General features: G+C 38.5%; 4 protein-coding genes across 11 annotated transcripts; all 4 read right to left on the bottom strand.

The window, feature by feature from the left end:
* Nucleotides 1-3,504: 3,504 nt before the first annotated feature.
* On the bottom strand, nt 3,505-14,770 carry LOC133463367 (inner centromere protein A-like). 6 transcript variants are annotated; one of them, XM_061744869.1, is made up of 21 exons: nt 14,635-14,770; nt 13,267-13,415; nt 13,030-13,140; nt 12,308-12,933; nt 12,151-12,187; nt 11,731-11,800; nt 11,457-11,595; nt 11,307-11,340; nt 11,067-11,154; nt 10,801-10,941; nt 10,007-10,024; nt 7,469-7,578; nt 7,261-7,381; nt 7,062-7,169; nt 6,820-6,941; nt 6,422-6,542; nt 6,031-6,114; nt 5,449-5,484; nt 5,255-5,317; nt 5,011-5,164; nt 3,505-3,759 (listed from the first exon to the last, which is right to left on the bottom strand). In XM_061744869.1, exons 2-21 carry the CDS (start codon nt 13,404-13,406, stop codon nt 3,587-3,589), a joined length of 2,496 nt encoding a protein of 831 aa, XP_061600853.1. In that variant the 5' UTR covers nt 13,407-13,415; nt 14,635-14,770; the 3' UTR covers nt 3,505-3,586. The 6 variants fall into 6 exon arrangements, with proteins under 6 accessions (XP_061600853.1, XP_061600854.1, XP_061600855.1 ...); XM_061744870.1 differs by having other exon boundaries at nt 5,011-5,161; XM_061744871.1 differs by having other exon boundaries at nt 7,062-7,166.
* A 3,317-nt stretch (nt 14,771-18,087) lies between these two features.
* slf2 (SMC5-SMC6 complex localization factor 2) lies at nt 18,088-38,775 on the bottom strand. 3 transcript variants are annotated; one of them, XR_009784355.1, is made up of 21 exons: nt 38,632-38,775; nt 38,116-38,148; nt 35,049-35,655; nt 31,873-31,918; nt 30,116-31,449; nt 29,808-29,887; nt 29,581-29,694; nt 29,305-29,472; nt 28,180-28,282; nt 28,006-28,093; nt 27,767-27,908; nt 27,571-27,655; nt 26,439-26,615; nt 26,185-26,279; nt 25,902-25,989; nt 25,711-25,815; nt 25,309-25,386; nt 25,081-25,167; nt 20,122-20,190; nt 19,846-20,014; nt 18,088-18,988 (listed from the first exon to the last, which is right to left on the bottom strand). XR_009784355.1 is itself a non-coding variant. In XM_061745244.1 (21 exons), the coding sequence occupies exons 3-20, from the start codon at nt 35,574-35,576 to the stop codon at nt 19,901-19,903; spliced, it is 3,501 nt and encodes a 1,166-aa protein (XP_061601228.1). In that variant the 5' UTR covers nt 35,577-35,655; nt 38,116-38,148; nt 38,632-38,775; the 3' UTR covers nt 18,089-18,988; nt 19,862-19,900. The 3 variants fall into 3 exon arrangements, 2 of the variants coding, with proteins under 2 accessions (XP_061601228.1, XP_061601229.1); XM_061745244.1 differs by having other exon boundaries at nt 18,089-18,988; nt 19,862-20,014; XM_061745245.1 differs by lacking the exons at nt 18,088-18,988; nt 19,846-20,014; nt 20,122-20,190; ... (1 more) ...; nt 25,309-25,386; nt 25,711-25,815 and having other exon boundaries at nt 25,952-26,008.
* A 790-nt stretch (nt 38,776-39,565) lies between these two features.
* Nucleotides 39,566-44,472, bottom strand: LOC133463604 (phosphoglycerate mutase 1-like). The gene is made up of 4 exons (XM_061745214.1): nt 44,208-44,472; nt 41,903-42,177; nt 41,095-41,275; nt 39,566-40,721 (listed from the first exon to the last, which is right to left on the bottom strand). The coding sequence occupies exons 1-4, from the start codon at nt 44,344-44,346 to the stop codon at nt 40,552-40,554; spliced, it is 765 nt and encodes a 254-aa protein (XP_061601198.1). The 5' UTR covers nt 44,347-44,472; the 3' UTR covers nt 39,566-40,551.
* Nucleotides 44,473-54,830: 10,358 nt separating this feature from the next.
* On the bottom strand, nt 54,831-57,057 carry marveld1 (MARVEL domain containing 1). Its single transcript, XM_061745609.1, has one exon. The coding sequence runs from the start codon at nt 56,752-56,754 to the stop codon at nt 56,257-56,259; it is 498 nt and encodes a 165-aa protein (XP_061601593.1). The 5' UTR covers nt 56,755-57,057; the 3' UTR covers nt 54,831-56,256.
* Nucleotides 57,058-57,076: the final 19 nt, after the last annotated feature.

Genomic DNA, 57,076 nt, shown 5'->3' with positions numbered 1-57,076 from the left:
AATTTAGTGTAGAAGTAATTGTGTTAGTGTGACTACTGTACATTAAGAGGTCTGGTCCTCTGAAGGAGCATTTGCCACTTTGTGTAGATCCTGGCCACCAGGTCCTTCACCTGGGAGGAGTAAAGTAGAACTTTATCAAACACGTGAATGTGATGTGCTACTCTCCTGACCCTGGCAGGTGAGAAATTTGGTGCAGGGACAATTTAACTATAGTTCCAATTCCTCAACAAAAATTGGGTACATTTCTTATTGGATCAAGCTGTAAAAAAGTAAAAGGGTCCAGCAATTTTTGCTTAAAGCTGCTCCTGTGCCATCCTCAAAAGAACTACATTTGTTTATATTCAGAAATTCAGTTTGTCAATGGAGACACGGAAAATCATTTACTTTGTAGATGTCTTTTCAACAAAGGCTGAACAAATTACAGACTATAAATCCATTTCCTTTTAATGTACTCAGATTTGAAATTAAAATCTGAAATTCATGAGGAGCGTTTCCACTAGCGGGAGTTCCAGGTAGTTTTCGGGGCTGGATCGTTGGCGCGTGTCTCCATTACCGGGACCAGCCCTGCAAAAGTGGCTTCCAGGAACCTTTACATCCCAGTAGTAGGAGACGTACTCAGGTTAGCCAACAGGAACCTCCTGGTGGGGAGTTTCTGCTAATCAGGATTTCTGAATTATGTTCAACACTCTCACGTGAACATAAATCATGTGACCAGAACTCATTTGAACCTACTGGACGAGAAACATTCTGCTGAGAGATTTGATGATGTAGGAGATTACAATAAAAAAAGAAAAAGAAAAAAGATATGTCTTGTTGGCATACTTGTTATTTTCCTTGTTTGCTGCCAACCATTTGCAAACAGCAAAAAAAAATGTGCATTACTGTCACCTTGTGGTCAGCTGTGCTATTTTTTCATTCAAAGGTTTGGGTTTGGCACTACAGCCGGATGAAGGAACTGAGAAGACTGTTGGCCCTGTTAGAGGTTTCTTTCTGGCAGGTTTACCTTGAACTCCTGCAAGTGGAAACGAACCTATAAAGTGCATACTTGTAGAAATATCAAAATTATTTTAGCCCTTATGAAATAAACGTTTTTTTTTCACTGCACATTTTGTAGATCTGCATTAGATCACATCCCTATCTAAGACTGAGAAGCTCTTTTGAAATAGTCCCCACCTTGCTGCGGTAAAGGCATTTTTCATTCTCTCTAATGTCACATTTAACATGCGTTTCCAACACGTATGACAACTCCCGCAGTTGTGCCTGAAGCCAGGGAGGAAAAAAAAAAACAAGTTACCTCCAGCAGGCAAAATAAATCAACAATTTCAATGTCTGAAATTCCTCACATCGATGTCTGTAAAACACAGACTATGCTTATCCAGTGTGAATACACTGAAAAACCCCCACATATATAGGGGTGTAATTTTAGAGTTACTACATGTCTGTAGGTAATTTTAGTCCAGTGCTGTGAAAGGCTGGATTTTGTGTAAGGTGTACTAATACAATACAAATTCCAATTTAAAGTAATCAAAAATGCAAAAGACCAACTATCTTTTTCACCTAACTTACTATCACCTATACATAAAGAGCACTGAAGCAACCTCTCCCCCATGTTAAATGACCTACTACCGGTAGTTATAAATAAAACATTTAAAAATAAATGAATAAAATAACATTTTAGAGTACTGCTGAGAAGGCATATTTTTTCCTCTGAATTTCTGCATTTAGGTCTCACAGAATGTCTTAGATTGATCAGCAACATTGTCAAAAAACACATTCTCCAAAAAACCTATATCAGAATCAGAATCAGAATCAGAAAGGGGGTTTATTGCCAAGTTTGTTAACACACACAAGGAATTTGTTGTGGTGATTGATGCAATACAGTAAAAATAAAAATAAAAATAAAAATATAAAAGCAAACAAGTATATGGAGATAAAATAAAGTAAAATGTATAAACCGAAATAAACAGAAATTTACAATATGAGGATTAAAAGTGCCGGATATGAATCTTTACAAAAAGTGACGTAGGATGACAGATGATATATGCACTTTATTAATTACACAACCTGCAAAGTTGCACTTTAAGGTTAACATTTATGGTCCTTTGTGCAACCAGCCTCAGATTCCCAGTGTGTCTCACCTTCAACATGTTCCTGCAGTTGTGTTCAGGGAAACTGGTCAGTTTCTTAGAGGTGGGATTCTCACTTTTGATATAGACATCATCCCTGCAGATTTTCAAGTTTTTTTCAATTGCAAAGACATTAAAAAAGCCAATTTAAAATCTCTTACATTTTGAGGAGACAACAAACCAAGTGTTAAAATATATAAAAAATAAGTGACTTTCATCAAATTTTCTTCTGTGAATAATGGTTGTAGATTCTCAAAAGGGAAGAATGTAACAAATGCAGCGCCCAAATTCATCAGGACCTGCGTCACATCAGCCAAACTAGGCACCCACACTTGAAACTTGTGGCTTCCCTTTTTGCCTGAATAATTGTGTTTGGAGGGAAAACAATTATCCGTTTAAAAAAAAAAGCCGACTAACCAGCTGAGTGTAAAAGTGCAGATGAAGGAGTAGCTTCCTGGAGGAGTCCTATTACACCTTTATGTCAAGTCATTTTTAACATGCAATATTCTATCCAAGAATATTTATTGTTTTGCCCTATCAAAGTTCAATATGTCAACTACACCATCTAAGCACTTGTCACTTTTTACTGCTGCACATGATGCTTACATTGAACATGCCAACATTTGTCACTCTCAACTGTTGTGTCTTCAGGAAATTTAAGAATCTCAATTTTAATACTAATATTTGGTGTATATGTGCATTGTTACTCAAATTTATCACGTAGGCATCCTGAGGCCACTCCAGCTGAGCTTCACGATACATGAACAGTGACAGTAAAAAGCCTTCCCACATAAATGTAGCTTACATAGAAGTGTCTTCTGTGCTGTTCCCTGTGGATGTCTATGGTCTGTCTATATCGATATTTAAAACCATTTGAAAGCGGGAAGTTCCAAGTTCCGATCGTCTGGGCCATGTTCTATAAGCGACCTAATTTATTCCCGCTTCCCATTGCCACCGTGGTACTATGAAGGAAGCATTATCAGCAGTGAGACAAAAACACATTTTATAAATTAACATTAACGGCAACATGCAAGACATAAGTCTTAAAGAGACAAAAACCCCTGAACTCAAAACTCTGATTAAAAAGAAACCAAATCAAAACTCAGTCGTGTCCTTGGAATTCAAATTCTTTTAGCCGATTGACTTTGCAAAACGTCTATTTATCTGAGTTAGACTGCACAGGCAGATCCAAAAGCCCAAACTTTAATTCTAAAGCTAAAGTAAATAGTTTACTCGCACAGACTGGACGCAGAATAGAGTATGAGTCGACAAGAAAAAAGCAAATAGATTAAAAGTTATAAGAAATCATGTGAAACCAATAATCAAAAGTTCAATTCTCATCAAAAACTAAATTTAAATAGATAAATAAACAAAGAGGGGAAAAAACAGATGCTTTATTTGAAATAAACAAAAACTTTATACATAAGTATCCAGTATAAGTACTGTATCAGTGTACATCACTACTTTGCCCCAGGAGGCGAATGCCACACGGCAGAGCTAGTGCGTTTAAAGTAACGAGGCTTGCTCTTGTAAAAGATGTTCTCCAGTTTTGGTGGCTCAATAATTCCGAAGAACGAGTCCAAATCCGGAGGGTTGAAGTATTGCTTCATTATTATCTGCTTCAGGTTGGGACCTGAAAGGGAAAACAGATCAAGTCAGTGTGTTTTTAATCGACACACGTTTAGTATCCTAGATATCGATTAGTGACAGTCAATAAGTGCAAGGTGGGGGGGGTGGGGTCATTCTGAGGGAAGGAAATCCACCAAGCAAAGATGCAACACCCTTCACCACAATTGGACCAGAAATGTCAACTTTGTTTTACGGAGCTTGGTAGGATGGTCAGAACCTGCTGCTCTATGTGAGGATACGTTTGTCTTCTTTGTTCATCTGATACAAGATCAGAACAAACACCATGCACCGCTCAGTACTAGTGGTTTTAGGGTCAACCTTGTTGTACCACATCAACTAATAAACTTGGTCATAAAGGACTTTGAGTGGTTGCTGGCTCAGCCAATGGTTAGCCATAGTCACTTCCTCCTCAATCATTATCATGCTACAAAGTTTAGAGAATTGATTGTCAGTTTCTGGCTAAACGCAGCACCGATCTCTGATTCTGCCACTGAAACGATATTTGAGATGGTTTATTCAACAGCTAATATTAGTCAGCAGCATCTCTGCTGTGGATCAGCTGAAAGAGCTGGAAGCCCAGGCCAACTCTGGCAGGATATGGGTGTGTTCCAGTCTGTTCCGGGGCTCTTTCCTTCCCCCCCATGAACAACATGGCTCCATGCGAGGCCACTCTACAGACACTGTCCAGTAACTTTGTGGCCCATGGTCCCAGCAGTGACGTACTGGTCTTCCTCCCTGCTTTGACCACACTCCCTTTGTAAGTTTCGGGTAGTGGCATTTGAAGTTCATTTTAAGAGCTCGGATCAGAATGATGAACGTTTGAGCATCATAAGCCGAGCCGGTCAAGCTGAAACAGCTTATTTCCATTAAGTGAACTAAGGTGGGCCAGCTCATTTACCATTTTTTTTATTAACTAAGGCCCTGTAACGGACTGGCGACCCGTCCAGCGTGTACCCTGCCTTTCATCCAATCATCGCTGTGATAGGCAGCAACAGATCTCCCCGACACTGAATAGGAATAAGCGGGTATAGATGATGGATGTGTGGATAAATCAAGGCCATCAGTTTTTAATAAAGTGCTGTACTGCAAGATCAAAAAAGGCTTCATAACCACCGAGGTGACGTCACAGTGTTCATCCAGTTCTTTTTATACAGTCTATGGTTTTCATGCTTGTTATTTTTGAAAATCTTGCACAAGCTCAGTTACATCACAAGGTAGACGAGCCCCGTTCTCTGACCAGTCGCGTCATACGCACCTTCTGCCCAGGATGGAATCTGTTTCCGAGGGGCGGACTCATCATCGGTGGAGTCGTCACTGTTCTGATCCATTCCATAATCCTCTTGACTTTTGGACATTGTTGGTTTATTACCCCCCTTTGGAGTGATGACATACGACTGAGGCGAGGACTGCTGCAGGGGAAGGGTAAAGTATGAGTTAACAGACCGATTCATTATTTGGTATGTCAGGTGGACGTGTGCTAAACATGGATCAAGATGTACCGCAATATCCAACGTCACGTTTATGCCGCCTGCCTTTCCCTTTGGTGTGTTCATTACTGACTTCTGAAATGAAAAGAGGGGGTTAAACACTAGGAATGAAGAATTGGAGAAGTCCCAGAAACCACATATACAGTAGAAATATAAATCATGTCATTAATAATGTGACGGTGTGCAGCATTCAGTTTCATCCTTACCTCAATATCCACGGTCACGTTCAGGTTAGCAGAAGCCTTCGCAACATTTGAGATGGAGGGGAAGAAAAAGAAATTAGTGAAGAGTGATGACTTTACAAATCCAACATGCTAAATGTCCGAATGTTAAATAATAAATTCATATCCTTCATGCAATGATTTTTCAGCTAATTTCTTGAATGTTCACTTCCTGAACGAAAAGACCAAAATGTTTGTGGCTCAAATTTGAAACAATTGAACAGAGCCTGCCATGTGTGCCTCGATTTAAAAAACTAACAATCTTATTATTTATAAGCATCAATATATTTAGGAACTTCTCACATTACTCAGAAAAAAAAAATAAAAATCTTCTTGAATTTACTGAACTTCACATTATAGGAAACCAAGTACAGAAAATAGTACCGTCATTCACCATCAATACATTGGCCATTTTTGAGGACAAAGTCTTTGTAAAATTATGAAATGTGTGAAGAAAAATGTTTTATTAGTTTGGGTGTAATATTTAAACCAAGGATCAATAAGATGTGAGTGAGTTTGTGTTCAACAGTGTACTTGAGTTTAGTGATTGTGCTGCCGTCAGCGTACCTGATTGTGAGCAGCAGCCTCCTTCCCCTTGGCCTCTTTCTCTTTAAGAGCCTTCTCTTTCGCAGCAAGTCTCTGCTGCTCCTCCTGGTGGAGCCAAACAGAAATACATCAACATCCACATACAACAAGAGCCAAGGAGATGCCAAACACGACCTCCAATCTCCCCATCAACATGCGATGAGACAAACCGCTGGTGGCATAAATACCATGGGATGAAAGGTTACCCAGAAACACTACAGCCCCCTCCCAAGTGCTGATGGAAGTCAAATACAGCACCGAGCCTGTAGGTATGTAAACTGCACTATAAGCAATTTTGTTTTTGTGCTGCCATTTAAAAAAAAAAGTAGAATAACCACCAGATGCTCATTTCAGACAACTTTATGTTCATTACCAGTTTTCTTTTTTCCTCAAGGGCCTTCCTTTTCTCTTCCAGTTCCCTCATCTCTTTTTCTCTTGCTGCTCTTTCCAATTCGCGTTGTAGAGCGAGAGCCTTTTCTTTTTCCACCCGCTCCCTGGAGAGACCAAACAAGTTAATCATTTAAAACTATCTGAAATGCCTTATTCATGGATTTGTTAAATTAAACGTGCTAAAAAAGGAAACGTCACCTAGTGTGGTTTATAACGATGTTGATACACTGGCTAAAAGAGGTATACAGTTATATAAACCATCTCCTTGATACATTACACATGGCAGCATGAGAACTATTTAATATTCTATTGATCAGTATTATATTTTGACGTTTTAACGCCACCCAATCAGTCTCCAGATGGACTGTAAAAACATCCAACCTTTCAGCCGCGGCTTGCCGCTCTCTCTCCTGCTGTCTCTTCAGCTCCAGCGCTCTGAGAGCTTTCAGCTCTTCTTCCTCCTTCTTCTTTGTCAGAAGTTCCTGCTGACGCTTCTCTTCTTCCTGAACGTTTTAAAAACAATACATAAAAAGGCAGATTCTAAATTCAAGCTCTAACAATGTCAACTCTCAATGAAAACCATCGTTTCCATCTTGCATCACGTGGGAACAAAGTCTTTCCACCTGCTGCATCTTTTTCTTTTTGGCTTCTTCTTCCAGTTTCTTCTGCTCCAGCTCCTCTTGACGCTTCAAGGTCACCTTCTTCTTGGCCTTCTCCTCCGCCTGGCGCTGCTGCGTGGAGGTAGAAACAAACAAGAGATCAGATCAAACCTTTTTATTGGTGAATCTAACAAGTCAGAGCCACCGTTAAACCTGTCGTTACCTTATCGTTTTTCCCTTCAATCTGAGCCATCTTTTGCTCAATCTTCTTTTTCTTTTCCTCTTCCCTCTGCTCTTCTTTTACTTTGGCCTCAAACACTCTTCTCATCCTCTCATCCCTCTTCCTGGAGCAGAAATAGATCAAATAGATTTTATTAGATATAAATAGATAAATTACAATCTATCAACTCTGAAAGACACCATGTCTTAACCGTTTAAGTTCGTCCTGTTTCTTCTTCTTCTCCTCCTCCATTTTCCTCATCCTTTCCTCCTCTTGCTCCTGCTTTTTCTTCAGTGCTTCCAGCTTGTAACGCTCTTTTGTCTGGAGAGAAGATGGGTTGAAAGAAATGCACACAACCCCAAGATCCATAATGTGCATCAAGATAGAGATAGGACAGTATTATGAAGTAGTGAAAAAATAAAATAAGATGCATAAAACGTTTGCATGAATCCAAACGAAATGAATACAAAAGGACACCAGTGCCAAGTTAACTCCCACAAGCTTTGTGGAAACGGATCGGTGGAGATAAAAAAAAAAAAAACTGCCACTGAAACAGGGGATTGTGATTTCTTCATGCAGTTCATCCATCTAGGACTTCAGTGGAAAGTAGTTGCAGATAAACTGGGAAAATCCTCTCACTTCTGTCAATAACCTCTCACTGATATTACATAATGCATGATATATTATTAAAAAAAAAAAAAAAAAAAAAAGCTTGTTACAACAGGGAGTAAAGCAAAACCTGTGTTACACTGGGTGTATTGGGGGGGGGGGGTTCCAATACAAAATATGAAGAAAAACCCCTCACCCAATGAACCGCCAACCAGTAGTGTCACAAAAACCAGGAGATTTCTTTAGAAATTACCGTAAAAATTGAAATAGCTCAACACCCGTGTGATAACCAACAAGGCTACTGTTAATGTTGTCAGAATGAAGTGAATTTTTACTTTAGGTTAAATGTTTCATTAGTACAGCAGTGACTAAATCTATGGACCAGCTCAAACTCTTTCTGCAGCCCCTTTCCCACATGGACCCTGTTCTATTAACACACTGTCTTCTGTGCATGTAATACAATTGCACATTTAGCTTTTAAAGCAGCACAATGTAACTTTCAGCTTTTGTCGAGTTTGGCGGCTCCTTTGGACAAAAGCGGTAGTGCTTTACCAGAAAGAACACTACATTTCCCATGAGCACCAGCGCGTACTGCCGGAAAGATCCTGATCTCCCGTCACGTGCATTTGTTTTGATAGTGAATGAACGGGACAGACTTTCAAAACCACTTTTCTGTTTTCAGCGGTCGTTTGCAGGATGGATAGTGAAGAGGTAATGTATCTACTTTTGGCTAAACAATATAATATGACGATGTTAAAAATCACTAAGTTCAACTTGGTTTTATTAGTGAAGTCACCCCCGCCCCCCTGTTCTGTTTCAGCGAGATAATGCGCCCTACAAACTCATACGCCAGTCCAACATACTTACTGACAAAATAAAAAAATACTTTATAACCTGTGAATAACTGAATGCTCATTCCTTACATTTTGCAGATCAGCGCTGCACAATTTTACAGTTCTCAGGAAAAAAATACTAGATACATTCTATACATTTTCTTTGCATTGCATTATTTCCTCTAGTGCTGTAATTCTATTCAATTGTATTATTATTTTATAAAGCTTCCTCATTGCGAATTACACAATTTTATGATCACTATTATTATTCTATGTGTCTGTTGTTGATATTGTCAGTAATTTTAGAATTACCAAAACCACGTCAGCGACTGAACGCCGGGCCAATGTTTATTCTTGCTCGGGCATTTAGCTTGTTACTCTCCCACTTTCTTTTTTCGCCTCCTCCGATAAAACTTTTATTTTCTTCGGTTTTTTCGCTGCTTCGGCCATGATACCAGCTTCTGCTGAGCTCTGCACTCCACGCCCCGCCCAGCTTTCGTCTCAACTACAAATCGGGAAGTGACATATGCCGTAAAGCAGTCAAAGCCGTAAAAAAAAATTGTAGTTTTTTAGTGTGGCAGGGTTCCTACCATGCACCTCGAAGTTACATAGTGCCAGTGAAGGCGATACAGACCCCTCATGACAGAGGTGTCATTAAACCTGTTGGAAGTTGATGTACCATCACAATGACTCTGGAAATATTATATTAAGGTGGGAAAGTTACATAGTGCTGCTTTAACTGTTTTTTTTTTTTTTTTTTTTTTTTTAAATCATCAGTGGTCATCCCTTTCATTTCTACAGGAACACAACTGTAAAAATGTTTCTACGCTGCTTCTATAATTTTTCTAAAGCCGTTTTCACACGAGTCATAGGGGTGTTCACACTTCAGGACTGACAAATGAGGGTCAAAAACTACAAAAACTGACAGCGACATGTGTCACCCAACTGTTCTCTAGTGTGTTTTTGTCAATAAGACCCGATCAGTCCCCACTCCCTTAGACCCAAGTGGAGAGGTGCAGTTGTCGAACACTACTACTATGAATTGGGATACAATACGTTTAAAATACCTGGATTTTAATATGGCGACTGCATTCGGATTTGCCCCCCCCCAACCTGTTGGCATGCTTGGCGTGATGATTGACAAATTGGCATCAAAATTGTGTAGCGTGAAAGCGGCTTAACTGTCCAAACTTGGCAGTGGGAACGGGGCTTACTCAAGAGTATGTGCAAAGTTACTTCTAATCCAGTTCTACAACAGGGTTGTTAAACACCAACAAATTCCCACAGTGCTTAAACATTGCACTTACCACAGTACCAGAGTTCATCTGAAGGGGAAGAAAATACATCAAAATAAGAGCATCATATCACTTAAAAATGTGACCCATATCATGAACAGGTAAAAACTGGGTGTTTTTTTTTTTTTTTTTTTTAAATCATTCGCATTCAAAATCTCCAACTTTTGTCATTACACATTGTGAAGGTTTTCATGGTTGTTGTAACCACCAGCTGTATAAAATGTATACCTAAATAGCCTTTTCACCCTTTCACCTTCTACAACTACTTATTTAAAGAGTCAGTGTTTCCATATTAGTGTGTACCAAAAACCTTGATTTCAATCAAAGCTTTAAAGTAAAAAAACTTGGTGTCATTACCTTTAAACCACAATGGAAACCGTATCTGAATGTGATGCATATTTTACTGAGGAACCTACAATTTAACGTCACTGGAGGGAAGGCATAACGCACTTTCCAGAACAGTAAACATTACTACGTGTTAGTGGTATTTGTAGTGATTGTGGAGTATTAGTGTGCATGTAAACACGGTGGGTGTACTGGCTGTGTACCCGGTCAGAAGAGGAGAGTGCTCTGTTACTTTTCCATGAACAGGAATGAAAAAGAAGTACACTTTCTTATTACCAAGGTCTTCCACAAGACACATAAAACTAATAATCTAGTTCTGAGCAGACGCCAATTCAGATTAAGATCAACCTGTGACATCACAGATTTAAACATTTGCAATTTAACAAAAAAGAAGCCATCCAAACATTTCTCATGGAAGACCCAGTCGTGTATTTACGTTGTGTGGAGAACCATGAACTCACCTTCAGATCAAGTTTCAGGGGGGTGGTGTGTTTGATGAAGGACTTGATCGTAGAGGTTCGACCGAGAGAGCTTGGCGTCATCATTAGCAACTGATTCTTCTGCACAGTGTGGAGGAAAGTCTTCATATTGGGTCTAATCGCCTGTGCATTAAGAACAAAAGACATTCAATGCATTAATTGATAAGGAGAGCCACTCAGATGAGTTTTTCCTTAATCTACATCAATTTAACCACCATACAAGATTTTTTTTTTTTTTTGCATCTTACAGTTTGACTCTTCTTGGGAGGAGATAACCTCTTTGTAGGACTGTCCTCTACAGTGTCTGGTGCTTTACGTTTAGTACTGCGGCTTGTCCTGAAGACATGAGGAAAGACGGAAGACGAAAAAAAAAAATGTGACTTGGCTCAAACTGACAACTGATCTTTGAACATCATTCCACAGACGGTAAATTAACTGCATGATAGACGAGACAACAAGCCATCACAACACATGGAGCACCAACGCACCTCCGAACTGGTGTCTGTTGTTTCCCAATGGCAACTGGAAAAAAAAAAAGGTTTGCACACTGAGCACATTGCACTCTGGTAAAGAGCTGTAATCAAATGTATGTGGGGTGGGAGATTAATATATAAAAAAAAAGAAGACAGGTCTCATACCTGTTCGTTTGACAGGGGTGCTCACTTTTTCCTCGCTGACAAATAACGGTGGGGGTGCCAATTTGGGAGAGTTTGCAGCCACAGATCGAGTGATTCGTTCAACCGGTTCCAGAACAAGCCGATTTATTTTGAGTTTGTTCTAGTGGGAGGTAAATCAGGAAGCAAACAACTGAATTAGGTAGAAACAATATAGAAAGCATACATATATGATGACGTCATTGAATTCAACATGATAGTTTGATGCTTTTAATAGCTAAAAACAAGAGGTTAGTACCTTTGAAGAGTCCTTTGATTTTTCAGCAGCAGTATTATCAACCGTGTCTGCAGGTCCAGCCTCTTTTACGCTACGACAGTGAACACACAAGTGAGGAGAATACAGATCAATGACTCCTTCAAGTGTGGTTCAGGGTAACATATGAAGACAAAACCCTTAAGGAAATTAGATGTTTTCACATTGCAAGATTATTTGATCCAACCAAATCCTGAAGACCAAATTCATAAAAGGACGCAAATCCATGGCAGAGATCTTTTGTCAAGTCTTCATTGTTGAATGCATCAGTGATATTTTAAATCTTATTACGACAACCACTACTATTATTAAAGTATAGGATTATTTGATTTATTTATCTTTAAGACAGGACACTGTCCCAATATTGCACAGAAACAAAACAATAAGTGCACAGAAAGCACTCACGCGTCTTCTTCCTCAGCAGTGTCCATGGAAGAGTCCTCTACATAAAAAGAAAATGTCAAATGGTATTTAGAAAATACAAGCATGTAAGAATTTGGGAGCATTTTGGACATATGTAGTTAATTAGTTAAATAAAAATACAAAAAAGTGAATATCTCACCACTGATGTTGCTGCTACATGTAGACTTGCCCATGCGAGCTGCCTTCCTCTTAAGCATAGATCGCTGCGAGGCCCGGCGGACAGATTCCTGCGTCATACTGTGCCGGAGACCAGCAACTGAGTGACGTAGTTTGAGGGAGCATCGCACAGAGCTCCGCCTCGCGTTCTGAGTAGCATCTGCTATTGGAATCTTAGTGGCTGTACGACCTGGAGAAGCTTCAGACATCTTGGCTAGCTCAGCAGAGAGACGCTCCTCAGATGAGATCCTGACAACTACTTTAGGCAAGGGTATCTTGGGAGGAGACGGGACAGGAACACTTGCTTCTTGTGGATCGACTTCAGCATCCTGCACATCATCACTTCTGCCCACCTCTTCCTCTTCCTCCACTTCCAGCTGGGGCTTTTTGTTCTGCACTTTTTCTGATTCATTGCTGTTGCCAGACAGCTTATCCTCATCCTCTACCACCTCAGGCTTTGTCTGTTTGTTTTTGCGGGTGTTGCGTTTCGGCTGAACTGTGGGGCTGGTCTCAGAAGTTGAAACTTCAGGAATGGATTCATCTTCAAGAATCAGGTTTAGTGGTTTAACAGAAGAGCCACGCAGGTTACTGCGCTTTCCCTTTGAAAATCTAGATTTCAAAATAAAAACAAAAACACACATTTGCAATTAAAAAGACAAATTTCACAACATGTTCCAAGTTTCAAAGCAGTAATTAAGGTCAAACCTCCGCCTTGCTTGATTTTCTTCTTGACGTCCTAAAGACACACGTTTCCTGCGACTGTTCTTTTTCTGTGACGGTGTTTTTGGCATCAATTCAGGTTCGGCATTAAAGTCCCTGAGAAGAAAAGGAAGAGAAAAAACAATTATAGAAGAGAGCTAAACACAACCAACACATTTATGAACACAAAAAAACAACAACAATTTATTCAAGAGATTTGAAATGGCATGAAGTCAAAGATACCTTGAAAACATGCGATTGGCTTCTTGTTGGATCTCCTCCAGCCAAACCATGTGGACATTATCAATCTCACTGATGAACTCCTGCATTTTGCCATCAAACACTTGCATGAGGGAACGAACCGACGTTAATACGGAGTTCATGGTGGCAACCTGAGGCACAAATTGACCAAAATCAGGATAAGCTGGCAGACTTTAGATGACATGCAAAACAAATCTCTTTTACATTTATGCATTACTATTGTTATGTTCTTGATGACCTCAACTTCATAATTTATTTTTTACATTTAACATTTGCTTTGTTCCCTCTGAATATATTATACGTTTCTTCCCAATTATGGCCATGTTATTACGTATAGGTGCTTCACTTTTAGCTTGTGCTACATGTCATTTGTGCCTGTGTTCATATTGCAAGTTGTAATTTTAAAACTTGTTTACAAACAGTTTGACAATACTGGTCCTAAATAATTATCATTAATAATGTTATATTTATGTATATGTACATGTATATTTAATAATGTTATATAATTCCATTTGCATCAAATCACAGTAAAACATTTCATATTTTTATTGTGTTCATCTATAGTTTAATGAAAAAACAGAGCTGTTCCTTTAATAAAAGTAAGCTACACGAGGCCAATAGACAACACTGATGATTATTTAGGCCCGATTGATATTTTCATTTAGCATCAATACTTTAGTAATAAAAATAATTAAAGCACTTAATCATCAAACTACACATATCGATCAAGATCGAGGGATCATTACAAACTTACCATTTCTATTGTACACGTTGACAATAAGTATTGGCCTATCCGAAGTTATTTTTCCATACTATTCCAGCTTTTACAATTATAATGAATGCATCTCTGCAAAAGTCAATTTCAGAGATTTTAAACTTAGCTGCAGCTCGAGCATGCGCAGTCTGTCCCATTTTGCAGATAAGTTCATTCGAAAACAATGAGGTTAACAGTGACAGTATGTTCGTTGTTTAGTGTACCGACACACTTCAGCAATAATGTGTTCATATTAAAGATAACAGTCCCTTAATGTTTATGTAATTGTGTATAAGAAGTTAAAAGCCAACGAACATTTCCTGGATGAAATGCTAGATTAAATATATATATATATATATATATATATATATATATATATATATATATATATATATATATATATATATATATATATATACACATATATAACGAAATAAAAACACGAATCAGTCAAAGTTAAATATCTCATTCAGAATTTCATAGCATATTTAAAGATATTATTGCCAAGTTTAACAAAGACCTACATTATCACGAAAGGATAACGCTGTAATGCCAATCTACTAACGTTTATCTACAAAGCTAACAGAAATATTTACCTTTAATGTCCAAGATTCTTTCCAGGAAATACGATGATTTTACTCCCGTTATATTCAAAACCTAAATAAATCGCATACTCGCCTAGACAGAAACGTTAATCTAAGTAACTTCCTACTCGCATGTCTCGCTAATACAAATGACCCGCTGGAACCGTTTAAATCGCGTTCAAACCTCAGCAGCCAATCAGGAGGCGAGGACGCCAGGGTCTGCTCGATTTGTACACTGCTATATCTCACAGGGCGGAAGTCACCTTGAAACCTATGCTTCGCCCGCCTCCATCTACGTCACACGTGTGCCGAATGGCATTATGGAACTTCTTCTTCTTTACATCCACAAGAAGTAACAATCGTTCCCTGTTTCAAAACGATATAACCACCACCCCTTATGTTATTGCTTACTGGTCTGGTTTTGGTGATGACTTAAATTGGAAGAACATCTGGACTCTTCCATACAAATACCTTCTTACAAATAAAGTGAGGGAAATTCTCTTTTTTCATTATCTTCTTAAATTCAAAACAGATATTTGTGTTGACTGTTCGTTGTGTGAAATGTCCCCTGAAACACTGGTACACTTGTGTTGGCAATGTCCCTACACTAACAAATTCTGGAAAGATGTATCCCGATTTATCATAGATAAAATTGACTCTGACTTCACTCTGTATTGGAAAAATGTATTGTTTGGTTTCATCAGTAATGAAAGAAACAAATCTAGAGAATCTTTTGTAATCAATTTAATAATCATTCTTGCAAAGTTTCATATTCATAAATCCAAATTCAGTCATTCAAAACCCCTTTTTTTAATTTTTGAGAATGAAACCAAACAATACTTGAGTTCCATCTCTGACTCAAATAACAAAAAAGCTGTAAAAACTGTTAATTTATGCTCTCTATTTAACGTGTTTTTTTAAAAATCCCCCTGGCTCCTGTGTTGTTGTACTTTTATGTATTAATGACTGTTTTGTATGTCTGTCTGTTTATGTTTTTTGTAATATGAGAACTACTCAATAAAGCTTGTTAAAAAAAAAAAAAAGGAACTTCTTCTACTTCTTCTTCTTCTTCTGTTTTATTGGCGGATCGCAACCAACTTTACGGTGCATACCGCCACCTACTGTACAAGAGTGTGTAACATCATTTCCTTTAGCCTGTTTTTTTTAATTTTTTATGGAACTTTATGGAACTAGTACAGATGTGGTATTTATAGGGATCATCAGCGAGGCGGGACTTCGCCAACACAAGGTTAAACAATGTTGGAATCCATTCAGAAATGTATTTCACATAGCTTTTCTGATAACATTTTATGGCAATGCACAAAATACAGCTTACTTTATTGTCCCTTCTCAATGGTCAAAAGGAAAACCTGTCGCAACATCTGGGTGGTGAACTTTTTTTTTTTAGTATTTAAAAGGTATTATCCCTGATTTTGGAGAGCAAAAGCCACACCCCCACAAACTTTGGGGAACGCGCATTTGCAGGAGTCCAGTTTTCCAGGACATTTTGGACAGAACATTTTCAACAAAAGTACCCCATGTCTCATTCACCTAAGCGAGGCCGGTTTTAGGGGGGGTGCAGGGGTGGGCTGTGCCCACCCAAACGTGCATCCTGCCCACCGGCGTCTCCATCCCGGCGAGAGTGGAGAGTGGAGAGCAGAGAGCGGAGAGCGGCTGGCGGTGCGCTGCAGGCTCTAGAGCCACGGCTACGGCGTACCCTACGGCGTAGCTGTGGTAACAGAGCCTGCACGGCCCCGCAGCGCTCCGCCAGCCGCACCGGCGCTCTCCGCTCTCGCCGGGATGGAGACGCCTCCATCGTCACGGACCCCCATACTGCTTCCGAGCCGGAGCTGCTGCGGCTCTTCACGTGTCCCCGCGGGCTGCTGCTGGTGGGCAGAGAGTCCTACAGCAGCAGCCCGGACTAACGGCTCTGCTCCCCGCTCACCCACACAGCGGGGGCCGAGCTGCTCTGGAAATAACTACATAATAACTACATACTGGGGGTCCGTGGCAGAGGGGAGGAGGGGGGTTACACTGGGACACTGTGAGCCCAGGGGGACCCGTGGGAAGTGGACACGGGGGGCTGCTGGAAGACAGTGCGCGCATGGGACAGCGGGGGGGGCATGAAGGCATCTGATTGGTTCTTCCCCCCCTGCCCAGCCTCTGGTCCTGAACCAATCCGTTTCATTTGGACCGAATGAAACGGATTGGTTAGAGTTTTTACATGATTTAAGCTGGGAGCGGGAGGAGGGGGCGGGGCTTAGAGGAGGTGCCTCCTTCAAATCTTGCTAGCTCTCCAAAATCAGGGATAATAGCTTTAATTTGATGTTGAAAGAAAGAAATGAATGAATGAAAATCCCGTCTCGCCTTTGCAAAAGAAAATACATTCAACGTCAATTGAAGCTTAAAAAAAAGGTTTATTTAAAGTAACTTGCAACTATTTCGTTCCCCCACATTCTGTTTTGGGCTGCCTGACAAAAATCATTATGAACTGGGACAAACTGACCAGAGGCTAATAGATCAAATGTGCCCAGATTTTTCCCCATAAGCAAAATGATTGACAAAACATTTAATAACTTTTTTTTTTTTAATACCAAGTAAAATATGGGGGATAAATTTTACGTTCCTTTGTAATTGGTTGCATGAGGATAAACTGATTTTAAAAGGACAAATTAAAGGCGATAATTCCACAGTATTAAGATTGGCTTTTTTTTTTACTAAACCATCAAAATTTATATTATATTTTCTGTAATGCAATATACTTTATTCAATTTTCCACCAAATTAAGTCACATCAATAGTTGCATAAATAAAGATACCATTCTCTGTTTAAAGGTTTCTTTACTTCGGGTTTCAGAAATATTGTTTCTAGTCAGTGTTAAAATAAAAAAAAAAATAGTTTAAGATAAAAAGTTTTATATATGATCCACTGTTCATATGGAGTTGTATGTAAGATAATATCTTAAGAATTGGTAAAGAACAGATTGTTTTTTTACTCATAAGCAAAACCTTAAAATGTAACCTGCTTTCTTACATATATAGGCCTACATAACTGCATCATTTTTGGGGGTTTACAATGACTCCCTACTCTCATACAAGAAAACTATTAATCTTAAAAAGCAGATTGTGCAAAGAATGCTTCATAAAATGAAAAAGCGGGACAACGTGGACAACCCTGGGCGTACTCCTCACAAGACAGTCATTCAAAAAAGATCTTCTGCAGAAGTTTTTCTTCAATCTGCTGAAACACAGATCGCTACAGCAGATCCTTAATGTTCACAACTGTGACCACCTATAATATAGTTATTACCACATCTGATTTGCTTTTTGAATTTATGAAGTATTATATATTACTGAATGAATTGAATACGCCATTGAAAATCTTAAAAGGTTCATATCTCTTGCTGGCATCAGATAGGTAAACAAAGTATTTTTTAATGCTTATTCAAAAGAATGAAATATTACCTATGGTATAAACAAAGTTTATTATCAACATTTGGCACAAGCCTTGAAAAAATACTTTCATTAAAAAAAAAAAATTCCCCAAAAGGGAACTTGCCACAATGCAAACATGCACGGGCATAATTAAAACATTGAACCAACACATTGAACCAACAAACACCAACATTGAATACCACCTAAGTGAAATGAAAACAGTGGTGCAACCAACAAGATATCATTTAGTTCTCGTTAAGTTAAATATTCATAGGGGGGGGGAAATATATGAAGCAAAAAACAAATATACAAGGCTTCAGCCCCGATTAATCTTTACAATCTCTTCAAAAAAGAAATGTCTATATACAATTGTATTATACAATCCACTATAGACAACAAAACCTAAAAGTTAGGTATTAACAAAACTACGACACTTAATTTATAGTGCAAATTTAATTTTAAGACTTAGGCAAAGGCCATCAAGGTCCCAAAACAAGTGCATTCCTGTTACATTAAATCCCTTGATGTTGCCAAAGGAGATGTTTTTCTTGATTTACTAAGTTTCATTCTCTGCACCAGACTGCTCTCTCAGACTATTGTTTGGTTGCTCATCCACTTCTTGAGGCTGTATTTCAGGCATCCCTTGTGTAAAGTCACCAGCTATTGCCCGTGTGGCCTCTTGTTTTGTTTGTGTCATCCTTAGCACCTTCTTCGCCATTTTCTTCTGGTCTTTGATCAAGTTCCATGTCCTCTTCTGGCTCCATTTTCTCCCCCCGTTTCTCCTCTTCTCCTTCAGCAACCAATTTTATTATTCTCTTCATTCAGTGGTTTGCTCCTCTTCTTCATTCGCCACTTACAATTCCGGTGTCCTCTCCAACCTCTTGGATGCTTCTATAAGCAGCCAAAGGCTGCCAATAGTCATAGAGCCTACCCTAAATGACAGGAACAAAATGGATTAAAAATCAAGAGTCAGGATGGTCCAATCACTTTTCATGTCAAATTTAGTGTAGAAGTAATTGTGTTAGTGTGACTACTGCACATTAAGGAGGTCTGGTCCTCTTAAATCGACGCAGAGCCTACGGCGTAGGGTACGCGGCGACGCAAACCGTACGGTGCGCATCGCCGCGTACCCTACGCCGTAGGCTCTGCGTTGGTGTAACGCAGAACCATAAATCAGCCTTTAACGTGATCTTACAGGATTTTACGGGACTTCTGGTGCTGATCTGGGCACTGCAGTAATAAGGTTCCAACTACAGGATTGTCTCAGAAAATTAGAATATTGTGATAAAGTTCTTTATTTTCTGTAATGCAATTAAAAAAACAAAACTGTCATACATTCTGGATTCATTACAAATCAACTGAAATATTGCAAGCCTTTCTAATTATTTTAATATTGCTGATTATGGCTTACAGTTTAAGATTAAGATTCCCAGAATATTCAAATTTTTTGAGATAGGATATTTGAGTTTTCTTAAGCTATAAGCCATGATCAGCAATATTAAAATAATAAAAGGCTTGCAATATTTCAGTTGATTTGTAATGAATCCAGAATGTATGACATTTTTGTTCTTGTAATTGCATTACAGAAAATCACAATATTCTAATTTTCTGAGACAGTCCTGTATATGTTGTTCATTGGCAATCGAGTTATGGTGCAGCTCAGGTGATATTGCGGAGTAATCCAAAAGTAATGTAACTAGTCATGTAACTAGTTACTTTCAGCAACCAGTAACTAAGTAGTGTAAGGGATTACTTTTTTTAAAGTAACTAGTAATATGTAATGGATTACTTTTTTGAGTAACTACCCCAAGACTGTCCTTCAGCAACCAATTTTATTAATCTCTTCAGTCAGTGGTTTGCTCCTCTTCTTCATCCGCCACTTCAATTCCGGTGTCCTCTCCAACCCCTTGGATGCTTCTATAAGCAGCCGAAGGCTGCCAAAAGTCATACAGCCTACCCTAAATGACAGGAACAAAATGGATTAAAAATCAAGAGTCAGGACGGTCCAATCACTTTTCATGTCAAATTTAGTGTAGAAGTAATTGTGTTAGTGTGACTACTGTACATTAAGAGGTCTGGTCCTCTGAAGGAGCATTTGCCACTTTGTGTAGATCCTGGCCACCAGGTCCTTCACCTGGGAGGAGTAAAGTAGAACTTTACTCTACTACAAATTACAGACTATAAAACCATTTCATTTTAATGTACCCAGATTTGAAATTCAAATCTGAAATTCATAAGGAGCGTTTCCACTAGCGGGAGTTCCAGGTAGTTTTCGGGGCTGGATCGTTGGCGTGTGTCTCCATTACCGGGAACAGCCCTGCAAAAGTGGCTTTCAGGAACCTTTACATCCCAGTAGTAGGAGACGTACTCAGGTTAGCCAACAGGAACCTCTTGGTGGGGAGTTTCTGCTAATCAGGATTTCTGAATTATGTTCAGCACTCTCACGTGAACATAAATCATGTGACCAGAACTCATTTGAACCTACTGGACCAGAAATATTTTGCTGAGAGTACATTTAATGATGTTGGAGTTTACAATAAAAAAAAAAAAATAAATAAATAAATAAATAAATAAATAAATAAATATATATATATATATATATATATAGATATGTCTTGTTGGCATATTACGCTCAAGTAGGGGTCCGGCAGGGGTTTTTCTATTAATCTCGCTACCACTGCAGTTTGTGTTTGAAGAAAAACACAACAAAAAATACTACAAAAAAAAAAACAAAAAAAACTCACAAGCTTTAATTGCTTACTTGTCTCAACTTTTGCTTATTCTTTTACAGCGTTTTAGTTTTTCTTTTCCTTGTTTGCTGCCGGCCACATTACTGCCACTGGCTCTTGGCAAAATGTTCATTGAAGCGGAAACAGTGATATTGCAAAGGTGTGTCATTTATCTCAGGGGATGACAACAGTACCTACTCGGGTGTTTATTAATTGTGCAGGACAGAAATCAGCAACTTGTATTGACCACATTTTCACCAATGCAAAAGAAAAGTGCTCTAAAGCTGTATCAGTTCCAGTTGGTTTCAGTGACAACAATTTGGTGGCTGTTGTCAGGAAAGCTAAAGTGCCAAAAGCTGGACCTAAAATTCTCGTCAAAAAGGTCTTTTAAATCTTTTTGTGAGAATGATTTCATTAGGGACATGATTAAGTTGCAATGGAAGAATGTATGTACAATCGATGATGTTGATGAAGCACTTGAACGTTTTACAAATATGTTTTTAGAAGTAGCTGATAAACATGCTCCCATTAGGAAATTCACTGTAAGGAAAAGAAAAGCAGCTTGGATTGATGATGAACTGAAAGCATTGATGGTCAAGAGGGATGAAATAAAAATGTGTGTCAATTAAATTAGGTAATGTAGATGTTTGGAAGTCATATTGTTCACTAAGAAACTTTGTGGAAAGAAACCGTGGAAAACATTAAATGAGCTAATGGGAAGATCAGGGGACAACACTCTCTCCTTTGCAGAAGCAGAGGGTTCCTTCATAACTAACGGTGCGTCCGAAATGCCATACTAAACAGTATATACTAAAAAGTATACTTAAGTTCGGCACACTTTTGAGTAAATATCAGTAGTGTGCATTAATTCGGACGTACTATTAAGAGCGCACACGTCACTTCCTGCCGTAGGGAGGGGGGGGAGTTGTTACCATGGTAACCTCTCACAGCAGCAGTAGCAGCGCTCCGCTCCGCTCTTTCCCGTTTATTCTTTCCGAAACAAGATTACATTATATAATATTATTATATACGAATATTATAATATTAATATTATATAATAATATTATACTTATGACACATACGTATCACTTAGCAACCAAACGCCACTGCATTGCATTGTGGAAAGTTTCTGCTCGGCTAGTGTCCATCAATCCACACTAAAAAAATTCTCCGGAATGAGTATGGATAGAGCTACTATTGAGTACGTTCTAATGTTTCGGACGCACTAAAAAATCTTGCATAATCATTTTTGCATACTCATTAGGGTGGAAGTATGCAATTTTGGACGCAGCCAAAGCCTCTCCATATTGCTAACTACTTTACGACTTTTTGTTAGAAAGATAGAGAATCTAAAAAAATGAGACAACATCATTGCATAACAGTTTTTCAATTGATTAACAACAAAATCATGCGAAATAAGGATTGTGAGTTTGTCTTTCAAACTATACAGTTGGATACAGTAAAAACATTTCTCAGTAGTATAAATTGCGAAAAACCATCAGGATTAGATAACCTAGATGGGAAACTCTTAGGTATGGTTTCTGGCTCTATTGCACTGCCCATATGCCACATATTCCATCTAAGTTTACTGAAAGCTGTTTGTCCACTGGCATGGAAAGCTGCAAAAGTCATACCACTACCCAAAAACAAAAAAGGACATGTTTTCAGGTGCTAATAGCCGTCCTATCAGCATTCTTCCAGTGCTAAGCAAGCTAATGGAGAGAGTTGTGTTCGACCAGATTTCATCTTATTTTTCTATTAACAAACTTTACTCTGAATTTCAACATGCTTACAAAAAAGATCACTCCACAAGTACTGCTTTAATGCAGATGACCAATCAGTGGATGAGTGATATAGACAGGTAAAGGATTGTGGATGCAGTTCTTCTTGATTTTAGTGCTGCATTTGACTTGATCGATCACAATATGCTCTTAATGAAACTGGCTGCTTATGGTTTTAATAAGGGGACTCTTAATTGGATGCGGAGCTATTCATCAAATAGAACACAAACTGTCTACTTTAATGGTAGTTGTTCTGCAGTGAAGGCAGTACTATGTGGAGTCACACAGGGAAGTTGTTTGGGTCCATTGCTCTGTTCTATTTTTACTAATGATATGCCACTTGTCCTGAGTAAAGTTAGTGTAGCCATGTTTGCCGATGATTCTACAATGTATGTCATCAAACAATATGGACGAGTTAAATGTGTTGCTGGAAAATGACCTGAACTCAATTTTGGAATGGGTAACCAAAAACAAATTGATTCTAAATGTAGTAAAGACTAAATGCATTGTTTTTGGCTCAAACCATGCTTTAAAAAGTCAGAACCAATTAAAAATATCCATGAAGGGCAGCTGTAAAGAACAGGTCACTGAAGCTAAACTTCTAGGAATACTTCTAGATGAACATCTGCCGTGGCAGAATCACATAGACAAGATAACAGGTAAAATGGGGAAAGGTATATCTATGATTAGAAGATACTCCTCTTTATTAACACCACTTACACTCCGACAAGTATTCAAACCTTGGTATTATCACACTTTGACTACTGCTCAGCTATCTGGTTAAGTGCAGCGAAAAAAGGTGTAAAGGAACTTCACATCGAATTTGCACGGCCATGTAAACACCAATAACCCCTTTGAATAACCCAAACTTGCTCATATTCGGGTTTTTAAAAACAAGAATATGACCCCTGGGTTACTCCTTTTAAAACCCGAATATTCGGTCATGTAAACGCCAAATGGAATATCTCGATCAAACGGAAGATGAAGTTTTCTGCGCATGCTCTGTTCGCAAGGAATCCTGGTCTTTTGAGTCCAGGAAGTTCTTATAAACACGGAGAAACGCAAGACCACGCCACACTTTTGGAGTGAAGAGGAGACTAATCACTTCATAAATGTAATGAAGGATATGAACATTTTGGCATTTGTAGACAGTAGAAAGTACCGGGATAGCGAGATTTAAAAGAAGGTGAGCGAAAAGTTGCGCGAAGCAGCATTTGTTTTGAATTTGGATACAGGAAAAAGAAGCGGAAATGACGGGAATTGCGTCATGATGTTCTCCGCGCGTCGCTGGTTTGATCGAGATATCCCGAATGATTAATTACCATGTAAATGGAATATTTCAGTAACCAGAATATTAGCAATAACCCGAATTTTGACTGCATGTAAACGTAGTCAATGTTTAATATACATTTTGTGATGTACTGTATAGTGTATGGAATATACTGCGCAATGTAGTTACAAATTGGGATAATTACCACTATAGGGATGTTGCTAATGTAATGATGTGGGTGGGGTTAGTAAATTGTATTTATGTATTCATATTATATGACGTATATATGTAAATGTACTTTTATGTGAATGTCATTTTAATCTTCATGGACCCCAGGAAGACTAGCTGGCATTTTGCGTCCGCTAATGGGGATCCAAAATAAAAACAAAACAAAACCTTGTGGTCAGCTGTGCTATTTTTTCCATTCAAAGGTTTTCGTTTGGCACTACAGCCGGATGAAGGACCTGAGAAGACTGTTGGCCCTGTTATGCCGCTTTTGCACTAGTATCGCTTCTCCTCGGTTCTACCCTTTTTGCGCTTTCGCACTAGGGCTGAGACGGGTAGAGCCGCTCCAAGTCAATACTTTTTTCTGTAACCATTTCAGCGAAGTTCTATAGCGGGCTGAGCCGGGACTATTTCTGAGGTCACCACCCTCCACGCCTCTGATTGGTCGGGGGGCGGGGCTGTCAAACGTTTGAATCAGGAAGCGGGAGTCAGCGCGAGGGGACTCGCGGCTCGCAGCGATTTTATTATAAAGCGCAAAACGTCTGTTTGGTGATCCAACTCTGAGGTGCAGATGTTCATAAACCTGGTGGCTGTCGAGAAAAAATTTAAAAAGCGATGTAGACGGGCTGTTTTTTTCTCAGCCGCTCCCGGCTCCAGCTGATTTCTCATGAGCGCCGACACAAACAAAGGTGCTGCGCAATCGAGTACGTCACAGCAGCTTCACCCCAACCTGCCCACTTCTCCCCTGGCTGTGGAAAAACACACGTGTGGAGCCGTGCCGAGCCGCGCCGAGCCGGGCTGAAGCGAGACTAGTGGAAAAGTGCCATTAGAGGTTTCTTTCTGGCAGGTTTACCTTGAACTCCTGCTAGTGGAAACAAACCTATAAAGTGCATACTTGTAGAAAGATCAAAATGATTTTACCTTATGAAAGAAACATTTTTTTGACTGCACATTTTGTAGATCTGCATTAGATCACATCCCTATCTAAGACTGAGAAGCTCTTTTGAAATAGTCCCCACCTTGCTGCGGTAAAGGCATTTGTCATTCTCTCTGATGTCACATTTAACATGCGTTTCCAACGCGTATGACAACTCCAGCAGTTGTGCCTGAAGCCAGGGAGGAAAAAAAAAACAAGTTACCTCCAGCAGGCAAAATAAATCAACAATTTCAATGTCTGAAATCTCTTGTGTATGAACTAATTCCTGTAAGTGCTATGAACCCAAAAAGAATAGGGAAAAAAAATGTACCTTCTGATAAGCTGGGAAGAATTGAAAATTAGATGCTCCATTCATAAGTGTCAGAAGGCTGTGACACAAGTAGTAGGCCTGGAACATATGATGGACAGAAAGAAACTCAGAAAAATCATGTTGAATACATCCATTCATCTTTTTCTTATACCGGCTTCAAACTATCCAGGGTTGTTGGGGTTGGGGAGCCTATCATGGCTGTCATTGAGGGAGAATAAAGAGACATGCTTGATGGGTTTTCCAGTTCATCACAGTCAAACATGCCTGCTTACACATGCTTCTAGGGACAATTCAGAATCACCAATTAAACTAAAACATATTTTCTGAACCCAGAGGAAAAAAAGAGAGTGCGCTAACCACATCACTCTTCTGCCTCAAGTTAAATCATTCAGTAGTTTGCACCTGTTGGTCTAGAATTGCCGAGTCCTCCTCTTTATTTTTCTGATACAGGCCTCGACGAAGAGCGGAGGGTTTCATCCGTGGAAGGTATGGCCTCAGTTCAGCAAGCTAAGCAACAGCCAAAGAGAGATAACATTTAATATCATTACATTATACACAGCCAAGTTCTATTGAGCATACGAGGAATAAATCACCTGACACTCCGCCTGTGTAGGTCTGTAAGTGGAGCTTCCATCCAACAGCTTAGAGATCATGGACAGGCTCAAATGTCGATGTAGCTGTCTAATCAAACAAATAAAAACTGATTTTTTTTAATGCTATCCAGAACATAATAAAATAAAAATCTTTAGAAACAAAATAAATAAAACAACAGCGACAAGTATTATATATATATATATATATATATATATATATATATATATATATATATATATATAAATATATATATATATATTAAAAAAAAGTATATATATTTACTTTCCACGTGTATTGTCAGGTAGGAGTTGAACAAGCAGGCACATGTTGTGGTGATCATCTGTCAAGTCGGTCAGAGCTCGACACATTCTGCTCAGCTAGAGATTAAATGAAAAAGACAGGGTGTTGGTGACTGTAGGACTCTATACTTTAATTACCACATTATGTTATACATAAAACAAGCAATCAAATACAAAAGCAAAAAGAAAAACTATTTCAGCAAATCAAAAGAATCATAGAAGGCTTCATGCATTTACCATTGCATCCCAATCCCTGATGTTGTTGAGAATTTTATACTGAAGACACGTCACTTCCACGGTGGACTGGAGGATGCGCTGTGTGTCCAGGCTTATCTTCCCAATCATTGTAAGAAGCAACAGCAGTTCGTCGTCACTAAAGGCACGAGGACACAGGCCCATGCAGAAAGACAGGTACTACAGAAAAGACGCAAAGAAGGAGGATCAGTGAAGTCGCAGCGCATCGCCAATTTATAAATAAATGCGTAAAATGCAACATCTGGGCCTAATTGCAGAAAGATCCTTAATAATAATAATAATAATAATAATAATAATACATTTTATTTATAATGCACTTTACATTACTGAAAATCTCAAAGTGCTACAGTTTGATATTTAAAAAAAGGAAACCAAAATAATAAAATCAAGATAAGAGATGAAAGAGATAAAAAGTCAAGATGTGGCAGAAAGAGAATAAAACAATTAAAAACAGCAACTAGGGAAAAAACAACAGCAGCATTGTTTAGTGATAAAATGCTTAAATTAAATCCTTAAAGCAGCACAAAGACCTCTCAAACACATCGCCTCGACGTCACCTCCTCGCATCGATGTCTGTAAAACACAGACTTTGCTTATCCAGTGTGAATACACTGAAAACCCCCCCACATATATATAGGGGTGTAATTTTAGAGTTACTACATGTCTGTAGGTAATTTTAGTCCAGTGCTGTGAACGGAGGGATTTTGTGTAAGGTGCACTAATACAATACAAATTCCAATTTAAAGTAATCAAAAATGCAAAAGACCAACTATCTTTTTCACCTACCTCACTATCACCTATACATAAAGAGCACTGAAGCAACCTCTCCCCCATGTTAAATGACCTAGTACCTGTAGTTATAAATAAAACATTTAAAAATAAATGAATAAAATAACATTTTAGAGTACTGCTTAGAAGGCGTATTATTTCCTCTGAATTTCTGCATTTAGATCTCACAGAATGTCTTAGATTAATCAGCAACATTGTCAAAAAACACATTCTCCAAAAAACCTATATATGCACTTTATAAATTACACAACCTGCAAAGTTGCACTTTAAGGTTAACATTTATGGTCCTTTGTGCAACCAGCCTCAGATTCCCACTGTGTCTCACCTTCAACATGTTCCTGCAGTTGTGTTCAGGGAAACTGGTCAGTTTCCTAGAGGTGGGAGTCTCACTTTTGATATAGACATCATCCCTGCAGATTTTCAAGTTTTTTCAATTGCAAAAGACATTAAAGAAGCCAATTTAAAATCTCTTACATTTTGAGGAGATAAGTGTTAAAATATATAAAAAATAAGTGACTTACATCAAATTTTCTTCTGTGAATAATGGTTGTAGATTCTCAAAAGGGAAGAATGTAACAAATCCAGCTCCCAAATTCATCAGGACCTGCGTCACATCAGCCAAACTAGGAACCCACACTTGAAACTTGTGGTTTCCCTTTTCGCCTGAATAATGGAGTTCGAAGGGTAAACAATTATCCGTTTAAAAAAAATGCATCTTTTCGTGGTATAATAGCAGATGTTTGTGAGGAAAGATTCTGACCTATCTGATAAGCAGCAGAACAGGCAATGTCCTTCAGGGCTTGGAGTATCTTTTCTGACACAATCCTCTCACTATGGACTGACAGCATCTGACGAGATCAACAAATAATTACTGCCACAGCTCATACATTTGGAAACAAAATTATCAACATGCTATAGGCGCGATGGGGCTCACCATGAACAGGAAACGGGTAACCTGAGGTGGACAGGGTGAGCTGTCATAAACGTCTTGGAACAACCCAATAATCACATGCAGCCTTAGCTGAGCAGGGCTGGACCTAGTATGTAAAAAGAAATAAGAAGGAACATTATCCAACTAATTATTAAGACAACCTAACAGCCTATAGGTTTGCTAATGGACAATGGAGGCAACAAAGTTTGACTATCCCACGATACAATGTGTTGGATAAAACCCAGAATTTTTTTTAACTTTTTAATTGTGGAACTGAAAACAGGGTTTGTTAAGTACTGTAGGTTATCAAACCAAAAAGCATCACTATAAGCTAAGGTATAAACATAACAGTACAATGTATGCACTAAACAAAATCAAATAACAATCAGGTTACAAAAAATGTGTAATGGAATAAATCTGGTCAATTGAGATATTTGTAATTCTTCCTTTTGTTAAAAAGAAAGAGTATCTGAAAATAGAATTTATAGATCTGATTGTAAGTAATTTTAGGAACTCTTGCCTGAATTCACCTTCTTGTTTTTTCTTAGATCCTCCACCGTTGACATAACATTTTTAAATTAAAAGGTAAACTGAATGTAATGGACGTTTTTGGTAGAACTTTAGTATATATTCTTGCTGTGTGCTTGATGGAAAATTACTGAGTGCTTTACTCAGTAAAGCTGGCCACTAGTTTTTCTAGCCTTAGCCACATTGTGTCTGTCATCTGTGGTCCGACTAACCAGCAGAGTGTAAAAGTGCAGATGAAGGAGTAGCTTCCTGGAGGAGTCCTATCACACCTGTATGTCAAGTAATTTTTAACATGCAATATTCTATCCAAGAATATTTATTGTTTTGCCCTATCAAAGTTCAATATGTCAACTACACCATCTAAGCACTTGTCACTTTTTACTGCTGCACATGATGCTTACATTGAACATGCCAACATTTATCACTCTCAACTGTTGTGTCTTCAGGAAATTTAAGAATCTCAATTTTAATACTAATATTTTGTGTATATGTGCATTGTTACTCAAATTTATCACGTAGGCATCCTGAGGCCACTCCAGCTGAGCTTCACGATACATGAACAGTGACAGTAAAAAGCCTTCCCACATAAATGTAGCTTACCATAGAAGTGTCTTCTGTGCTGTTCCCTGTGGAGGGACCCTAAACCGCCTAAGCTGCAGATTATTCTCGTCAAAGAGGATGCCAAACCTTTCCAAGTTAAACACCACTTCTCCTGGAGGAACTTCCCTGATAGCATTTGACATGACTGCATAGCGCAGCAGAAACTCTCTAGGAAACAATTCACAAAATAAGAAAATGTAAAATGCGATTTAGTGCACTGTAAGGACTGTCCAAGTAACAAGGTGCCATGTGCCAACATGCTTCTGAGGATCTTACTGCTGTTCCGTGGGGATGTCCTCCCCTTGGTTTTCCTCCGCCTTCTCATCTTCGGCAATCTGTAACCGGCTTTCTTGACACACACTCAGAAGTTGTGTTTCCACCTCTTTTGCTCTAATGAACAAAAACAGTAAAACAGAAGTTCAACTCCTCTCATGTCCAAAAACTGAAATTAGTCTTCTCTTCTTAGAGAATGGGATTAAAATGTCCACAAAAAAAACCCACACCTTTTGTTGGTCTTAATTTCTTCAAGCATCTGGTCCAGATTGCTTTTGTACACACCTGATTTTATGGTAGATGGCAGTACCTGCTCATGAAAATAAGCCCAGTACAAGTTTTACTTTCCCTTAGATAAGCAAATATGTATGTATATATAATATGTATGTATATATAATATGTATGTATATATAATTATATATATATATATATATATATATATATATATATATATATATATATATATATATATATATATAAATAAAAAATCTATTTTTATGCAATTACCTATTACAAGGGAAATTTACGTAGAGCTTACCGTTGAAGGTTGACTACTTTTCTGTTCAGGTGTACTTGGGTCTGAAAGGGCTCCCTTCTCTGGTGTCTCTGGAGGCTTGGCAACACATGCCATAATCTCCTGGAAGGAGATGAGCTCGTCATCCTCGCTGCTGTCAGAGCTCTGGTTTAGATCCAAACTATACTGAAAACTGAGGCCCAGGTCCAGATCCATATCTATGGGATCTTCTCCATTCACCTCCGTTTTACCTCTTTCATGGGCCTGCTCCTCCAGTGATTGAGATGCAGTACACTGTGATGAAGAAGTTTGCGCAGAGATTGTAGTGTCAGAGTTCAAAGAGGATGAACTCAAATTGCTGGAGTCCAGGGGAATGGAGTTGTTTTCAGATTTCTCTTCCACATCCTTAGGCTTACTTTCAGAAGAAATGGGACTGTTTGCGACACCTTTGTCTTTAATGACATTTACTTTCCCCAGCTTAACCCGCTCTGTAGTGACAGGTGGCAATCCGACTGGCGACTTATGTTTTGAGGCAGGCCTTGTATTTGGCGATTCTGCATCTCTGGAGTGTGGAGTTTTGTGACAAGCGGATCCAGTAACAGATGGACTGTTACCAGATGCAGGGCTGGAAGCTTTCTCAGAGATGGGCGATTTGCCTGTTTCTCCATCTATCTTGGGCTTTACAGCCTTAGATGTAGGGCTGACAACATATGTTCTGGGATCAGGGGTGAAAAGCTGATCTATATCATCAGGGATAACAGGTCGCCGTCCACGATTACCTTTATTGCGCTCTAGTGCGTGACAACTCAGGGTACTGGAATTTGGTTTTGATGATGTTTTGGGAGTGTTACAGTCTGTTTTTCTGCTCTCCCTCACTTGATCAACTCTATTTAAGACTTTAACTTGTAAGACCTGGGCACTACAGAGAGGGTGACCAGAAGATGGTCTGACTGGATCAACGGGAAGTGAGGTACTACCGACCTTCTGAGTAAGTTCCACCTTACTTGATTCATTTTTGCTCTGGTTTTCCTCACTTTTTCTTTTTGTTCCTTCTTCATTTGGCTTTTGTGATGTACAATGTGTCCGGGTTGGTTTTAAAGTGGAGTATGTCGACTGTCCACATGCCAGTTCCACATGCAGAACATTTTTTCTTATGGCATCTATTTTCAGTTCAAACGCTGAAAAGTTCTTCAATGATGGCTGAGAGACTTGTGATGTGCCTGGTGAGCTGCCAGGAATGGAAATAGCCGGCTTTCTTTTCCCAGAGTTTGCACCATCAGGACACAGCTTCTTGGCATTCTCATAACAGTTATCAATCTCTCTATGCCTCTTCAGAGATGGGCAATTTAAATCTCCAGCTGGAAACAGAAAAACATAGATAATATGCTTTCTTTCACCAGTGTTAACAGATTGGCTAGCAATTCAGAAGTACACAAGCATTTGCTAGTGGCTATTATCACCCACAAACTGTCACTGTATGTAAGGGAACATAAATCTGCAACATAGATTTTACTGTGTGCAGAATTTCTCTGACATTTTAAACAGTAAATTAGACAAAAATAATAATAATAATTAAAAAAAAACAACTTCACATTAGTGTTATGGATATCAAAATCATAAATATTAGTAAAGGGTGAAATGAACTATTAAGGTGAAAAGGTTTGCAACTCATAAGATTTTGTGTACTAAAGTTTTCTAAAATTATAATTATTTCATATAATCTAGTAAGATTTACAACTGCTGCTCAGTGTCCTTTCTGCAATTTGCTTTGATAATATTACCTGAAATTGTGATTTCACTTGAAGGTGTGAGTTCATGTTGCTGAATCTACAAAAAAAGAACCAAAAGTTAGTCTCATAAGCAGGCTTCATTTAAAGTGTTTAACAGCAATAACAATGTCTCTATGCGTCTGATATATTATAGACATAATCTAGTTAAACATCAATCCCATCAAAGTGCCAGACAAAATACTCTTAAATCATGTTTTAGATTTATAACTGCTGCTCCTTATTTTTCTGCTGTAGAAAATAAAGTACACTGTTTTTCCAAGTCACAGTTCCTATGCCTATATTTTTTTTTAACTCTTAACTCTACCGATCCGAAAAAAAACGGATCTGATCAAATCTGATCTGTGGCTCAAAACCATGATGAGTGAGTTTTCAGGCTGCAAAGTTTCTATGACCCTAAAATTATGTATTTAAATAAGTACGGTATATTAATACATAATGCTGTGATTTCTGTTCAATCTTGAAATCTTTGGATAAATTCCAGGCTTTTTTTATTTTATTTTATATTTACAAATAACCTTGAATGAATATCAGATGATCAGGCTATCATCCCTCTGCTTGCTTCCACCTGTCTATATTGATGGATGTCTGGTAGATGCCAGCTGACATCCTGACCTGCAGTCTCTCCCTCTGACCACCTCAGTGTCTGCTGTCTACATCTGTTTATATAGTCGTTCTTGTAGTGCACCAGTTAGCAATTGTGTCTGTGTCTCTCCTTTCTCTGTTCTTCATTCTTTCTGTCAGTTTTCTCTTTTGCTGCTCTGCCCAGCTGGCCTCTGGCAGGAGGGTCCCCCAATGAGACTGGTCCTGCTCAAGATTTCTTCCCTCCTAAAAGGGGAGTTTTTACTTGCCACTGTTTGTTATGTCTATAATTGCTCAAGGGTCATGTTCCGGGTCTCTGGAAAGTGCCTAGAGACAACTTCTGTTGTAATAGACGCTATGTAAATAAAATTGAATTGAATAGATGATTGTTGGTATATCATCACTCACACTTCTCATGGACAACAGGCCTTTCAACTAGACTGCAGCTCTAAATGTTCAATCAAGTGGCAAAATCCTATATGGACGGCAGGGGCGGGTCATCCAGGACAATGAACTATACAAGTTTGTCTGTTATTGCTAGAGATGTACTGATTGCAATTTTCTTGGCCGCTTCCAATGATCAATTTTTCAGTGACCTGCCAATGCTGATTTTACAGGTTCCAATTTTTCTGAAGAACTTTTATTATTATTCATTTTTTATTTCTGCATCATGGTTTTTATTATTTAGCATATATTATACATTTTTATTATTGTAACATTTGTTACAGAAACAGTAGTTATATAGTTATTTGCTACTATGTATACCTTTGTATTAATTATTATAATAGAAAGAGTAGGCCATAAACTGACTGACTTGCTTGTGATCAATAACTCTGGCCAAAGGTTAACTGTAATCTCTCTTCAGTGTCACTGAACCTTCTCTCATCCATCGGTGTGGTTTTAGCAATATACAAGTCATCAATAACTGAAGAGGATCAAAACATTTTTATAAAAGTTGTCCAAAGAATAGTTATTGCTCAGAATTCTTCATTTTGTACCAAAGAAAATTCAGTTCAATTCAAATTTATATAGCGTCTATTATAACAAACGTTGTCTTAAGGCGCTTTCCAGGGACCCAGGAATTGACAACAATCAGTTGAATTTATAAAATGGTTTTATATAAATTCACCTCTATTGAATTGCATATTAAAATGTGCAACTTTGCATCAGAAATAAATATATTTAAAAAATTGATTCAATAAACTGTTTTGGTCTCCATTACTAAATTTTACAGACAATAAATCTCTAATACCACTGCAGATGAATAATTATAAAGCCATGAATGAATTTACATTATGGGACGAAGCCTTTTGTTTGGTGGTCTGCTTACCCAATGGTAAGCCAAAATCACTGTTGTCAGTCATCGTCATGCTACAAAGCTTAGCGAAGCAATCAGCAGTTTGTATTCTTAAACGCAGTGGTCATCTCTGAATTCACCACCAAAATGACATGTGAAACAGAATATTCTGCTGTAAAAGTTTGCCAGTAGCTCCACCGTGATGGATGGGCATGTTCAAGTCAGCTTCACATGTCTGTTTACCCATTTACAATATAGTGCCCCACAGTACAAGAAAAAGAGAGACATGAAAACTGCTCTTCAGAAAACCTATGGTGTGACATTGCAGATCATCTGTCCAACAATATCCAAGTCTGTGGTCAGTAAAAATGTTAACGTCACCATGTTGCGCCTGCTACATATGCCACACTTTCATGTTTAATGTGCTGTGTACATTATATGATGCATGCGCAAAACAGACCAGAATGTAATCAGTAGAAAGGTGATCATGACCATGGAAAATTCAGGTCCCTGGCCAGTCAATCAGTGCATCTCTAGTTATTGCTGTTGCTTTCTGCCTTTCTTTAGATAAATGATCTTGTTTCTGAACAGTAAACTCCATCGACTCAATAATGGATTGCCTTCTCGCACATGCATACCCATAATATCGCTGAAACTTTAATCCTTAGCTAGATTTGTTGCCAATAGCTTGATTTAAATGTGCATGTAACCGCACTGATTCATGCCAGCAATGTAATGGTAAGGCTACATAGCTAGCTCAATCCAAAATCTCACACATCCATCTGTCGACTCAAAACGCACATTGCAAGCAGGATTGCATAACTTCCTGTGCCGGCTTTCAGAGCAAGTAAGACCAATTTGGCATCTGTTTACAAAAACATTATGTGGTATTAGTGGGAGCATGGATGTAAATACTCAGACATCACAAGTGCATCTAGACCATCTAAATCTCAATCCTGGTCCTCGAGTACCCCTGCTCTGCATGTTTTAGATGCTACCCTGCTTCAGCACCAGTGATACAAGTAGATGTGTCACCAACAGAGTTGGGCAGACCTCGATGACAAGCTTATGAGGACCAGTAATTAGAATTAGGTGTGTTGGTGAAAGGCAACAAGTAAAACAGGCAGAGCAGGGGTACTTGAGGGCCAGGATTGAGAACCACTGATCTAGACAGTGTTTGTATTTGTATTTGTATATGTATGTATGTATATATATATATATTTATTTATTTATTTATTTTTCTCCATCAAAGGCCACAGCAAAGAATAAAAAAAAACAACATTTTAAATACCTTATTTGACTCTTTTCTTTGTGATGTTTCATTGTTGCTTCCTGAGCTAGAAGGGTTGACCATGGATTCAACCTCTTGATCCCTCTTAACATTGCAAGAGGAAGAGTGGTGGTTTAAACTCTTGACAAATTGAGATGATGAAGGATGAAATACACTGGCAGGTGAGAGTCCATCCTTTGAGGTATTGTTGATTTGCCGGGCTGGAATCATCTGAGGTGAGGAGAAAAGTCCTGACCCTGACGGTACAGTGTGCTGTGGTGGACTGTGGGCTTGCCACATTGAAGGCTGTGCTTTTGTCCCAGTGTTAGCTGGGCTGTTTGGAAGAAGCCCGGGAGGTTTAACAAAGTAGTTCAAGGAACCTACTGTATTCTGTGTTGAAAGAGTCAATGGGGAATCAATGCAAGGTGGATAAAGTCCTGACGAATGTATTGGTCCTGCTGGACAAGGAGAGTGCGTATTTGAAACAAATCTCTCTTTGTTGCATTGCTCAGGTGACTGAAGAGGCAGTGCCTCTTGAGAGGGTTTCATTGAGAGGGTTTGATTGGAGTCTCCTGGGGAAAAGATGTGAAATATGGTAGGGAAATCTGCTGGAGTGCAAGGCCCATCACTATAATAGGAGACAAAACAATATACATACATTTCTAGAGTTATTAAATTAGATACACAATACTTTTTTTTATTGCATATCTAATATTTGACACGCATGAAATATAAACTAAGAAAATCCTTAATATTGAAAGTCTGCTTTGAAATTTTTCCAAGACAAAAGGACAACACAGAATGTTGACTTAAAGGGGACCTATTATGGCATCTAATACCTATTTTAAACAGGACTTGAATGTCTTAAAAACAAGCTTTTGATTGTTTTTGCTAAATAAATTAAAAATTCAGCCTCTGAGCCATGTCTTTATCATCCCAGTCTCTAACCTCCTTATCTATGAGGGATTCTGAGTGGGCGGGGAGGCTATGATAATGAGGCTCTGTGCTGACTGGCTGCCTGACGCGATGACGCGATACACCGCTACGAGGAAAAAAAAAAAATGGCAGAAGCTCTGGCCGGCGGAGTTGTTGTTGTTGTTGTTCCGGCCAGAGTTCGTTGTGGGCATGGTTTCACGCATTGAATCTGAACGGCTCGTAGATCCACATCACACTGGATGGCTCATCCGGGGTGGCTGTACAGACACTGAAGAATTTGGTTGCTTTCCTCCTTCTCTGAGTTGGCAGGCTGAGGGGACACCACTTTATATATGTTAAAGCAAGAAAAAAACGTGTTTTTCATAATAGGTTCCCTTTAAGCTTTTATAGATAATAGAGTCGGACTACCCCCCATAGAAATTCTGCTGAAACAGTTACTCAAGGATTTACTCAAGGATTTACGTTGATGTAAACCTTTGGCTTGGATGCCCAAACTCATTCGATGTGACAGCTTTTGTTACCTGACAGCTCCTATTGATGTAATCAGTCTCAAGGTTCAAATGAATGTTTGAATGATGCAATTTAAACGAGTTAGTAGTTAAAACAAATCTTTTTGTCATCATAAGTGAGCATGTAAGGCTTAGTTATTCAACATGGTCAAATTAAAAAAATTTTTTTACTGGTATATTGAAAATAAAATACTTTTTTTTTATCAAATCCCATTTTATAAATATATATAATATTGTTTTAAATATAAGTAAACAAAACTGTTCTTTTAACAAATGTAGACAGAAGTCAAAGTTCACTTACGTATTGCTACAAATTAAAGCAGAACTTGTAAACTGAATACGTTTTGCTGGAGTGATACATTTAAAAAAATTAGTTCACCTAAATCAGGGGTGTCCAAAGTCGGTCCTCGAGGGCCGGTGTCCTGCAGGTTTCAGATGTCTCCTTGCTTCAACACACCTGAATCACATTAACGGTCGTCACCAGCTTGCGATCAAGGTCTGGACAACTCTGTTGGTGACACAGCTACTTTTATCACTGTGTGCTGAAGCAGGGAAACATCTAAAACCTGCAGGACACCGGCCCTCCAGGACCGACTTTGGACACCCCTGATCTAAAAGATTATCACATTACATTTAAATCACATTTAAATCTCTCCAGTGAAAAAATGACTGCTAGGTTAGTCAAAAAAGTCAACCAACGAACCCGATTCTTGTATAGGATCGCCCCTCTAGTTGGTAGAGACACACTGAAGATTTTGGCAAGGGCACTCATTCAACTTCACTTTGATTATGGAGTTCATGTCTGGTACCGTGACGCCTCTAAGGCTCTGAAAACCAAGCTCCAGACAGCTCAAAACAAACTAATAAGGCTTCTGCTCAATCTTCCATCTCGGGCTCACCTAACAGCAAACCATATGCTCAGCGTGGGATGGCTCCTGGTAGCCGACAGAGTACAGTTTCTTGCATTGATTTTGGTGTACAAGATACATTACACCTCCAAAATACCCTTGTACTTGTCTAAATACTTTCAAAATGTAAAAGATGTTCACCACCATAACACTAGAGGCAGCTCCACAAATAACTTTCAGCCCAGGGTAAACTCCAAGAAAGGTTCAAATTCGTTTGCATCCTATTCTACCAACATGTGGAATTCCTTACCGACAGCCATAAAAGAGAGCAAATCCCTAATCTCCTTCAAGTCTGCCCTAAAAAGCCAGCTACAGGAGGCTGCTACTCGTAACTGGGAATAATCAAAGCACATCCTGCTGTTCCTTCTGATTATTGCTTCTTGTTTCTTGTTTTGTTTTCTGCTTTTGTTTTGTATAACCTAGCTTATTCTATTTGTCTCATCACCTTTTTAGTCTCTCTCGGTGCAAAATAACAGTAATTCCCCCCTTTTTTTTCTTTTTATTACAATCTTCCCTACAAAGTACTGCTTCTTACCTGTATGTCATTCAATGTTACATGAGTTTAAAAAAGGTCTCCAATGTAAACAAGTGTAACGCTTTCTTGGAATAATGCCTTTTAGTTGACTTTGTATCAGCGAATCTGTACTGTCATGAAACTGTACCTTATCCTATGCAATTCTTCTAATAAATTCTTCAATCAATCAATCAATCAACGTGGCGAGAGCTGTCGTTTACCTTTAGTCAGAGGAGACATTTTCTGCAAGTGTTCTGCAAAAAATAAAAACAACAGGGAGAGGTCACTAATCATGTGTAGATGAAGAACGCTCACCAAGACAACAGAAATGCAACTTAGGTTTGCTATTATTGACATTTAAAAATATATATATATGGAAAAGAATACCGAGCTACAGAAACTGACGAGTCCAGAAACTGATGTTTTGAAAAGTTGTTAACGCATGTGAAGTTAGCCAACGTGTAACATTCATAATAAACACTCAAAACCCCCATAGTGTTTACACTATCATAGCGTTTGACTGATTACATCGTGTTAGACTACGTTTCAGAACAAAGACTGAAGGTAACTGCTGCAAATAATAGTTATGTAAAAGTGTGTGGCTGTCTTCCAGTGCCGGGATAACCTTTAGTAAAAGATAAATGGTAAAAGAGCAACAAGGAAGTGATATTTAGCTCACTGGCGGACGCGGGTTCGACTTAGCAAATTGGTGACAATTAGGTACTGGGTTTTCTTACCGGGGTTTCCCTTGATTTACAGTTGCTTTCCTAATTTTCGGGATTATGAATGTTGTTTGTAACCATAGTCAATGGAAATAATAATTAGCTAGCTAGCTAGTTTTAGCTCGAAAACCTTTTCGTCTAGTACTTCTCCCGCCTCCATTTACGTCACACGCGTGCCGAATAGCATTATGGGACTTGTAGTACAGATGTGGGATCATCAGCGAGGCGGGACTTCAAGGTTAAACAATGTTGGAATCCATTCAGAAATGTATTTCACATAGCTTTTCTGATAACATTTTATGGCAATGCACAAAATACAGCTTACTTTATTGTCCCTTCTCAATGGCCAAAAGGAAAACCTGTCGCAACATCTGGGTGGTGAACTTTTTTTTTTTTTTAGTATTTAATTTGATGTTGAAATGAATGAAATGAATGAATGACAATCTCGTCTCGCCTTTGCAAGAGAAAATACATTTCACATCAATTGAAGCTGAAATACAGGTTTACATTTTGCATAAAGTCACTTGCAACTATTTTGTTCCCCCACATTTTGGGCTGCCTGCAAAAATCATTATGAAATGGGACAAACTGACCAGAGGCTAATAGGTCGAATGTCCTCAACATTTTCCCCATAAGCAAAAAACAAAACAAAACATTTAAAAACTCTTTTTTTTTTTTTTAAATACCTTGTCAAATATTGGGGATAAATCTTACGTTCCTCTGTAATTGGTTGCATGAGGATAAACTGATTTTAAAAGGACAAATTAAAGGCGATAATGCCAGTTTTAAGATTGGCTTTTTTTTTTGACTAAACCATCAAAATTTATATTATATTTTCTGTAATGTAATATACTTTATTCAATTTTATCCTAAATTAACAGTCACATCAACAGTTGCATAAATAAAGATTACAGTTCTAACCGGACAAGCCACGGAGATGCTCAGTTCGTAGATGTAGACTACAGATAACTTTACATTTATTAGATCAGAGTTTTCAGGTTACATTTATCCAAGACAGAGATAATTACATTTGATAAAGAGAAACATAAATAGTGTGAGACATGAAGGGATATTACACATGAGGCACGTTAACACAAAGATGCTGGCATAGGCTATTTAAGACATTTTCCCCTGCCATGAATAACACTGTGTAATTGGGGGACATTAATTCAAATTATGAAATGTTTACTGACACAGTATAAAATGGAGCAAAGTATTATTTGGCACCATTCAAAATAAGGTGGAAAAAAAAATCCAACTTGTCATACACATTAGAAACACTAATAGCACACAAGAAGACAATTTCCATTCAAAAGGTTAAAAAATACACTTTTGCTGTTTTTACTGTTTTATCCTTCTCTCAAGAGATTGCAAAAGAAATTCCTTTTATTTGTGGATTTGATTAATCAAATACATTTTTTGAAAACAGAGCTAGAAGAATCATACTTTATTGACCAAAAGCCAGTGAGTATATAATAGACTACAATACACCACAACATGAGCCATCCATAACATAATGCGTCTCGGCCATAATCTTATTATAACCTGTACAGAAAACACAAATTATTGATTAGAAGATGAGGTCTTGCTCGGTTTAAAATTAGTTGCAAACCTAAGAAATAATCTTAGAGTCAAAGTATAAACATAAATGTTTACTTTGCAATGATTATAATATTAAGTATTTTTCTTTTTCTAAATTATTTACAATCTCTTGAGAGCTGTTGCTCCCATGGCTCTAATGGTTCTAACATTACCGTCGACCACCTTACCTCACAGAGCAAGGAAACTGAGGTTACTTTTGAGAACAATCTACAGCATATCCAGCATGTTTTACAGCCCCAAATAGGAAATAAGATTTAGGAAAGAAACAGATCTTGGTCCAGCTGAAAGGGGACACTCTCTAACACCTTAGATAAAGGGAGCTGCTCGGTCTCTTTACTTCTTGGCCTTTCCCTGAGCAGCGACAGCCTCCATGGCTTTGCGTACAGTCTCCTCATCTCCCAGGAACTGCATCGGCTTCACTGGCTTCAGGTTCTTGTCAAGCTCATACAGGATCGGGATTCCCGTTGGCAGGTTTAGTTCCATGATAGCTTCATCTGACATCCCTATAGGTAGCAGCAGCAAACAGAAATAAAGTTAAAAGGATTGTTGTCGATTGCATTAAATAACTGCACTCCACTGTATTATGGCCTATTTGTCATTTCTTGTCAAAATTGGTGTTACACGAAACTCAGACAACGAAACAAACTGTGTATTGAGAAATCAAAATTTAGAGGTTGAAAAAAATGATAATCACAAGTCTTTCAGTAAAATTTACAACTGTAAAAATATCAATACATTTTTTTGCAAAGTAAAACATTGAAATGAACATTTAATGACCTTTCCAAAGATCAGCTAAAAATATTTATTGACGTACAACAACAGGTGTACAGTAAACAAAGAGGAAGGTCGGAAACAGCTCCATCCTCCACCACCTACCCTCCAGGTGCTTGACTATCCCTCTCAGACTGTTTCCATGGGCAGCAATGAGCACTCGTTTTCCCTGTTTGATCTGAGGAGCGATCACCTCGTTCCAGAAGGGCAGTGCCCGTGCAATAGTGTCTTTAAGGCTCTCACAGGTTGGCAGCTGGTCTTCAGAAAGGTCTGCATAACGACGATCCTGCAAAAAAGATGACAATGTGTAAAATTAATTTGAGAAGAGAACTGAAACAGCAAAGGAATGCTGGACCCCCGTCTCTTCAATTTTTCTCTTAGTTTAATACTGTAACTGCATAAATGGGGAGCTAAATGAAAGCCATTGCCACATCTGACCATCTGCCTACCCCTGTCAAGACAAGGTAACTTTGTTCAGATCTTAAATGAACTTTGAACTTGAACCTAGATTAAATCTGTCTTACCAGTCATATATTAACTCTCATTGGAATTACTGTTGGGCAATAACACGAAGGCCCCTGGAAGCAAATACGAACTCACTGCATTATTTTAGTTGTCAGGTTGTACTAACTGTTGTACACGTCTAAAACCTTTGGACATTCAAGCTGACTGTTTTCCGGGAGAAAAAGACTTGATATCCACTTGGGTTTTTTCAAACATTGCAAGCATTTCAATCACAAACAGTAGCAAAGCTGGCTAAATGAGGCCCTGGTACAGGAATATTGTACTTCAAGCCATGCCTCCACTGTGCTACTGCCCTTCTGAAATTACCATGTCTTCCCTCACATGAGGGAATCCTTCCTCTGTAACTGGAACAAAGCTCCCTTGTTGTGTTGTGGGAATCATATCTCACCTTGCTGATGACAGTGTAGTAGTCATGGTCTGGGCCCATGGGAGGAGGAGGGATATCAAATGAACGCCTCCAGATCTTCACCTGAGCCTCTCCATGCTTGGCAGCTGTCTCAGCCTTGTTCAGTCCTGTTAGCCCTCCATAGTGGCGCTCATTGAGCCGCCATGTCCGATGCACCGGCACCCACATCTGGTCAATGCCGTCCAAGACAAACCACAGCGTTCTGATGGCCCTCTTTAGCACGGAGGTGTAGCAAATGTCAAACTTAAAGTCAGCATCTGTAGGTTTAACAGAGGGGGAGACAAAGGATTTCACTTAAATTTGTGCCCATACCTGGAACTTTTTCATTGCCTACACAACCCCGAGTACAGTTCTGAAGATAAGCAAATATGTCTAATTTTAAGACAAACAATCTATCTGTATTTTTTCCATACTCTTAAGTTGTTCACTGTAGGATACCTTGCATTATTCCATAGGAGCTAATTTATCCACATTGCAGAACAGTTGTACTTCTTACATTAAAACTTTGTAAGTGATACTTAAAGTGTCATGAAAACTGGCTCTTGAGTGTATGTTATAATTGCACATAAAGCTGTAAGTAAGGACAGTTAAATGTACGAAAAACTGCCCATAATTCTGACTCAACCGTAATAAAAAAGCTTTCCTTTACTTATTTTCTTTATTATTATTTCTAATAATAATAAAGGGTGCATGACGCTGCACCAGTCGTGCCGGGTGTTCTGCCAATCCTTGCTACCTGCCGAGAAATGCTACTTTGTGGTTCTGCGCGTGCGCAAAGTCGATTTTCAAAGTTTGATTGCCACGCCAATCATTTCTTTTTTTTTTCCAGCTTGTATTTTATTTATTTTGAATTCTTTTTTTTCTCCTTTTTTTTCTTTTTTTTTTTAAACAAACTTTATTCAATATTTTCAAAAATACAAAATTCCTTTGAGGAAACATTTGTTTGCAATTGAAACATACAACACGTACAACAAGCGAATATGTAACTATACATTTTTTCCAAGATAAACTTCTAAATTTAAATAAAAAGAAAATAAATAAAATAAATTTAATAATCACAAAATAAAATAATCACAGGGGTTAACATTTCAACAAAAATGTATAAGCGTAGCGAGATTGTATCTTAAAGAGCAAGAGACTCTAACATGGTTTCACATAAATCATTTATAGACTGATTTTCTTTTGAAAGTACCTTAATAGATGTTATATAACTTTTTTTTTTTTTTAAACATACTATGGAGGGTTTGCTGTTTTTCCATTTATTTTTATGTATATGATATTTACCCAACGCCAATCATTTCTTGCACCATGTAAAATTGATAATATGGGATGTTGAGTATTTGATCCTTCAAAATACACGACCCATGACATGAATTGCATTACACTTTGTGAACATTATACGATAAAGAGGAAAAAACAATAATTCTATCACTTTATTTGATATTCATTCAGTCATTGGCCTTTACTTTTGCCAGGCAGGTCATTAAGAACATTGTTATTTGCAATGACGGCCTGGCAAGAGACAAGCACCACTTGGGGGGGAAAGGAAGTGGTTTAGGGAGTAAAACACAGTAAAATTGTAACTCTACAAAGGTAGAAAACCATTAGGTAGCATTTTTTTGGCAAAGCAGCAGAAATTGGCAGAACACCGGTGTTGTGCCAAAAAGTGATTGCCTGCCAGAATCTGATTTCTCTCCTGAAAATGGGTCTTTTTACCCCACTTTTACCCCTTTTTAACTCTTTTAAAGGACCATTACAACACAAAATAGGCATTTTCACCTGCCAAAAATTGATTGAAGGCCAAATACAGTTAATGAAAGGTTGTTTTTACCTAAATATGATTTGATCTCATTCTTGAGCTTCATAATACAAACACTAGAGCTCACAGGATTACTTTTAACTCTTTTAAAGGACCATTACAACACAAAATAGGCATTTTCACCTGCCAAAAATTGATTGAAGGCCAAATACAGTTAATGAAAAGTTTTTTCTGCCTAAATATGACTTGATCTCATTCTTGAGCTTCATAATCTGACGTTTTAGTGCTATCATTCAACGGGCTGCTGTGCGCGCTCCCGCGGCCAGAAATCAGAAGAAATCAGATTCTGGCAGGCAATCACTTTTTGGCAGAACAAGGGCAAGGTTTTCTGCACGTTTGCACGTCGTCCTGTCACGTTCAGAAACACCACATGTCCTGGTGGACGCAGTGGGGATTTTGCAATTAGCACAGGTCAAGTCAGAGATGTAGCAGTGGAGGAAGGAAAGACAGTAAACGGTTGTTTTTCACCTCTCAGGGCCTGTCCCCCTCTCCTCGCCTCCTTCTCTCCGGTTGGGCTCAAGTCTGCATCGAACCAGCCGCAGAAGCGATTCTCCTGGTTCCAGTTGCTCTCCCCGTGGCGGATCAGCACTAATTTGTAGGCTGCCATAGTTATGATTGATGATCCGACAGCTTCAATCTAAGGAAACTTCTAAAACTACTGGTAGGAGTTGATGCTGGGGATGATGGACTTCTCTAAGGAAGCAAACAGGTTCACTGTCAGCTGGCAAACCTTTTATGTCGTGGATTGGCTGCAGACACACTTCCTGGTTCTCACATCCAATCACATTCCAATATGTGACGTTTATTTTACCTTTTAACCAATGAACGAGATGGGCGTCACTGTCTCCTGACCTTCATGTTGTACATTGTACCTCTATCTATCTATCTATCTATCTATCTATCTATCTATCTATCTATCTATCTATCTATCTATCTATCTATCTATCTATCTATCTATCTATCTATCTATCTATCTATCTATCTATCTATCTATCTATCTATCTATCTATCTATCTATCTATCTATCTATCTATCTATCTATCTATCTATCTATCTATCTATCTATCTATGTCTCAAATGGAAAATGAAATATGTTTAAATTAATAATAATGGATGCAAAAAGACTGAAAGCTCTGGTTAAGAACAGTAAAGTATCTTCAAACATGGGAGTTAATGTAGTTTATCAGAAGTTTGAGCTTATTCACAAATCTGATATCCATTTATTCTACTTCTTTTTTTTTTAACCGAGTCATTTATTATTACATTTGTGTTGCTTTTCTTTATTTGCGTTTGGTGAGCCTTTGTCTAAAAACTACAACTGTTGCGTCATGAATTACCAGGACCGGCCTTGTGAAAATAATTGCATAACAGCCATATATTCAGAGAGGTGGTACAGACATTTAAATTGATTGATTGATTGAAAAATCTATTAGAAGAATTGCATAGGATCAGGTACAGTTTCATGACAGTACAGATTCGCTGATACAAAGTCAACTAAAAGGCATTATTCCAAGAAAGCATTACACTTGTTTACATTGGAGACCTTTTTTAAACTCATATAACATTGAATGACATACAGGTAAGAAGCAGTACTTTGTAGGGAAGATTGTAAAAAAAAAAAGAAAAGGGGGGAATTACTGTTATTTTGCACCGAAAGAGACTAAAAAGGTGATGAGACAAAAAGAAAGTTTGTAAGGAAAAAAAGGCAAATACTATCCATCTATCTATCTTATCTATCCACACACACAGGTCTGAGCATGTATAATAATGCTGGCTCTGTTTATTTTTATTTTATTTTTTATCTATCTATCTATGTCTCAAATGGAAAATGAAATATGTTTAAATGAATAATAATGCATATAAAAAGACTGAAAGCTCTGGTTAAGAACAGTAAAGTATCTTCAAACATGGGATTGAATGTAGTTTATCAGAAGTTTGAGCTTATTCACAAATCTGATATTCATTTATTTTGCTTCTTTTTTTTTTAACCGAGTCATTTATTACATTTGTGTTGCTTTTCTTTATTTGCGTTTGCCTGTTAGTGGTCAGCCTCTGTCTAAAACTAGAACTGTTGCGTCATGGATTACCACGACCGGCCTTGTGAAACTAATTGCATAACAGCCATATATTCAGACGGGTGGTACAGACATTTAAAAAGAAAGTTTGTAAGGAAAAAAAGGCAAATACAGAGTAAGAAAAGAGAGCTGATATGAGATATGGGTTGTGTGACTTACTGAATACAGATTTACACGCTATCAGTGCAGTCATGTGAAAAAGTAAAGGTTCCACATCCCACTGAAATAAATGACTTTTGCAATGTATTTTACCAAGAATTCTTTTTTTTTCTTGATATTGCAGTCGTCACTAAATATGATATTTTCAAACATGTATGCATAAACGTAAGATTCTTTTGCTGATAAATAAAAGCCAATGTGTCACACCTTTAAAGGCAGAGGAAGTGGTTTCTGGATGTCATGTCCATTTATACTTAAAAAACAAAAGACAAAGAAAAACATTGACAAAACAATGAGAGCTCGTTCCTCCTTTGTCTCCATTTCTAGAGAAAACAAGTCTCATCAACTCCCCCAAGTCTTTCCACACATATTGCGTGCATGAGCAAAAACTCTTGTGTGATTGGCTGCAGTAATGTTTGCACTCAATCTCCTAAAGTTTTAACAAAATCTCAAAACTACTGAAATATAAATCCAATGAGCAGAAATAAAAGAGGACTCAACTTCAAATTGAATTCAAAAATATGTTGTAGTTCACACACAACAGGCATCTTCATTTTTAACAAATTCATGAGGACTTCTGGGCTTTTTTAATGGATCCATTAGCCCTTTGGCAGTAATTGTGGTCACACATTTTTATGGTGTTTATGCTTGAATCATGTGTGGGATTTTTTTTTTTTTTTTTTTTTTTAATTATTACTATAAACAAAGGTGTTTCCTGTCAGGGGTATTGAGGACTAAAAAAGTATTGAAGGCTGTTTTTACTCTACAGAAAATGTGGTAACCGCAATGACCACATCCTCCTTCTTAAACAAACATAGGGCATTTATCAGTAGCCAGTAAGAAACCTCCCTTAAGGGCCCCCATGTCGTCATTCCCATGATCACGGATCATCCACCTGTACGCAGTGTCAAAAAAAAAATACACAGTGTCGTGTGCACAGAATTTAACGTTCATTCTGTAAGTTTTAAATGGAGCCGATAAAGAAAAATGAAGAGGAGTAGTTATCCGTCCGGCAGTGAAAAGAGGAAGAAAAAGCGGAGCAGATAACTACCGTTAAACAGCAAAACTAGCGTCAGACCAGTGTTAAGTTTATTGACGTTTTTGGTTAGTAGAGCAGAGTAGAGTAGATCTGTTCTGTGTAGTGGAAACGCGCCTTTAATGTTAAGCTATATGAAAGCTATGACGACTGCGTTTACATGCAGTCAATAACCATTTTAAAACCCGAATATTCGGTCATTTAAACGCCAAACGGAATATCCCCATCAAACGGAACATGAATTTGTTTTCTATTTTACAGGATATAGTGAGTATATAGCGGTCTTGTTTGGTTTATTTGTTTTATTTGTTTGTTTCGAGTTTTTCTCTTTTCATTAGTATTATTATATTAGATGATTTAATGTAAAGCTATAGACAACTAGATCCTGTCCTACATACTCCGGTTCAGTAGGTGGCGGTATGCAATCTGCCAAAAAACGCAAAGAAGAAGACTTTGTTTTCTGCACATGCTCTGTTCACAAGGAATCCTGGTCTTTTGAGTCCAGGAAGTTCTTATAAACACGGAGAAACCAAGACCAGGAGGAGACTAATCACTTCATAAATGTAATGAAGGATATGAAAATTTCTGCATTTGTAGACGGTAGAAAGTACCGGGATAGAAGATTTAAAAGAAGGTGAGCGAAAAGTTGCGCGAAGCAGCATTTGTTTTAAATTTGGATACAGGAAGAAGAAGCTGAAATGATGGTAATTGCGTCATGACGTTCTCTGCGCGTCGCCGGTTTGATCCAGATATCCCAAATGATTAATTACCATGTAATTATTAATTGTTTACTGTGAACATTTGGAATAAAAAACAAAATTTCTTAAAGTTTTCGTTGGTGTCAGATTATTATAACATAACGGTGATGAACGCTGGTTTGAGGGGCCCCCTACAAATTTTTGCCTAGGGCCCCAACAGACCATAGAATCGCCTCTGACTGTTTTCAAGCATGAATGGTTTATGGCTGCTGTCTTCTGAAGCTGTTTGGCAAATAGTATAATATCTGTATTTGAATATGCAGCAATACTTTGCTACCCTCTACTGTTAAGTAGATGCTGTAAGGATCTGTTAGGTTAGGCTCTGAGCAGAACATCAGTTTCTTGCAGGTCAGGTGATTTAAAACATAAAACAATATATATATATATATATATATATATATATATATATATAAAAGATTCATGTGTAACTTACTTTTTAACATCTGACAGCAGCTCCCAAGCTATGATGGACATTCATGGAAAACTTTGCAGTCCACAGTCAAACAACATTCCAGAGCTTCTTCTTTGTCAGTGTCATAGCTTTCTCAGACTCCCCCTCATTTTGTTTGGTCTTTAGTTTGCAGGATTGCTGTAAGGCTTGTTTGGGTTTATTATCTTGGTGCAGTTTGAATCAATCCATTTACTCGAAATGCATCACCTGTAACTACCATAAGTGACAGAGCCAATCAGTGTGAGGTGTTACAAACACTGAACACAGTCAGCGAAACGCAAAGCCATATGTGCTCACATCTATTTACAATTTAGATTTACTAGTCAGCCCAACGTGAGTCTCTCTGGACTGCAGGAAGAAGCTGGAGCAACTGCACAAAGTTCATCCAAAAATCATGAAGGTACTGGTAGAATATTCAAGCTCCACACATAAAGACCCCAGCTGGCCCACACTTCCACCTATCAATATGTATACATGCATGCAGCTGAGATCCATCAGAAGATATGGACATTTTCTCTTTTTTGTTTTTTAAATCCTGTGTGCTTTGGCTTGCTGTCTTCATCTACTACTTCTTATAACTCCACAGACTCTCACAAATAGCACAGTTAGGAAACATCTGGAAACTGTTACTCACACCATCATTTAACTCCCGTCCCGACTGAATCTTATTGTATTCTTTCTCCATATTCATGTAAATAACAACTCAACAGCCCTCTTTAGGAAGGTCTTCCACTGAGTGGAGTCCTTCAGTATTTATTTAGAAAATTCTCTTTCTGAGAAGAAATCCCTTTCGTAGCCACCAGTGAACAAATCTTGACTTTGTTATGGTACAATCGCTTGTAGCTCAAGCTGCTTCTAAAGAATGAACAACACTAATTAACTGTGTTCCCGCATTTTTTTCAAATAGCAACCTAACACTTTTACTTACCTCTGATTAAATGTTCCCCAGTGAAATTGTTTAACTAATAAGGAAGCTGGTTTACTGTAATAAACTACTAAAAACTACAGGTCATTTCTTTTCCCAAAAATGTATGTGTTTTCATGTCTGCATGTCATGAAGTATAAGAAACAATGCACAGTTTAAATAGTGTTACAGCATGCAGGCCTGTTACAAGAGTTGGAGAGGAAACATCTGACTTTGTATGGCCCTATTACGCCACCCACTGGACCAACGGGGGATAAACACATCACTCCGGTTTTATTTGCTCTTCACTGGCTTCCCGTTTCTTTTAGAATTGATTTTAAAATGTTAATCTTTGTTTTTAAAGCCCTCAATGGGCTTGCCCCTGTTTATTTATGTGAACAAGTGCGAGTTCAGAACTCCACTAGAGGCCTACGGTCCTGAAATCAGCTCCTGCTGGAAGTCCCCAGGACCAGGACTAAACTCTGGGGTGATCGGGCCTTCTCGGTTGCTGGACCCAGGCTCTGGAATAAGCTGCCCCCAGAAATGCGCAGCATCACTGACTTTGGGGTTTTTAAATCCAGACTCAAAACCTGTTTTTTAGACTGGCTTTTAATACATAGTATTGATGTGATATATTCTTAATTTAATTTTAATGGTTTTATTATGTTGTTTTTAAATTGTTTTGTTTTAATGTGATTTTAATGGAAAGCACTTTGGTCACCCTGTGTGTTTTAAAGGGCTTTAGAAATAAAGATTGATTGATTGATTGAAACGGAGTAATTACCTAAGATATGGAGTAAAGAATGCTGTCATTTTGATCAAGATATTAATTCAAGACATCAAATGTGTGGAGTTTTCTGATCAATCAGAGTAAATGAGCCAATATAAAAACAGTCTGTCAAGAATGTAATTCTTGTTATTGTCTTTCTTCTTTAACAATCATTCATCTTCATGTCTTGGGACATTATTATTTTAACTGTGTCAAACCCACTGCTGCTATACCTGCTAAAGCAGTGTGATGTAACAAAAAACATTTAGACATGTAAGTGTGAAAACTCCTGCAGAATCTCTGCTTGGAAACAGTTTACAGCTGTGAGCTGTTATCAGATTCTCAGGCTTGTAAGGAATGTTTGTGTGTGTCCACTGACGCTGCACTCAAAAGGCAGCATTCGTAAAAAGGTCATGATGAAATGTCATCATTTCCACTAATTCATTCTATGATGTGATGTTTTAATGAGAGGGAAACATTTTTCCGGTCATGACTGAGGGTGGGGATGCTAATGCCCAAGCTGCAACTACTGTGAGAAACATTAAGTGTTCGACGGGAAATTCGTAAATTCATCCACCCTTTGGCAAAAGCCATTTCCCCTCCCTTTTCTGTCAAACTTTCTCAGGCTTATTCCTTCTCTAGCACACTCTACTTGAAATCTTGGCAAAGGGCTGGCAGATAGAAGGAAATGGTGGTATTTTCAAGGCTCTATAAATAGCGATCATCACCCTCACACAACACTTGAAACACTGTTCCCATTCAAGTAAAGTTTTTGAAGAAAAAAAAAAACTGCTGTAACTATGTGGAATCCCTAACAATGTTGGGAACATATGAAAGCAGCAGTATCAGACAAGCAATGTCCCCACATCCAACAATGAGCCAAATCAGACTTCGCACAGACAGGAAATGTCAATCTCAGATTCCTCCTTGAATGTATTTTTGCAACCCCCCCCCCCTTTTTTTGTTCATTCACTTGTGTAGTTGGCCTCCATCTGGTTACCCAGCCCCTCTTTCCCACTCCTTGGCAGTGGAATGTGCATCTCAGCAATAGTCGTTGAAAATGTGGTTAACAGGGCACTGCTGTGTGTGTGTGTGTGTGTGTGTGTGTCTGTGTTTTCATGTTATATGTGAGAGCACGCAGTGTCCCGAGGAGACTTGGGGTGGTAGATATCCTGATAGTGTGTACAGCAGTTCCAGATGAATCACTGAATCCGATCTTCAGACTCCAAACCATTCTTACACCCAGCTCAGGATGGCTTTAGTGTGTAGTTGCCACATACATATTTCAAAACTTTTTGGTCACTGCAGCTGTCCCCCCATACTGAAGTGATTTCAGTACATGTTTTTCTAGGCACTGCTTCTTTCATAAACCTTGGTGGACAGACAGAAGATAAAAAGGGGGAAAAAAATGTGTCTCGCTCTGAAAATTATCCGCTCAATTTTCTCTTGCTCAGATTCGGGAAAAATCCCGGATCACACTATTTGCTCAGCTTTACTTTGCCTATTTAAAGGCAGAGGATAAGTTGTGCCCAATAAGGACTGCAGTGAGGCGCTGATCAAAGGTACCGGTTATGAGAGGGCCTTGAGGGGCGACAGGTTGATCAGTTAAAGCTTAAACCACACCGCCTAGAAAGTGTCATACTTTTATTTGTATTTTTAGTATGATTATGAGGAAAATGGAACATAAATGTAATCAAAGACGACACATATTTTTAAAGTGAGAGATGTTTTTTTTTTTAAAACTAAATGCTTGTTTTTAATTAGAAAAAAATGTTGGAATACTGATATTTTTTCATTATTATTAATTAGTTCCTTTGTTATATCAGTTTACCAAACGGTGACATCAAGTGACAAGTCACAGGTCCCGGACAGGTCAGTCAAATCGGCACCCTGACTCTGTATTCATGCTGAAGTAATAGAGCAATTGTGTTGAAGGTACGTCATCATAATCAGGAATATGTTGCTCTAAACAGTGAGGGGTCAAAACAGTACATCTCATTCAACATAAATGGCGCCTTCACAGAGCAGAGGGCAGTTTTCCACTCTCCAGTCTTGAATTAGCTGAGAATGCATTCATGCGTTGGAATATTGAAAACAGAAGTTCTTTTCTTTGTGTGATAGTTGACGGTGTGTTCAGTGACAATGGGTTTTTATTGGAGTTCGGATTTAGATATTGTGCCAGCAGACCTGAACATCACAGCCATTAAAAACATCAGTCTTGTTGGTTTTGTGTTTTGTTTGTGGTTATTGGCAGTGGATGTCACATATATATGCCTTTGGTTTTTACCTACATGGTATCAATCATTAATATGTGTGCAGACAAGGTAAAAAAAAAAAAAAACATCAGTCTTGAAGTATTGGACTCTCCTCATCTATAAATATGAAATACATCTCACAAATGTTTATTTTCAAGCTTTGTTTACTGAACTGACCAGATATCTACTAAAGTTTTTAAGCACTACATAAATGTACCAATTGTTTTTTTAAATTACCCTTCTCTCATTGTTTTTAACCCAAAATATTTCCAGCATTTTATTCTATTTAAGAGCAAACATGAAATTGTTTGTGTTTAATCTTTTTTAAGATGTCATTTTACAGTTGAACAAATTATGATTGCGTGGTAACATAGTGCAAGATTTAACCCTTTTTTATAGCTAGAAGATGCGAACAAAGTCTTTTTCATGACAATCATCTCATCTCATTCTTATGAACAAAATGTTTGGATTGACAGAATATGATTGTACTGTAAGTTGTCCTCACAGTTTTGTGTGTTGTGTCTTACTATCGTAACTATATTTTGCATTGTTTGAACCAAATGCATGAATCAAACTCGAAGCTTTTTTTTTTCAATTCATTGCACATATTGTATATAAACAATACATCTTCACTATCCTTGGCTCAAAAAAACAAAAAAAACAGAACTATTTATGCTTGCAATCTTTGGAAATCAAACATCTGCTTGCTTACTTTTCCCACCAGTTACCTTAAAAAACATTCAAGTGTAACCAGTTATGACAATAGGTTGAGGTGATGTACCATTAACATTGTTCAGTATACTTCCATTACTTTATATCTGTTTTGTGTTTGTTTTAAAATGAATTTTGAAAAAATGTATCTTGCCAGGTAAGTTCTATCTGAACAAGACGCCTGCTCAAACTGGACTGAGGCCGGTCTGCACCTCGCATTCTGTCCGGCGTACCACACACTTGTAAAACATCGACAAACATTTGGACTTCACAATGCACTATTATTATAGTTTTGTGGGAACTTCTATCCGATTCTCCATGGCAACAGCCCATAACAAGATGCCTATCTTCCAGGGAGAGGCAGAGAGACTTTTAAAAAGGGTTATGACGACTCATGGATGGTTGTTTTCTTGCAAGTGGGTGGGAGAGCACATACAGGAAATGTCTCTTTCGATGGTGAGCCAAATTAAATATCACACAGTTGGCACTCCAGAGCTCCGCCTGGACTGGCAACTATATGCCCCAATACCAGGTTGTCTGGGTTTGCTTAGCTGTCTAGTTAGTAGGAAACAAAACACAACAACGTCACTCTTCTAGTGCACCTTTAATCAAAACCTTTTCAGTCTCATTTCCTAAGATGTTATGTTTAAGAAGCAACTATGATGAGCTCATTCATGAAACTGCCAAATCTAAAACGACAGGAGATCTTTAAACTGCTGCCAGTTTAATAATAAGGAACATGTTAATGTGAAGAATCTCTTTTCTGGATTTAATTGTCAGCATACGCTGTGATTGTGAGTCATGAGAGACTTGAGGGATTCACCATGGTTACTGTCACAATCAAATCAGAGCCTGGATTTGGTGCTCTGCTCATGCATCACACAGGGCTGTCGTGCTGTCTCCATTTGGCTGTATACAAAAGTTGTGTTTCCACAGGCAGTGACACGTGGACAGGACATTCATATGGGACTCTCCAGTGGGGAGAGGGCGTGTGTGTGTCTGGAAGAGGGGTGAAGGGTTGAGGGGTAGCCACTCCTTCCCTTCTTTAGAAGTGTTAGATTTATATCCCAGTGCTACAGCTGGTTAACATTAACCCTCCACAGCTCACACAGCACTGGTCAAAGACGGCCTTTATCAAATCAACTGTGTAAATCATATTACGATACTGGATGACAAACTCATTACATTCAGTTATCTGCATGCAGTGTGTGTGTGTTTTTTTGTTGATAATTTAAGACATTTACACTAAATACCTCCCTGTGCTTGCAACAAGTATATATATAGAGTGAATGCTAATTTGAAAATCACACAGAATGTCATCCATAATAGTTGGTTCTCCCTTTTATCAAAAAGTAATCGAACACACTAACTGACTGTGGATTTGTGGGTTTGTCTGTAGTGTTTTCAAGAAGTGTAGCCTGACTGAACCAAGACATGATTGTGAATCATCTTCCTCTGTTTGGCTTGGTTTTCATTGGCTGAAGTTCAGCCCACCTCCAGTCGGAACCCCAGCACACTGTTCCGGTAAGAACAAGCCTCTTCCCAGAGTATTATGCACTTAGCACACACACATACACACATACACACATACACACATACACACACACAGAATCAAGTTGTTTTCTTGCTCATTCACTCTTCATCATATGGCTGAAAACACTCTGCAAATTGGCTTGTATGAGAAGCTCTCTCATTTTCTGTTAGTAACACAGATAAGTATAAGGCCTGCATGTCTTAGATGTGGTTAAGTGGTTACAACACAAACACGGCCCCCGCTGTTTCTCCAATGCTTTTATCTCTGGACAGGAAGTGCCTGGAGTTCCGGTGCTTTTCCCTCCAAATGTATGTCTCGTTTCAAAAAAATCAAAAGCAAATTCCTCCAAAATGACCAAAGAATCATATAAATCTCATGCAAACTGCGAAGGCTCCTGCACACAAGCACATTATCAAAACTTCAGAGACACCTCACTGACTCTCAGCCTATTTGACTTTATTCTTGCTCTTTGGTTTTACATAAGGACATTTTCTTTGTTGTTGTTGCCGGATCATGTCCCCGCTTCAGCGATGTTGTCATCACAACCATGTTGAATATACAGCATTTTGACAGATAAGAGAGACAGTTAAAAAAGGATACCAGTAAGAGTCAATTCTTAATATATTTTGCTGGTAACAAAAACATATAAACACATAAAAATATATATACTTTACAAAAGGTTATATAAAAAAGAATCCCTTGTGAAAACAACTGCAGCAAATTAAAAAAAAAAACTAGATTTAGACGGACCGTTAAACAAGTACCAAAACAAATCTATAAAATGTATATTATGGCAGTTTTACTGTAAACACTAAAAGTACTGCCTGGTCAAAAGTAGCCGAACTATATGAAAGTTCTGATTATCTATGAAAGAAATGGCATTAATTTACTAGTATTAAAAGGTAACACGGAGACCAAGGTGTTACTTGTACACTTAGCTATTCAGACTTCCATCATGGGAGTCTTTCTTCACTTGGAGGCGCTTTTCATGCAAAGTTAAGGCCACAGAATGGACTGGTTTCAGGTCGAGAGGGTGGAAACAGTGGAGATAACTGCTGAGTGAAATACAGTGAAGTTAAGGCTGATTTATGGTTCCGCGTTACAACAACGCAGAGACTACGGCATAGGGTACGCGGCGACGCGAAGGCTGATTTATGGTTCCGCGTTACACCAACGCAGACCCTACGGCAGGGGTATTCAACTAGATTCGGCTGGGGGGCACATCTACAAAAGGACTGTATGGAGAGGGCCGCACAATTTGAAAATGTGGGGGTTTTCAAAATGTATTTTGCACTCAAAGACGAAGACTTATGTAAATATAATACATTTGTATTATACATTTGAATATATCTAGTTTACATATTAATTATGTATTAATTGTCTCCCGATTTAGTAATTGTGAATGTTAAATATAATATTCAGATAAAGAAATATTATTTTGAATGCAAGTTCATTTTGAAACCATGCATTGTGCAAACTTAATTGAAATTGATATTGACCTACTTTTAATAAAACACGCCATTATGACAAAGCACCACTTTCCACCAAGATTTCCTTATTTGAATATTATATTAAGCATTGAGCACAACCATTTTAGTCCATAGTAGCCAGTTCTAAAAATATTATTAAAAAAAAAAAAAAAAGTGTTTTTTTCAACGAACACCCCCTTTTTTTAAATATGACCAGGGGCCACATAAAAGCTCCTGGCGGGCCGCATGTGGCCCGCGGGCCGCCAATTGAATATCCCAGCCCTACGGCGTAACCCTACGGCGTAAGCTCTGCGTCAATTTAACGCTGAACCATAAATCCAGGCTTTAAGAGTTCAACATCTTGTCGTGGAATCCATGCTCTGCAGTCCATCAGAATCAGATGACCGTCTGCTGCCCCCGATGCTTCCTGCACGCCCCGTACACCAGGGACAGGAGATAAACCAGGCAGCACAGGCAGGCGAACACGGCGGCCGTCAGGTACACCTTATAGGGGCAGAAGTGCATGTACAGGTCCAGGTTGCAGTACGAGTAGCTCTTGGTCTTGTGGATCATGACTCCTATGGCCGGCAGGTAGAGCAGGGCGGCGGCCGCGTCGTGCGCCAGGTTGGTGCTCAGCCAGCGCGGGCCGCCCAGCAGCGGGACCAGCTCCTGCTTGTCCAGCAGGGTGACGAAGAAAAGCGCCAGGGTGAGCAGCCAGAACAGCACCGCCACGAACAGCACATAGTGGATGGAGCCTTCGTATTTATTGGCGGCGATGGTGACCCACAGCCCGGCCCCGAAAACGATCTGCAACACACGGGCGATTCCCAAGAAACTCCTGAGGAACTTCAGGATGTTCTGCTTCACCTGCGGCTGCGGAGGTTGCGGGGACATCTCTCTCCTCCTCTCACGGTCAGTCTCGGTCCCTTTTTTCCCCCCGAACAGGGCGGGTTGCTTTTTCTGCCAGCTTCAAAACAGCTGGAGAAAAGATGAATAATAACAAAAAAAACCCAACACTAGGTGAAAATTAGAGACTCGAATGCCCGGCTTTGTGCTTCAGTAAAAACAAGCCAGAAGTGTGATGAATAAAAAAAAAAGAAACTCTCTGTTCTTTTTCGCAGCCCCGGGGTTTTGAAATGACAAACTTGTCTTGTACGTTTCGTTTATTCCGTTTCCTCCGTTGCAGCGTCTGCGTTGGGGGGCAGGGTGATGGAGA

This window comes from Cololabis saira, chromosome 17 (genome assembly GCF_033807715.1).
Source record: "Cololabis saira isolate AMF1-May2022 chromosome 17, fColSai1.1, whole genome shotgun sequence".
Taxonomy (NCBI): Eukaryota; Metazoa; Chordata; class Actinopteri; order Beloniformes; family Belonidae; genus Cololabis; species Cololabis saira.
This window is presented reverse-complemented; position numbering and strand designations above follow the sequence as displayed.

Bases quoted from the DNA above. Each gene is read 5' to 3' on its own strand.
- slf2 (XM_061745244.1), bottom strand. From the start codon at position 35,576: ATGAAACCCTCTCAAGAGGCACTGCCTCTTCAGTCACCTGAGCAATGC. The intron at 29,473-29,580 runs GTAAGATCCTCA...ATTGTTTCCTAG, and splicing joins GACATCCCCACGGAACAGCA to AGAGTTTCTGCTGCGCTATG. The intron at 27,909-28,005 runs GTCAGAATCTTT...TCCATTATTCAG, and splicing joins TTCTGCTGCTTATCAGATAG to GCGAAAAGGGAAACCACAAG.
- marveld1 (XM_061745609.1), bottom strand. From the start codon at position 56,754: ATGTCCCCGCAACCTCCGCAGCCGCAGGTGAAGCAGAACATCCTGAAG.
- LOC133463367 (XM_061744869.1), bottom strand. From the start codon at position 13,406: ATGAACTCCGTATTAACGTCGGTTCGTTCCCTCATGCAAGTGTTTGAT. The intron at 11,596-11,730 runs GTACTAACCTCT...ACCTCCCACTAG, and splicing joins AATCAAAGGACTCTTCAAAG to AACAAACTCAAAATAAATCG. The intron at 11,341-11,456 runs GTATGAGACCTG...TTTTTTTTCCAG, and splicing joins CACCCCTGTCAAACGAACAG to TTGCCATTGGGAAACAACAG.
- LOC133463604 (XM_061745214.1), bottom strand. From the start codon at position 44,346: ATGGCAGCCTACAAATTAGTGCTGATCCGCCACGGGGAGAGCAACTGG. The intron at 42,178-44,207 runs GTGAAAAACAAC...TTAAACCTACAG, and splicing joins AGGGGGACAGGCCCTGAGAG to ATGCTGACTTTAAGTTTGAC. The intron at 41,276-41,902 runs GTGAGATATGAT...TCTTTTTTGCAG, and splicing joins ACTACACTGTCATCAGCAAG to GATCGTCGTTATGCAGACCT.